Source organism: Mauremys mutica, unplaced genomic scaffold (genome assembly GCF_020497125.1).
Source record: "Mauremys mutica isolate MM-2020 ecotype Southern unplaced genomic scaffold, ASM2049712v1 Super-Scaffold_100301, whole genome shotgun sequence".
NCBI classification, from domain to species: domain Eukaryota; kingdom Metazoa; phylum Chordata; order Testudines; family Geoemydidae; genus Mauremys; species Mauremys mutica.
This window is the reverse complement of record NW_025423308.1, coordinates 11,639-81,519: the sequence shown is the minus strand read 5'-3', so window position 1 is coordinate 81,519 and position 69,881 is coordinate 11,639. Positions and strand designations below refer to the sequence as shown.

The 69,881-nt window shown below is 51.5% G+C and overlaps 10 non-coding genes across 10 annotated transcripts; 4 read left to right on the top strand and 6 right to left on the bottom strand.

The window, feature by feature from the left end:
• Positions 1-3,866: 3,866 nt before the first annotated feature.
• Positions 3,867-3,939, bottom strand: TRNAK-CUU. Its single transcript has one exon. It is a non-coding gene; the product is annotated as a tRNA-Lys (tRNA).
• A 1,482-nt stretch (positions 3,940-5,421) lies between these two features.
• On the bottom strand, positions 5,422-5,530 carry TRNAL-CAA. Its single transcript has 2 exons — positions 5,493-5,530; positions 5,422-5,467 (listed from the first exon to the last, which is right to left on the bottom strand). It is a non-coding gene; the product is annotated as a tRNA-Leu (tRNA).
• Positions 5,531-9,456: 3,926 nt separating this feature from the next.
• TRNAE-UUC lies at positions 9,457-9,528 on the bottom strand. Its single transcript has one exon. It is a non-coding gene; the product is annotated as a tRNA-Glu (tRNA).
• Positions 9,529-10,180: 652 nt separating this feature from the next.
• Positions 10,181-10,253, bottom strand: TRNAK-CUU. Its single transcript has one exon. It is a non-coding gene; the product is annotated as a tRNA-Lys (tRNA).
• Positions 10,254-25,263: 15,010 nt separating this feature from the next.
• Positions 25,264-25,345, top strand: TRNAS-UGA. Its single transcript has one exon. It is a non-coding gene; the product is annotated as a tRNA-Ser (tRNA).
• A 1,945-nt stretch (positions 25,346-27,290) lies between these two features.
• TRNAF-GAA lies at positions 27,291-27,363 on the top strand. Its single transcript has one exon. It is a non-coding gene; the product is annotated as a tRNA-Phe (tRNA).
• A 12,686-nt stretch (positions 27,364-40,049) lies between these two features.
• LOC123360746 lies at positions 40,050-40,266 on the bottom strand. The gene has a single exon (XR_006576062.1). It is a non-coding gene; the product is annotated as a small nucleolar RNA U3 (small nucleolar RNA).
• A 5,889-nt stretch (positions 40,267-46,155) lies between these two features.
• On the bottom strand, positions 46,156-46,228 carry TRNAR-UCU. Its single transcript has one exon. It is a non-coding gene; the product is annotated as a tRNA-Arg (tRNA).
• Positions 46,229-60,593: 14,365 nt separating this feature from the next.
• Positions 60,594-60,666, top strand: TRNAI-UAU. The gene has a single exon. It is a non-coding gene; the product is annotated as a tRNA-Ile (tRNA).
• A 6,607-nt stretch (positions 60,667-67,273) lies between these two features.
• Positions 67,274-67,347, top strand: TRNAT-UGU. Its single transcript has one exon. It is a non-coding gene; the product is annotated as a tRNA-Thr (tRNA).
• Positions 67,348-69,881: the final 2,534 nt, after the last annotated feature.

Genomic DNA, 69,881 nt, shown 5'->3' with positions numbered 1-69,881 from the left:
TGCCAGCCAAGGGTGGATCAGAGGTGGGGATGGGGCTGTGGTTTCTGCACCACCCGGTTTCTGGCACAGGCTCCTTCGAGGATTTGCATTACTTGATACTTTTCACCAGTGATGAGCTGCCAAAATGCTAACAACCGGTTCCCTCCTCCTCCTCCTCCTCCTCCTCACCCCATGAGGGGTCATGCCCCCCACTGGGACTCCTGCCCCATCCAACCCCCGCCATGTTCCTTGACAGCCCCCACCCCAGGACCCATGCCCTATCCACCCCCTTCCCTGTCCCGACTGCCCCTTGCCACCCCATCCAACTCCTTCTCTGATTCCTGATGGCACCCTGGGACCCCTACCCCATCCAACCACCCCTTCTCTCTGTCCCCTGACTGTCCCTGGAATCCCTACCCCTAACTGCCCCCCCACTGCCCCATCCAACCCCTGCTCCTTTCTGACTGCCTCCCCCCGACCCTTGCCCCGTTCAATCCCCCTGTTCCCTGCCCGCTGACCGCTCCGACACTAATCCATTCCCCCCACCCCAACTCCCCTGCCCTCTATCCAACACACCCTCCCTGTTCCCTTACCGTCCTACCTGGACCCGGGGCCAGCCCCGGGGGCCGGGCAGGCAGGAGCCGCGCCGCCCGGCTGGACCCGGACCCGGGGGGCCGGGCAGGCAGGAGCCGCCCCCCCCCCCAGCTGGACCCAGCCCCGGGCAGGCAGAAGCCGCCCCCCCCCCAGCTGGACCCGGCCCCGGGCAGGCAGGAGCCGCGCCCTCCTCCCACCTCCGGCTGGACCCGGACCCAGGGGCCGGACAGGCAGGAGCCGCACCCACCCCCCGCTGGACCCGGGGCTGGGCAGGCAGGAGCCGCACCCCCGGCCCGCTGGACCCGGGCCGGGCAGGCAGGATTACATGATAATCAGTAAGAACAGAAGGCACATATATCATTACAAGTAAAACAAACAAAACAAGCTTTCTAGTGACTAAAACTTAACTTCATAGAGTTACAATCTTTATCTAAGGAGGCAAGGTCCCAGGCGGGTGTTGTGTGAGGAGCTGTGTAGGCCCGAAAAGGCGTCCTGCTGGGCAAGGGCAGGTGAGGAGGGCCAGGGCTGTTGCTGCGGCCAAAGCCTTTGGGAAGAAGAAGAGGGCCAGGGGTGTTGTTGCCTGCTGGAGCCCATGCGACGGTGTAGGTGTACGCTGACCATAGCTGGTCTGTGGGAGCTGGGGCCACTCACCATGCCCCTTTCCTCGTTAGTATAGTGGTGAGTATCCCCGCCTGTCACGCAGGAGACCAGGGTTCGATTCCCTGACGGGGCGGGTGACCCCTTTTGAAGGGGGGACAAAGAAATCCCTGGCCTGTCCGCCACATGCCTTGCATTCTCCTTCGACGGCCACTTCCCTTCGCACCCTGCACTGATGACTTTCACCTCCAGAGAGACAATTACCTCACAAGGACACGCTGGCCCTAGCCAAAGCCTCCCCCGGGGCCTGCACGTGGGGGCACGTTTCAGAGCGGCAAAGGGAAATAGGCTGGCCAGGGCCATGAGGACAATGGCCCAGACAAACGGGGAGGGACTTGGTCCAGGGGTGGAGGAAGACAGAAAAAGGGACAGGCATGGGATTGGCTTCCTGTCTTTTTTCCTTTGCTCAGCATTTGACCTGTGATTGTAATGGGGAGACTTGAGAAATACCTGTGATGCCGGCGAGGTAGGTGGCCGCCCCGAGAGCGCAGAGCTGAGCATTTTCCACTGGGCTGCTGCCTGCGCCCCCAGCGCCTGGCCGTGATCATATAGTGGTTAGTACTCTGCGCCGTGGCCGCAGCAACCTCGGTTTGAATCCGCGTCACAGCACTGCTTTTTGGTGGGGAGGGGGCTAGCCTGCAGCACGCCTCGTGGCTCAGTCTGATGGCGTCCGTTTGCAAAGAGAGCCATCAGCCGGTCCTTAGTTTCTGCTTGGTAAAGGCAAGTCAGTGGGGTCCATCTGTCAGAAAAAGAGTCCCAGGACTTCTTGCTGGGCGCCAGGGTCCAAAAGCGGCGCATTCCCTCCTGGAAAGGGCTGTGTTTCGAATGTCCGTCCAGTGCGCGTTGAAGGGAAGGATCTGCGTGCCTGGGAAGCTGCGTCCCTCCAGAGGCGCTTGAGAAGCCAAAGGGGCCGTGGGTGAGTTTGTGATGAGGTGAGTCTGAAGTGTGGAAGGGGGAGGGTGGCAAGAGGAGGTTTTGAGAGGAAAAAAGGTGCTGCTGAGCTGGTAGGTGAGGGCAAGGTCCCAGGCGGGTGTTGTGTGAGGAGCTGTGTAGGCCCGGAAAGGCGTCTTGCTGGGCAAGGGCAGGTGAGGAGGGCCAGGGCTTTTCCCAGGGCTGTTGCTGCGGCCAAAGTCTTTGGGAAGCAGAAGAGGGCCAGGGGTGCTGTTGCCTGCTGGGGCCCATGCCATCTTGCTTTCAAAACCTACATCACATCTGGTTTTTAGACACCGTCACCCTCATCTAAAGTTTCAGGTTTCCTACAACCCTGTGCCTTCTGAGGTGTTCTAATCTCCCCCCTCACTTATTAGATGGACACTAGGACAGAGGCAGAATAGAGACACTTAGCTTAATGAGAACCTCAAACTCCCGCACGGTGGGCCACAGAGTCAAGCAGCCAGCACTCACAATCGGTACCGGCCTTGTTTGGGTTTTTTTCCCAAACTAGCTCAGCACTCAGGGTGTTGAGCCCTTCTGGAAATCTTGCAAAAGAGTTTGGAGCCTGAATGGGTGTTACTTCCAAAGACTTGTATATAGCGCTGGGTGAAAGGTTTTTGGATGAATATTATATTTAGTGAAATATTTTGGTGGACCCAAAATGACTGTTTGGTTTGGTTTGGTTTCACCAAGAAAAGTGAAAAGAAAAGAAAAAGATCTTGGGTCAAAGTGCAATGTTGTTCTAATTTAGGTTAGGCTCGGTAAGAAGGAAAAACTAAATTGTTTGCACAAGTAAGTGTATTTGTGTAAAAGGGTGCAGAGGCTGGGCTTTAAGGGGCAGATAGCCATATTGTAGTAGTTGGAAGCTTTGCTTTCCCCATGGCCTCCAAAGAGTTTCCAAGCATTCTGAAAGAAGCCAGGAAATTGCATTCTTCCACTTGAACTCCAAGCAAGGAAGGTGAGGTAGACTTTTGTGGAAGAGTGTAACTCCCTGACTGGGAATCGAAGCCGGGCCGGTGAAAGCGCCAAATCCTAACCGCTAGACAACCAGGGAGATGACATTTGTGGGGTTGGGCATAACTTTCTAGGCCTACTTTCTGTCCAACTGAGGCCATTAGTTCATCTTCAAAGGAGGTTAACACAAGCTCTGAGCTCTTCGTTTCCTTACGGTTCCCTTCCTATTTTTAGCACTGATATGAAAAAGAAACAGAAAACATATTAAGACAATTTCCAGTATTGTTATGCATTGAGGCTATGTCTTTTTTTTTTTAAAACAGTTTTGTTACTGTCTTGTTTTACTCTCCATGGGCTTACAGAAATGTACGAGGGATGAATAAGATGTGGTGGAATCGTCAGCCTTAAGCAATCTCCATCCCAATGAAGAGGGCTGGTGGAGGATTTGAGAAAGAAGCAGTTATCTCAACTACTGAGCGCTGGCGAAGATATAGAAATAAGTAGAGAAGCTCTAGATGGCTGCTTAGGGGGAGGGGGGCAATCAGCTTCTGAAAGGTTATTTTTTCCCTCTCTTGCCTGGGCTAGAAGAGACTCAACTCTCTTAGGACCATGGAATTGTCAATGTGTCTTGTCTTCATGATGTACTAAAGGTCTGAGACCCCCTCAGCTGGTTGAGAGGACAAAGAGTGGATTCTGTTATGCTCTGAGACTCTAAGGGAGAGAGTGATGTCGAAGAGTGCAAGATGAAACGCCCAACGTGGGGCTTGAACCCACAACCCTGAAATTAAGAGTCTCATGCTCTACCAACTGAGCTAGTCGGGCTAGGCCGCAAGGGGTAGCAAAGGCACAGACAGTGCAAAAGAAGAGCGAAGGAAGTTTCTTTGCGTGCTGAGATTCGTTTCCTGACATTTGCCTTCTTTCCTGGTTCCTTCGCTCTCCAGCTAGCAAACAGGGCCCGTTCCAAGGCTAGTTAGATGCTGGTGTCTAGACCAGAGAAGTGGGAAAATCATCTAGCAGCTGCTCAGAGAAACCTGGGTGGGAGGGTGGAATTTAGGATTCTCCCACCAGGAGGAGGTGCTGTTTCTCAGAAAAAGCTTCTCAGCGCCCAAAGAGGGGGCAGAGAAGACAGTTCCCCGCCGGCCGCCAGACACATCTTTTCACAGGGAATCAGAACCCCCTGGGGTAAAACTCTTCCAAGGATGTGCGGCTCCAGGAATGTCAGAGAAGGGAAGGACTGTTTGCTTTAGGAGGTGGGTGCGGGAACCTGCAGGTCCTTAGGTCCCTCCAGCGTCCGATGAAAGCATTTGGGGGGAAGGGGCCGGGATAGACAAAGACAGGAAAGACGGGCTTGCGGCTCCTGTGCAAACACCATGTTGCCAGCGGTCCAAGCGAAGCGGGTGGGGGTTCGAGCATTTTGGCTGCTTCCTGAGGGCACGGAACTCACAACCTGGCAATGCTCAGAGCCCCGTTCCTCGGGAGTTTTCTTTGTGTTGGTCTTGTGATGCTGAGGGAGGAAGCTGAAGCATCATTTGAGTTTGTTTCAGTGCCTTCGGTTGGGCTAAGGTTGTGACCCTGAGCACAGGGGTTCCAGGTCTTAACCCCTGAGGGGAATGGACAATGGACCAACTTAATCTGTTGGACAGAAAGTAGCCAGAAAAAAATCAAATGATGCTTCCGGTTCCTCCGTCAGGATCACAAGAGAAACACAAAAAATCCCAAGAGGAACAATTCTTCTCTGCTTTAGTTACCTCCATCGCAACCCTCTCCACCTCTTCTTCTGCCTACCTAGCGGCTCTTTGATGGAGAAAGATCCTGGAGCGGATAGAATTTCTGAGATACAAACTGAGAGAGAGGCTTTGAGACCTCCTGATAGGACGTTGACACAATCTAACAGGGCTCTTGGTTGTAGCTGCCTCCTGTCTCTGCTCCCTATGTTGTCAATTCTGTGCCCTCATGAAGCAGCCAAACCAGAGTACGTAGAGCACCCAGTTTAGGGCTCAAGCCCAAACCCTGAGACTAAGAGTCTTACCTTCCCTTTATCAGTGTCTACTGTACTGCTCCCTTCTTCCTCCAGCTGTATATGTTTGACATCCATACCTGCCCAAGCAATGCCAACTTTCTGGTGGGGAATAAACTGGAATTTACCCAACTAGGTGCCTTGAGCGCATGGATTCCGAAGGTATTTACGATTCCCTCTAACTTCTCTTGCCGCTACTCTAAGAAAGCTCCTAAACAAGGGCTCTTCCAATATGTTACAAGGGCAATTGAAACCAGGCCACCTCTTGAGGTGGAATCAAGAGGTTGTGTCAGGAGTAGGATTTGAACCCACGCCTCCTGCAGGAGACCAGAAGCCCCAGTTGTGGGAAAGACAGAGCCTTGAGTCTGGCGCCTTAGACCACTCGGCCATCCTGACGCTGGGACAAAAGCAGCTCTCTCAACCCTCCTTTTCTTCAATATTGTATGAGCCACTCAAGGAGGCCAAGACAGCATCTCTCATTCAACACCTACATCACATCTGGTTTTTAGACACCATCACCCTCATCTAAAGTTTCAGGTTTCCTACAACCCTGTGCCTTCTGAGGTGTTCTAATCTCCCCCCTCACTTATTAGATGGACACTAGGACAGAGGCAGAATAGAGACACTTAGCTTAATGAGAACCTCAAACTCCCGCACGGTGGGCCACAGAGTCAAGCAGCCAGCACTCACAATCGGTACCGGCCTTGTTTGGGTTTTTTTCCCAAACTAGCTCAGCACTCAGGGTGTTGAGCCCTTCTGGAAATCTTGCAAAAGAGTTTGGAGCCTGAATGGGTGTTGAGTTCTTAAGAAAACCTTGGTTTTGTTTTGTTTCCCCAAGAAAATTGGGGACAAAAGATTAATCTAGGGTGAACCTGGATGTTTATTGCTGTTTTCGTTCAGCTCCACTAGGCTGTTTCGAAAGCTGGTCCGTTCCCCATTACAGAGGGTCCAAGCAGAGCGAGTGAAGGAACCCCTGTGCTCAGCATCACAACCTGAGCCCGAGGAAAAGCCCTGAAACACGCTCAAATGACGCTTTAGGTTTATCCATCAGAATCACAAGAGCAAGACAAAGACATCTCAAGAGGAAGAGTCCTCGGCTTTCATTTACCCCATCGCAACCCTCTTCACTTCTTCTTCTGCCTCCCTAGAGGCTCGTCCAGGAAAATCACTCAACTGATTATAATTTGGGCAGAGAAACCCAGGGAGGGCTTGTGCTCCCCCTCCATGTGAGCGGATAGCACTCTGACTTCGTCTACGGGGTCTCTCAGCTTTGGCTTCCCCAGTTTGTCAACTCGGTGCAGGCAGGAAGCAGGCTCTCCTCGGCTTTGGCAAGCCACTTTCTGTCCAAATTGGGAAACCGGTCCAGTCTCCATTCCCCTGTGAGAACAAGAGCAGAGAGTTCACCAGCTGAACCCAATCCGAGGCATTGAAAATAATGGAATTATGCTTCCCGTTCCTCCGTCAGGATCACCAAGGAAACACACCAAAATCCCAAGAGGAACAACTCGTCTCTGTTTTATTTACCCCCAACGCAATCCTCTCCGCTTCTTCTGCCTCCCTCGAGGCTCTTCCAGGGACAAAACTCATTGAGCTGATAGGATTTGGGGGATGGAAACGGAGAGAGGGGGTTTGACACCTCCTGAGAGGATGTGGACGCGATAGAACAGCTCTCTCGGTTTTAGAAGCCTCCTAGCCTGGCTCTTTTGTTGTCAATTCTGTGCCATCAGGAAGCAGCGAAAGCAAGGTAGGTAGGGCACCCGGTGACTTTGCACTCCATACGTTTTATGAAAAGATGCTTATAAGTGTGAGTATGATGTAAGTGGAATATGCTTGATGCAAAAGGTCTCTTGTAAGGTATCATAACAAAGGTTCTAACCTACTGAATATATGCCTCCTATTTGTATGCATGTCTCATTCTTGTCTCTGAAGCTGGAAATATGAAGTCTAACTCTGAGGTCCTATTGTAATTGTGCAAAGCGTGGGCCACTAATGGCGGTTTAAAACCTTGACGGCTCCCATTGACAATTGGTTGTAAATGGTTTATTGACCTGCAAACCTTCCTGTGTACGTGTGGGCCAACCCAGGAAGAATGGAAACTAGGGGGTCTTACAGAGACCACGATAGTGGAATCTATCTTAAATCTGGTATGTTTCTGTTTAGAAGGAAGGGTGAGGACCCAGAGAGACAAAAGATTCCCGCCTTATGCCAAAGCTATAAAAGGGGGTGAAGCAGGACAAAGGGGCTGCCAGTCATGAGAAAACCCCTGCCAGTCATGAGAAAACCTAAGATGTCTGCTGGAAGTAACAAAGACCGAAGCAGGGGAAAGGATTGGGCCCAGACTAGGCAGGAGTCTAGTCTGTGAAAGAAGCTGATTGGAACACCTCTGAGGGTGAGCTATTCCCTGGAATCAGTTTCTTAATGTATTAGGCTTAGGCTTGCGTGTTTTGTTTTAGTTTGCTTGGTGACTTCCTTTGTTCTGTCTGTTATTACTTGAAATCACTTCACTCCTACTTTTTAACCTTAATAAAAATGACTTTTGTTTATTAATAAACCCAGAGGAAGTGATTAATCCCTGGGGGAGCAAACAGCTGTGCATCTCTCTCTATCAGTGATCTAGAGGGTGAAGAATTTAGGAATTTACCCTGTATAAGCTTTACAGAGAGTACAAGGGATTTATTTGGGGTTTTGGATCCCACTGGGAGCTGGGTGCTGGAGACAGGTGCTGAGCTGTTTTGAGTTAAAGTCTGCAGCTTTGGGGGTGTGGCCCAGAGCCTGGGTCTGTGTTGCAGCAGGCTAGGGTGTCTGGCTCAACAAGGCAGGGTTCTGGAGTCCCAAGCTGGCAGGGAAAACGGGCTCGGAAGTAATTTCACTCCCAAGGGGATCTCTGTGACCGAACCCATCACAGTGGCGTAGTCGAGCAGGATATGTGCACAGCTGATTGCTTTGAGACACTGGTAGTGATTTTTAAGCGTGTTGCCCGGAGGACAGACAAAGTGCTTATTCGGGAAAGGGAAGATGACAACTTTGGTTGCCAAATTGGCTGGGAAAGCTCTGGATATATTCAGTAAGATGCCTATTGCTGATGCTTCAAACTATGGTCTATTTAAGGAATTGGTTTTGAAACAGTTTCAGATTAGGCCCGAAACCTAGAGGGTTAAATTCACAACTCTTTGAACTCCCAGAGCCCTTCTACAGCACAGATGATTTGTATACACCTTCAGCGTGAGCCAAATTGGCAGGTTTCCGGGAGCCCTGTGAGTCCGATGTTGTTTTAGTCTCCCTGCTGATTTATTAGGAGAATAAAAGATGGACACCAGAACTGAGGCAGACTACGGACACCGCATTCTGAGAAAACACTGGTGAACCTCCAACTCCAGCAGTGTGGGCCACATAGACAAGTAACCAGCACCCACAATCTTTACAAGCTTTTTTCCAAAATAACTCATCTTTTGGAAAAATAGGTTGAGCCTTTTTGACAATCTGGCTAAAGATTTTAGTGCCTAACTGGGAGCCTAGTTCTTCTGCAAATCTGGCCCTAGCGGTGGGTGTGAGACCTTCTGAAAATTCTGGCCAATGTGTCTGGAAGCTCCAAGAAGCATCGCAACTTTGAGCATTTACTAGAACAGGATGAACAAAACCTTCCTTCCTTGACCTACAATCACCTTGATTCCAGGTTGAGGTTTCAAGAGAATTGATTTGATTCTTAGATGCAATGCGAAACAAACACCCTCCTGTAGACATTGGAAGGGGGAGGCTGAAATGGATCTGCCACTAAACCACGTTGCCTTTCATCAGTAGCCACCTGAGCAAGAGGGTAACCACTGGCCTAGAGGTGAAAGGCCCATAGCCCATGCTCAGAAGCCTTCAGCGGCTAGATCTTAGGAATGGAAAAGCTTAATGATCTTTCTCCGGGGTGTTACTTCCAAAGACTTGTATATAGCGCTGGGTGAAAGGTTTTTGGATGAATATTATATTTAGTGAAATATTTTGGTGGACCCAAAATGATTGTTTGGTTTGGTTTCACCAAGAAAAGTGAAAAGAAAAGAAAAAGATCTTGGGTCAAAGTGCAATGTTGTTCTAATTTAGGTTAGGCTCGGTAAGAAGGAAAAACTAAATTGTTTGCACAAGTAAGTGTATTTGTGTAAGAGGATGCAGAGACTGGGCTTTAAGGGGCAGATAGCCATATTGTAGTAGTTGGAAGCTTTGCTTTCCGCATGGCCTCTAAAGAGTTTCCAAGCATTCTGAAGGAGGCCAGGAAGTTGCATTCTTCTGGTTGAACTCCAAGCAAGGAAGGCAAGGTAGACTTTTGTCAAAGAGGATAACTCCCTGACCAGGAATCGAACCTGGGCCGTGGCGGTGAAAGCGCCAAATCCTAACCACTAGACCACCAGGGAGATGACACTTGTAGGGGTTGGGCATAACTTTCTAGGCCTACTTTCTGTCCAACTGAGGCCATTCGTTCGTCTTCCAAGGAGGTTAACACAAGCTCTGAGCTCTTCGTTTCCTTACGGTTCCCTTCCTATTTTTAGCACTGATATGAAAAAGAAACAGAAAACATATTAAGACAATTTCCAGTATTGTTATGCATTGAGGCCATGTCTTTTTTTTTTTTTAAAACAGTTTTGTTGCTATCTTGTTTTACTCTCCATGGGCTTACAGAAATGTATGAGGGATGAATAAGATGTGGTGAAATCGTCAGCCTTAAGCAATCTCCATCCCAATGAAGAGGGCTGGTGGAGGATTTGAGAAAGAAGCAGTTATCTCAACTACTGAGCGCTGGCGAAGATATAGAAATAAGTAGAGAAGCTCTAGATGGCTGCTCAGGGGGAGGGGGGCAATCAGCTTCTGAAAGGTTATTTTTTCCCTCTCTTGCCTGGGCTAGAAGAGACTCAACTCTCTTAGGACCATGGAATTGTCAATGTGTCTTGTCTTCATGATGTACTAAAGGTCTGAGACCGCCTCAGCTGGTTGAGAGGACAAAGAGTGGATTCTGTTATGCTCTGAGACTCTAAGGGAGAGAGTGATGTCGAAGAGTGCAAGATGAAACGCCCAATGTGGGGCTTGAACCCACAACCCTGAGATTAAGAGTCTCATGCTCTACCAACTGAGCTAGTCGGGCTAGGCCGCAAGGGGTAGCAAAGGCACAGACAGTGCAAAAGAAGAGCGAAGGAAGTTTCTTTGCGTGCTGAGATTCGTTTCCTGACATTTGCCTTCTTTCCTGGTTCCTTCGCTCTCCAGCTAGCAAACAGGGCCCGTTCCAAGGCTAGTTAGATGCTGGTGTCTAGACCAGAGAAGTGGGAAAATCATCTAGCAGCTGCTCAGAGAAACCTGGGTGGGAGGGTGGAATTTAGGATTCTCCCACCAGGAGGAGGTGCTGTTTCTCAGAAAAAGCTTCTCAGCGCCCAAAGAGGGGGCAGAGAAGACAGTTCCCCGCCGGCCGCCAGACACATCTTTTCACAGGGAATCAGAACCCCCTGGGGTAAAACTCTTCCAAGGATGTGCGGCTCCAGGAATGTCAGAGAAGGGAAGGACTGTTTGCTTTAGGAGGTGGGTGCGGGAACCTGCAGGTCCTTAAGTCCCTCCAGCGTCCGATGAAAGCATTTGGGGGGAAGGGGCCGGGATAGACAAAGACAGGAAAGACGGGCTTGCGGCTCCTGTGCAAACACCATGTTGCCAGCGGTCCAAGAGAAGCGGGTGGGGGTTCGAGCATTTTGGCTGCTTTCTGAGGGCACGGAACTCACAACCTGGCAATGCTCAGAGCCCCGTTCCTCGGGAGTTTTCTTTGTGTTGGTCTTGTGATGCTGAGGGAGGAAGCTGAAGCATCATTTGAGTTTGTTTCAGTGCCTTCGGTTGGGCTAAGGTTGTGACCCATTCATATATATAGTATGAACTATATACACTAACTATACTACAAACGAATAAAGTTGACTACAACTATATAAATCTGAACTATATATACAAGAATTAACGAGAGAAACTACGAGTAGCTAGGGAAGTGGAGGTCAGCTAAGCCGCGCTCCACTGTTCCAACGACCGACACGGGCAGTAAGAAGGAACTGAGGGGCGGGTGGGTCAGCAGGGGTATATATCTGGCACTATAGCGGCGCCACTCCAGGGGGCACCCAGCCGACCCACCGAGTGTTGCTTGGGTAAAAATCTTCCGACGAACGTGCACACGGCGTGCGCACACCTAACTGGAATGCATATGAGCAATCACTCGAAGAAGAATTCCTTCTTTCTTGTATATTGCAAGGAAACCTGGTGTTATTTTTCACCAAGGAAGCTGGTAGATGTTTGAACACAAAGTATTGCAGCTTGGGAACAATCCCCCAGAAATGGCATCTTCCACTCCACAAATCAGTAGCAAACAGTTAATATTAGTGTTTGTCTGAGAATAGAGTGAAGGTGAGTGTTTACTCCGACACCTCAGTGAGTGAAACAGACAGAAAGAGCAAGGTTGTTCTGAAAGACAACGGATCTGTCTGGAGGCAAACAGACCTTGAGAATGAGCAAGAGTGTGAAAAGAGGTTCAAATGTGGGTTAGGTGTTAGTTAGGTTGGTCTGACAAATTTCAAGAAAATACCAATGCTCATAGACTGATGCAGACACGGCCTTACAACTCCCCCACTGCCAGCTCCCGATCGGTGTCAGAAGCTCTCCCTTTCCTGCTCCCCAGCCCTCAGCCCCAGGAACCACTGTCCTCTGCTTCCCCTCTGGCCCCACCAACTTTTCCTCCCATTTCTGGGTTCCTCAACCCAGGGGCCAGACACGGGGTCCTACTCACCGCAATGCTCTCCACGAGGGCTGCTTTGGAGACCTGGGGCTCCAGAGTGTCCAGCCCCTGCTGCTGTGCCAAGAAGCACAGACGTGGAACAGCATGGAGGAAGCCGAGCTGTTGGGCCCTGTCCTCCACCAACTAGGAGTGGGGGAGAGAGAGAGAGAGATGGTTAGGTGAGGACCTCCCCAACATGGGCGCCAACTTATATGGGCTCCTGGGGCTTTAGCCCCAGGAATATTCAGTCAGGGGCTCTGCTCCACCAATATTTGGAGCTAGGTTTCTCCCCTGCTTGGAGCGCCCCGCCCCCGCCCCCGCCTCTCACCCCCCCCACCGCCGCCAGGGCTGGAGCTTCCCCCCCTCCACCCCGGAGCTTCCCTGCCTGAACGTAAAGAGTGCGCAGCGCGCGTCTCTCTCCCTTGCTGCTGCTGCTGCCGCCGCCTAAGGGCTACAGCATAAGAGCAGTGCTAGCTGCTGTAGCACCTCAGGAGGGAGGGGACCCTGCCGTTTTTGCCAGCCCTCCTCTCCCGCTACCTGGAGGAGACACGAAGGGGACTTCCGGCCAGGAGACGGACATCACTCACCTTAGCAGCTGCTGGGGCTTCTGTGAGTGTTTGACCCTATGATTCCCCGCCCCCGCCCCTGCCCCATGCTGGGGAAGGGGCAGCCCCATCCCCCATCCACAGTGAAGTTATGGTGAGGGGCAGCAACATGGAAGGCCACCTGTGATGGCAACCCCCCACCCCATCCAGTACCCATCATAGAGGAGGTGAGTGAGCTTTCTGGACCTGAGAGGGGCCCTACGAGCATGTGCAGTGACTGTGGTGCAGAGTGAGCGTGCTGTGGGGGCAGGGGGGCAGAGGAGGGGTCCCTCCCCTGGAGCTTGCTGCTGCCAGTGGTGGTGATGGGGAGTCCTCTCTGGCCCTAGCCCTGGGGCAGCCTGTCTGCACCCCAAGTTCCTTATCCTCAGCCCTGCCCCACCCCAAAGCCTGCACTCCCAGCACCGAGCACGCTCCTGCACTGTGAACCCCTCATCCCCAGCCCCACCCCAGAACCCTCACCTGAGGGGAAAAACATGCAACTTAAATTTGGTGGTCAGTTTGGAGTATCATTTTGTTTAGCACGATACTTGACTATTTTACACCCCTTCAAAGTATGTAACTGGTCGTATACAGGTGTTACGAAGTGGGAATGTGCTTAATGTTTTCTCTGAATACTGTCTGTGTGCCTCAGTTTCCCCAATGCATTTCTTAAGGCTCTAGATGGTGGGATAAGGGGGTGTGATTGTTGTAAAGCCCTAGAGGGCCAGTGTGATGGTGTCTGCACAGAGAATGGCCGAAACCCTGTCTCCAGGCAACTGATGGCCTGAGCCCCTCCCCTGCAAAGGTGCCAGCTGAAGGTGTTGGAGACAAAGAGATCAGGTGAGCAGAGAGGAGTGGGGGCTGGAGGGGGTTTGGGAGTCTGGAGCTGGCTGGGGACCAGGCGTGAAGTGCAGACAAGGGGGGTCTGGCTCACTGCCCCCAGAATGGACCCGGCCTAGGGGTCCGGTTCACTGTACCTACAAGCTCTGTTTTACACCCTGTTCCTGTCACCGAATAAATCTCTGTGTTACTGGCTGGCTGAGAGTCACGTCTGACTGCGAAGTGGGGGGGCAGGACCCTCTGGCTTCCCCAGGACCCCACCTGGGCGGGCTCGCTGTGGGAAGCGCACAGAGGGGCAGAGGATGCTGAATGCTCCAAGGAGAGACCCAGGAAGGTGAAGCCGTGTGAGCTTCTTGCCCAGAAAAAGTCTGCTCCGAGGGAGAGGAGGCTCCCCAAAGTCCTGCCTGGCTTGGTGGGGAGCAGTTCCAGAGCATCGCCCAGGGACTCCGTGACACCCGGTACCCACCACAGGGAAGGCGAGTGGGCTTTCTGGACCTGAGAGAGTCCCTAGGAGCGTGTGCAGTGACTGTGGTGCAGAGTGAGTGTGCTGTGGGAGGTGGGGACGATGGGTCCCTCCTCTGGAGCTTGCGGCTGCTGGTAACAGGGAGGGGGGTCCTCTCTGGCCCTAGCCCTGGGGCAGCCTGTCTGCATCCCAAGTTCCTTATCCCCAGCCCTGCCCCACCCCAGTCCCTGCACCCCCAGCCCTGAGCACCCTCCTGCACTGTGAACCCCTCATCCCCAGCCCAACCCCAGAGCCCACACCTGAGGGGAAAAACATGCAACTTAAATTTGGTGGTCAGTTTGGAGTATCATTCTGTTTAGCACAATACTTGACTATTTTACACCCCTTTAAAGTGTATAACTAGTTGTATACAGGTGTTACAAAGTGGGGCTGTTCTTAATGTTTTCTCTGAATACAGTGTGGGTGCCTCAGTTTCCCCTGTGCATTTCTCAAGGATCTAGATGGTGGGATAAGGGGGTGTGATTGTTGTAGAGCCCTAGAGTGCTAGTGTGATGCCGTCTGCACAGAGAATGGCTGAAACCCTGTCTCCTGGATACTGATGGCCTGGGCCGCTCTCCTGCAAGGTGCCAACTGAAGGTGTTGGAGAACAGAGAGATCGGGTGGCCTCCTAATGCCTGGAAAAGAGACAAAGGCCAGAGGAGGGAGTGTCAGTGCCTGTGCAGACTTCCGGGAAGCGCACGGTGTGGAAGGGGATGCTGGGATGCTTTGGAACAACTCCATACAAAGCCAGTCAGGACTCTGGGGGAGCTTTCTCTATCGGAGCAGACTGTCTCCAGTGCAGGAAGCTTACACCTTCCTGGGTCTGACCTCGAAGCATTCAGCCCTTCCACACTGTGCACCTTACGCAGCGAGTCTGCCCAGGCAGGTCCTGGGGCAACCAGAGGTCCCTGCACCCCCAACTCCACAGTCAGACGTGACTCTCAGCCAGACAGTAAAACAGAAGGTTTATTAGATGACGGGAACACAGTTTAAACAGAGCTTGTTGGTACAGAAAACAGGACCCCTCAGTCAGGCCCATCTTGTGGGGTGGGGAGCCCAGAACCAAGTTCTGGGTCTCTCCCCATTTCCCCAGCCAGCTCCAAACTGACACTCCCTCCTCTGGCCTCTGTGTCTCTTCTGGACAAGGAGGCCACCTGATCTCTTTGTCCCCAACACCTTCAGTTGGCATCTTGCAGGGGAAACTGAGGCACCCACACAGTATTCAGAGAAAACATTAAGAACATTCCCACTTTGTCACAACAGGTGCAACAAAATATAATACCGTATATTGAAGTAGGCAAGTGCCGCTTCTGACTTTCCACTTTTAATTGACCCTTGTAATCTTGTGGCACTGACGCGTTGTAGCTTCATTTTATATCGGCTTACAGGGCGGGAGCGGGGGGGCACCACCATTTTGGGCCCCACCAAAAATTATACAAACCTGTCGCCTATGGGCGGGCATGGGGGTTTCTGGCAGGCGAGGGAGAAGGTGAAAGGAGGCGAGTGGTGGGTGGGGACTGACTAGGAGGGACGCAGCAAGCCAGCGGGGGGCTAGGGGGTGAAGAGGGGTGTGATGGTGGGGCCCAGCAGGGAGGGGGCAGGTCCTATTTTACTGCTGTGATCTGGTCACCCCATGTGCAGTTTCTTCCTGCCCCCACCGAACCTTGTTTCGATGGGGCGGAGTTGGAGAAGGAGGGTTTGTTTCCACGGGGCCGGGCGGCGCTGGGGGGGGAAGAAGGGGGCAATTTTATATTAATAAGGAAATGTTTTATAAATTTTAATAAAATAAACATTAGTGAAGAAAATCAGTTGTACAACTATCAAAACAAATTATTTTCCTGATATGAAAGTGCAAATCAGCTAATTAATATATGATGCAATGTATGTAATAGATAATTTTGTTATTATTTATATAGTCATGGAAAGTAAATAATACATGGAAGAAATGAAAGGGGTTTTTTTTAAGTGTTTTTTTGTTTTAGTCATCCCTGCCGGGGCCCCATCGAAACTGTTCAAATTGGGCCCCGCACTTCCTGAAGCCGCCCTGGCAATGAGGCTAATCATCTAGTGGAACAAGCTCCGCAAGGGACGTGGTTAAATCCCCATCACTGCTCTGTGTAAATGAAGACCGCAGCTCTTGCTGCAAGACACCTGGTGTGTGGGTGTCCCTGTTCCCCCTTCAGAACCTCTGGTACATGGTGCTTCCCTCCTCCCAGTTCAAGATCCCCATCATGTGGGTGCTCCCATCCAGGATCTCTGGTGGGTGTCTCTGTCCCCCACCCCATGAACTAGCTCCAGTGTGTGGTTCCCCTGCCTGCCCCCATCCGGGATCTGTGGGTGTCTCTGTTCCCCTTTTCAAGATCCGTGTTGCAGGGGGGCATCCCTCCCCCCAAGTCAGACTCCCCATCGTGTCGGTGCTCCCATCCCCCCTTCCAGGCTCTGCAGGGGGGGGGGGTGTCTAAAAAGAGACTGTGTCTCACTGTCTTGCCCAGGCTACACTGCAGGGGCTATTCACAGGTGTGATCCCACTACTGATCAGCACAGGAGATTTGACCTGCTCTGTTTCCAACCTGGGCCGGTTCACCCCTCCTTAGGCAACCTGGAGACCCCAAGCTCCCCCAGGATCACCATATTGATGCTGAACTTAGTGCAGACACCTGATCAGCACAGCCCCCTGCAGCCTAGAACTCCTGAGCTCAAGCGATCTGCCGGCCTCAGTCTCCCCAGGAGCTGGGATCACAGGTACCAGCCATGGAGCCTGGCTTGCTTTGCAGTCTGGCAGCTGCAGCTTTAAACTCTGCTTGTGAGCTCTGTGCCTTGGCCAGATGGGGACAGCCTGGAACTGGGAAATGCTCCTGCTCGCCCCGCCCCCATCTCATGTCGAGCTGCAGGCGCCGCTGTCCTGCTAGGTAAGATCCCGGATGTTTCGGTGCCCCCTTCCCCCGCCCAGGTGTCCGGGTACCTCTCCCCCCCATACAGAATCCTGGATGTGTGGGTGTCCGTCCCTCTGCAGAGGATCCCGGAGTGTGGATGCCCTTGTCCCCCCCTACAAGATCCTGGGTGGGTGGGTGCCACTCTCCCCCCAAGTAGATCTCTGGTGGGTGGGTCCCCAGGGTGTGAGTGCTCCCATTCCCCGATACAGGCTGGGGGGGGGTATAACTGGCTCTCCCTGTCCTGCCCAGGCGGTGCTACAGCAGCTGTTCACAGGGGCAGCAACCCCACTGTCAACCTGCAGCTTTAACCTGCTCCAGGGGTGACCTGCTTCACCCTCCTTTGGGAGCCTGGGGAACCCGAACTGCCCAGAATCACCTGATTGATGCCAAGCTTAGCGCAGACACTGGCTCAGCATGGCAGGGAGCTGCCCTGAGCCCTGACAATCAGCTTCCCTCCGCCTCCGGCTGCACAGCGAGGATCCCACGCGAGAGGCTTTCTGCCCAGTTTGCTCAGGAGCGTCCCAGGCTCCGGCTGTAAACTCTGCTGGTCAGTTCTAGTCTTTGGCCACACGGGGGCGGCACTAACGGTCCCATCTAAACGCTGTTTGCGTTCGACCCTTCGGATCGCAGATTGTAACCCGCGGGCAGATCTCTGAGTGCAGCCAAATCCCTCCCCAAACTGAACATTGAAGCAGCAGCTCCCATTGGAAAGATCAGGATTTTTGCCTTAAAAAACAAGGGAAATGTCTGCAGCGAGAGACTGAAGAAGCTCAATTGATTTCATTGACTCCATGAATGTTCCTCTGTGTCCCCCTAGGAGTCATGCCCCACATTTTGGGGACCACTGAACCCTACTCGCTCAGCAGGGGCTAGTGATGCCAAAGCCCAGGGAAAGTGAGAACAAGTGTGGGGCCCCCAGCGCTGGAGCCATGTGAAGGGGCTGCAGGAGAGGGGCAATGGCTGGTGGCCCAGGGAGTTAAGGGCAAAGGGGGCACAGGAGGGGCAGGAGTTAGGGGTGAAGGAGGTGCAAGGGCTGGGAGTGCAGGAGCTAGCGTTAAAGGGGGAGTGGGGATCGTCCAGGGGCAATGGGGAAGTGCCAAAGTACAAGCTTTGCCCAGGGCACCATTTCCCCTAATGCTGGTCTGAGTAAACAATTGGAAATGACCCTTCAGTGAGACCAGAACCATCGTGTAGAAAAGCCCCTTTGTTAAGTGGTGGTGGCTGAGGGCTGAGGGAGATGGGTTAGAAAGCAACGGGCACTTGTCTGTGGAGGTTTGATTCTTGCCTGCTAGGCAAGGCTGGTGTGTGGTGTCTCCATGGCTGTACTTTCAGTGTCTGATCTGCCACAGGGAGCCAAGTCTAGACATATTCAGAGGCTCTATGCCAGGGTTTCTCAAACTTCCTTTCACTGCAACCCCCTTCTGCCAAAAAAATACTTACTACATGGCCCTGGAAAGAGGGACCAAGCCCCTCCACACTGAGCAGAGGCAGGGGAGACAAAGCCTGAGCCCTGCCCCAGTTAGGGGAGGGCAAAACCAGAGCTTGAGGGATTCAGCCCTGGGTGGTGGGGCTCAGACTTTTGGTTTCAGCCCCAGGCACCAACAAGTCTAATGCCAGCCCTGGCGACCCCATTAAAACAGGGTCATGACCCACTTTGGGGTCCTGACTCACACTTTGAGAACCACTGCTCTAGGCTGATGGGAGAGAGTTTTCCTGTGGGTGCAGTTAATCCACTTCCCAAGAGGTGGCAGCTATGTCAGTGGGAGAAGCTATATCGGTGGGTGTGCAAGCTGTGGTGTTTGCCACATTTAAGAAGTTTAAGTTTAATCAAGCCCCATTTTTAAAACCACCTGTGGTCTGGGAATGGCAAAGGACCTTGATGAAGCAGGGTTTGTCCTTCAAAGTCCTGGAGATCACAAGTCTATATTCTTGTTGTCTTGGGGGTATAGCTCAGTGGTAGAGTGCTTGACTACCAATCAAGTGGTTCTTGCTTCAAACCCTTTATAACCTTTCAAGTGGTCTGTCATTCAAGCCCCAGTGTTCTCTTATAACCTTCTTTCTTTTTTATAAAAAAGGAAAACATTTTAATTTCCATTCTCCATTATGTTCAGGAGCTCCACTATACGGGGGTGCTTGATATGAATGTAAACACTCAACATTTCGCTGTCCAATTGCATAAAAACCTAGCAAAGCTGTCCATCAGCTGAAATCAGTTCCAGTCCTCTAAGTGTCTAGTTTATGTTTTCATCAATTAAACAAAGGTATCATATGAATGTACATTTGCAGATCCCTCTTCTCCAGGAGCTATGCTGTGCAGAAGAACAAGAACCACATCCAGCTGCAGTTCAGGAATCTGATGACCAAAGAGCCAATAAATGTTCTGAGGGCTGAAGAAAAATGCCTTCTAGTGAGCCATTGAAGGAGCTCAACCTGTTTAGCTTATCAAAAGAAAATTGAAAGGTGACTTCATTGAAGTGTTGAAAGGCCTTAATGGAGAGAAAAGATTGTGTATTAAAGGACTCTTTAATCTAGCAGAGAAAGGAATAACAAGAAGGTGAAAAGAGACAAATTCATATTAAAAATAAGGCACAAATATTCCACAGCGAGGATGATTCACCACAGGAACAAGCTACCAAGGAAAGTGGTGGATTTGCCATCTCCTGATGTCATTTAATGAAGACTAGCTGCCTTTCTGGAATGTGTTCGCCCCAAAAGTAGCTATTGTGTCATACAGGAGGCCTGTGATATGCAGGGGGTCAGATTAGATGCTCTAATGGTCTCTTCTGGCCATAAGGTCGACTAATTTCTGAAAAACTGAGTGTAGCATTGGGAGCAGCATCTGATGTTTTCCTGTCTAGCCTATTTGCTGCCTAGAACGAATGCTCCTTGAGTGGGGTGATCCACAGGGAGTAGCTCAAACCTCCAAAGTGCCTGGGCAGGGGCAGGACATTAGCACAGCAAGCGAGGGGTGTGGCAGTGACATCACAAAGACTTTTTGCAGGATCTCAGACTATTGGTCAAAGGTGGTGGAGAGGTGGTGACCTCACAGAGAGATGCTGATATCAGCCAGGCAGGACAGGGGCGAGGGGCCAGGGAAACCTCAGAGACCCCTGTGGCTTTGCTTCAGCAAGTCTCCTTCTCGAGGTCGCTCTTTGAGGACTGAGAGAGCATTTGGGTTCAGGTACGTGAGCGCCAGGAGAAACCTCTTTCGAGTTTTCTCCTTCCCTTTTCCTGATTTTACTAGAAAACAGCTGTCCCTGTTTAGCAGGTAAGAGCCTCCTCGAGGTTTGAAACCTGTTCAGTCTGGTCCATCTGGTGACAGTTGAATTCTAGGCATGGAAAACACGAGCTTAAGGGGGCCAAATTTTATTCTGCACCTGGGATTTTGTCTCATAGAATCACTGGGGTCATTAGGGTTTGTCCTTTTTGTTTCATCTTTTCCTTCATCCATCCCTTCCTCCTTTCTCTTTGTCTCTTGCTTCTTTTGTCCTTTCTCCTGTTCCCCCCCCAACACCAGGAGGTGTGTGTGTGTGCGTGTGTGTGTGTTGTGGGGGAGTGTTTGGCAGCTCCCACTGTGGGAGGTCCACCCAAAAATGTGGGGCTGAAATAGTGCTTGGGCAGTGATCCCCACTGGTGACCTGGGCCATCTTTTGGGCTCTCTGGTGAGAACCCTCAGTCTCCCATCCTCCTTCTCTACCCTGATTGGCTGAGCAGGGGGTTATTGACAGGGAGGAGACTCAGGTCCTTGTTGTTCTCTTTTAAGACCAAGTAAATAAGTCATAACCAGTCATATGTTTGACAAATTTTGCTGCTTTCTGCATTAATGGTCTCTGAGCAGTTCATGATTCTCTCTAACATTGCAGTTCTCCTCAAATACTTGCTGAATAATTACTTGCACTGTTGTTGGTCTGGAGCTCATCGGAGAGCACTTTACTCAGGTCATTCAATGGATGAAATTCAAGATCTGATGGTTAGTTTGAAAATCAGGGCTCTTGGGCCCTATTCCCACCTCTGCCACTGGCTGGCTGTGTGACCTAAGACAAGTCAATTCTCCTTTCTCAGCCTTTGCTTCTCACTATTTCAAGTAGGGATAATAATGATCCGCTCCTACCTACCTCACGGTGGGTGGAGGATGGGGATCCATTGGAGAGCGTCACTAGGAGTAGTGCATAATATGAGGTGTCCTATCACATTTACTCAGAGCAGATTAACACATAATAGAATAGCTGAAATAGTCTATTTCATTTGTATTTTTTTATTTTGAAATTGTTAAGAGCAGCAACTCCTTAGCTCAGACTGAAGCATCTTATCTAATTTTCAAGATCTAAGTGTCTCTTCTTTGTGTGCAAGGAGACAATTTAACACACTGTGACAAACAGGAGATGCTTTAGTTTTGAAACAACATATTTTTGCAAAGAACTTTCATCCCACTTGTTATGATTTTGAGAAACAAACTGGTTTAGTCTGAATGGGCTTTTCTGACAGAAACGGTTTCAATGAAATTTCCCCACCATCTCGATTCCTGGGCTCTATCCCTGCCTCGGGGGGGGGGGGGGGCGAGGTTTGTCTGTTAGAACAGGAGTCAGGACTGGTGGCTTCTCTTTCTGGCTCTGCCACCACCTTGCTGGTTAGGTCACTTCCCTTCTCTGCACCTCAGGCTCCTCCCCATCTGCCCAATGGGAACAGGGACAATTCTCGAACTCTGGGCGGTCGCGAGCCTGAGTGAGATAAGGGGCGTTAAAACCCTCTGTGAAGGAGAAAGGGGAGTTTCATGGAGTTTAGCACCAAGGAATTCTAAAGTTTGCTAAAATGTCTAGTCTGCGGAAACAAGAAATGGTCGGGGCCAAACTTTTTAACCACTGCCTTTTTTAAAGCCCATTCAGGGATGTGAGTCCCTGTCTCTTAGGTACCTGGGGTTCTTTGCCAGCAGGAGAGAAGAGGTTCCTGCCTCCATTTTTGTGGCCTTAACAAACCAGGTGTTGTGTCCCATTTCTCGTCTGAGATCCCTGGAAAAAAAAACATCCTCCCAAACATGAACAAGACAGGACCTATCTTTAAAATGGGAAATCCCCAGGAATGGAACTCAGGAGTCCTAACTCCCAATCCCCTGGTCCAGTCACTCCAGCGGAGCACACTCCCTCTCAAAGGCAGGGGGAGCGGATATGAGGGCTGCTTGTAATTGCCAGCTGTGGGAGGGAGTGTGCAGCAGTGGTTAGCGAAGGGGCCTGGAGAGAAGGACTGCTGGGTCCCATCCATCCTTCTGACCCTTGGTGTGACCCTGAGCCAGCAGCTTTCCCTCCCCAGGCCTGTTTCTCATCAGTGGGGTTGGGGTCGCAGTCCCGACAGCCCAGGGGGGTTGGGAGGCTCCAGGAAGGTGTGTAAAGTGCTGGGATTTCAGGATCCTGGAGGCGCTGTCACCCCCGCACTAGGGTGATGTTCTGCACCCCCTGCTGCTGGCCGAGTTTCTCCTTTCCCTGGCAATAAGACAGACTCTTGTTCTCCCAGCCAGCCAATTGCCCAGTGTCATCACCCTGCCTGCTGGCTGGGCAGGGTAACTCCTCAGGTTACCACCCCTGTCTCCAGCCTGCCTTGGGCTTGGAGAGTGAGGAGAAGGGCGAGGGACGACACTGAACATCCTCCATCCATCGCTCCGTCACCAGAGACAGTGAGTGGCATTAGGGTTCCTCGGTGGGGTCCCCCATCTGTCTGGGGGGAGGCAGAAAGAGGGGGAGAGAATCTCTCCCAAAGGAGATTGGATTTGCAAACAGCCCCCAGGAGCCCCTCACTCTCAGACCGGGGAGGGGCTTCTCCAGAGCCGTCTCCAGTGTGCTTGGAAAGGTCCCAGCAACGGGACTCCCAGCCCTTCCCTCGTGGAAGACTGTTCCCCAGGCTGAGAGTCTCTGAGCTGGGCCAGATCCGGGGAGCTGCTGAGCATGGAAATCAATGGGAAAGGAGGGGGCCCTCGCCTTGCTATGCTGAGGGACTTTGAAGTGGGGAATGGTTTCCCAGGAGACGTCCGGACTCCTGGGTTCTCTTCCTTCTCTAGCCTGGGTGGGGGGTTGGGGCGTGTGAGTGTGGCCTGGGCTGGCAGGAGGGAGCTGCTTGCCCAAAGTGACCGATGGTCTTTGTGACTGACCCCAGTGCTCGAAAAGGACAAGACTCCCCGGTTCTTGCAGCCCCAGGGATGAGGAGGGGGAACGTTGAGGGGGAGCAGATCATGCAATGAACTCCTGCCAGTGTGTAGCCTGCACTCCCTGCGCCCCTGTGGGGGGAGGAGGAGCTGCTCTGGCTGGGGCCAGGATGGGGAGGGACCAAACAGGCTGGTTAGTGAGAGGCTGCCCTGACCCCGGACTCACGCCCGCTCCCCGCTCGGTTCCAGGATGCAGGCTCCTGAGGATGTTCAGGAAGAAGGCTCTGCCAGTGGCCCCAGAGCCTGAGGGAAGCAGCTGCCATCTTCCCCAGAAGCGGAGCGGCCCCTCCATCCTCACTGGCAGGGAAGGAGCTCCCGGCCGGGCCAGGAGGTGGAAGTGCCCAGCCTTCTGGAAGAGGAAACCTGCTCCCGGCGCAGGCGCAAAGGTGGGAGATGCACCGGCCAGGCCAAAATGGAGCTGGGCCAGGATGCGGCTGGGCAGGCAGGACCCAGCCCAGGAGCAGAACCGGGCAGGGTGGCTCCGGGGCTTGTTGTGTGGGCAGCAGCGGCCCCAGGAGCCCAGCCCCCATTCCCAGCAGGAGGCATCGCCCTGCCGGGTCTGTGGGGACCTTCCAGCCTTCCCAGGGCAGGAGGTGGAGGATCCCTTTCCCAGCCCCAGCAGCTCGGCCCGCTCCCCATGGGACAGCAGCAGCGCCTGGGACTCGGACAGCAGCGAGGCCGACGGACGCTTCTGCTTTGTTCCAGGTGAGGAGCCAGGCTGGGCTCAGGGAGGGGCGAGGAGGGGGCTGTGAACACCCCGGGCCCAGGCCCTCGAGCAGTGCTATGGGGGCAGGTCCCCAGCTCAGGTGTCTGGCCTGAGCCACTGAACCCCACTGACACTAGATGCTGCCACTTTAATCCTTGGTGCTCCATTGGGCGGGGGGTGGGAGGCACCTCCCAGGGAGTCCAGGACAGTGGGGGGGGGGTCTCTTTGCTGTGGACTCCTGAAGGAGCTGGGGGCTGACGACACTGAGGCTACTTGGAATCAAATACATTTGAGATACAAGTACATAGCCCATGTTCATAACTTCAACTACAAAAATGGTGCACACATCCAGCCAGCGTCATTATAACCAGCCAATCATAACCTTGTCCTAGACACCTCACACGCCAACCTTTGCACAATGTTTGCTGCACATAGATAACAGTGGTGGCAACAATGATCTCTGCGGTCCCAGTTCATATTAATAACGTCACAGAAGGCTATAGAGAAGTGGGAGGGAGGCGTCTTCCAGCCGGTGTGTCTCGTCCATTTCTCCCTTGCCGCTTGGGCCGAGGTGGGAAGGGAGCGAAACGTGCCCGGCTGACGGTTTTGCGCTCGGCCTTGAGGATTAAGCCCGACCCCCCGGCATGGCTAGGTCGGGGTTGTCCTGGGCTCTGGCGGGGGGAGGGCTCAGCTGGGAGAAGGGGCAGACGAGGGGATTTTGTCTCTGATAGATAAGGGCTTTGTCAGCGGGAAGCTGTAGGTCACATGCTGGGGGTGACAGTGGGGTTTGAGCTGGGGCAGCAGCAGCAGGGAAGCAAGGTGTGTGTGTGTGTGGGGGGGGGTTCACTTGGTAAAAATGAACCTGCCAAGCCGCCCCCTCTGCTGGAGCAAAAGCTTCTCATTTATCTCCACAACTCCCCTCCATGAAAATCTCCACCCCTCCCCCGGCACCGAGAGACCCCCCTCACTCCCATGGAGATTTGTAATTGTTCTAACTCTTCCTTGACCTTGTCCAAATAGTTTTCCCAGAAAAATGATCAAGGAGATTTCAAATGAGAAAAACAAACCAAGCAGAGAAACCCCCACCACACCCAGTTTGGGGCTGAATTTTTCTACTGAAATTTGGAGATAATAAAACTCATTCCTCTGTTGGCCAGAAACCAAAGCTAGACCTCCCCCGCTGTAGCTGTGACTTCTGCTACCAAACCACCAATGCGCTGACTCCTCTTGTGAGACATTTCTCTGCACAATACTGCTGCTAATCCAGTTACTGACTCCAGGAAACATTTTCCTTAGCCTGGTTCCGTGTGTCACTGGTTTCTCTAGCAAAGATCAGTCCCTGGCCCTGTGGCCCAGACATCCTCATTCACATCAAGCTTCAAGTTGAGAATCATTTCCCCGTCCTGCTCTGTGGGAGGGGAGACTTTTAAACGCGCTCTCTGTGTGACTGCACATGGCTAAGCAAAGAGAACAATCCCCCAATCCCCCCTGTGCTTTGGGAGCCAGGTTTGCGGTGGGAATTCTGTAGTTCGGATGACTTCATGCCTAGGCATTGTGATTCTTTACCAGTTTCTCTGGCATTGGGGCAATTTTGTGCTCACAGCTGGGATGGCCGAGTGGTTAAGGCGTTGGAGTTGAAATCCAATAGGGTTCCCCTGCACAGGTTCAAATCTTGCTCCCAGCGAGGCCTGTGTTTTAGCCAGTCCCTCACCCGGCCAATACCTCTGTACAACCCCCTGAGACACTCTCAATTCTCTCCCCACCCCAAGTAAATCCTGTTCTGCTCCTTCCATAGAGATCCCTGGGACACCACCTCACACTGTGTCCCTGAGGGGTCAGGCAAACTCTCAGCACCTGAAGCCTCTGCCACTCACCTGGTGCCTCATAGATCAGCCATAGCCCTGGTTCTGCTCCTCTCTCTAGAGCAGTGGTCCCCAACCTTTTTGGCACCAGGGACCGGTTTCGTAGAAAAAAAATTTCCGCGGACCTGCCCCCTATCTGACCCCCACCCACTTCCTGCCCCCCGACTGCCTGCCCCCCTCAGAATCCCCGACCCATCCTGCTCCTTGTCCCCTCACCATCCCCCAGAGACCCCCACCACCCTGGGACCCCACCCCTGCTTCCTGTCCCCTGACTGCCCCAACCCCTATCCCCTCCCCCCACTGAGTCCTGACAGACCCCCCCGGAACACCCACAATCCAACCCCCCCATTCCCTGCCCCCTGACCGCCCCCCCAACCTCCGCCCCCTCCCTGTGCCCTGACTGTCCCCAGGACTCCCTGCCCCTTAGCCAACCCCCCTGGCCCCAGCCTCTTACCCCCGGCTCCCTCCTCACCTGGAGTCTCAGCGCCTTGCCCGACAGCTGCAGCGTGTCTCCGGTGGGGCTGAGATCCATCCCGCTCAGAGCCGCGTGGGGAGGGGGCGGGGCTGGGAGCTCCACGCCGAGCGGAGGCAGCTGAGCTCAGCCTGGAGCTCGCAGCCCCGCCCCCTCACCACACGGCTCTGAGGGGGCGGGGCTCAGGGGCCCCGCTGGAGAGACGCCGCTTGATGCGCTAGGGGTCGGTTCGCAGCCCGGTTCCTAACAGGCCACGGACCGGTACCGGTCCGCAGCCCGGGGGTTGGGGACCCCTGCTCTAGAGTGTGAAAGGAGCTGAGTCAGCGACTCCATGGGAGCTACGGGGCTGCAGAACCAACAGAGGAAAAATAGGTGCTCAGCACCCACTGGCAGCCAGCTCCCCCCCCACCCCACTACAGGCCTTGCTGACAAGCTCTTCCTCTTCCCCTTCAGCACCTCCCACTTGCCAGTGATCAGCTGTGCAGGAGGGGCTGGCAGGGGATGGAGAGGAGCAGAGATGGGAAGAGGTGGGGGAGGGAGAGGAATGGTGCAGGAAGGTGAAGGCCGAGAAGAGATGGGACAGGGGTGGGGGCTTGGGGGAAGGGGTGGAGTGGGGGCAGGGCCTTGGGTGGAAAGGGAGGTTTTGTCACAGACCCTGCACCCCTCTAGGGCCGGCCCTGAAGGGAAGCACCGACTATCACAGTGACAATAGAAGTGACCAGCCTTGCGGGGGAGGCGGAGGGAGATCCGCACTCACCAGGTCTCTTCTCTCCCCCAGGGTGAGCCAGACACTGCTCTCTCCTGGCTCTCACTCTAGCAGCTGGGCGCCAAGGAGCCATTTCCCCACAGGAAGCGCATTGAGTGCCCCTGTGGTGCTGGGGGTCTGGCACTGCTGCTGCCTGTGGGGCTGGCAGGGGGGCTGATGTCTGCACAGACTCTCAGCTGCCAGGCCGGTGGGGGCACTTGGGACCTTACCAGACTGGCTCAGTGAAGACGGGGGGTTGACAGAGCAATACAGACGCTCTCCAGAGCACGGAGCAGCAGCCGCCCATGCAGCCAGGCAATGAGCATTTCCCACCGCCTGGAGCCGAGGGGGAGGCGGCAGCTGCTGTTCCAGCTGCTCGGGGACAGGCCCTGTCAGCCAACAGCCACTTCTTACTCCCCACAGCTAAGGGCGTCGGGTTCTCCAGTGGGGGTGTGGAGCAGCCGTTCGTTTTCCTGTCCTTTTTGTGTGCAACTGCTGACAAAAACATCCCGGACAGAGAAGCAACAGGCCAAAATATTTTCATGCAGCTGCCAAAGTAGCTCAGTTGGGAGAGCATTAGACTGAAGATCTAAAGGTCCCTGGTTCAATCCCAGGCTTTGGCAGGCCCTGTCATCCCTCTTTGTGCAGGGCGGGCTTGTTTTCTGGGAGCACAGCAGTGCCTGCACCCAAGCTGAGTCCTTGAGCTTGGGCTCTGCAGTAGGAAAACATAGAATGGGCTTCTGCCCCTAGTTGGCCCAACTGACCTTGAACAAGGAGAGATGGGAGCTGTCTTTCCCAACATGGCAGGAAGAGAGTGAGGCAGGGTGACTCTCAGGAATGGTGCCAGAGGGCTGCTGGGCAGTGACAGGCAGGGATTGGGGATGGAAGCTCCTCTGTGCAGCTGAGCAAGGGCAGTACCAGGGAAGGGGCATTTGTAAAAGTGACCCAGCAACACCTCTCCTCCTCTGGCCACCTAGAGCAGAGGCAGCAGGTGCTGACAGCTCCAAGGGAAGGCTTAAAAGCCACAGAGCAACTGAGGTCAGGGCTAGAGGAGGGCAGGACCATGCCTATGTGTGGCCTTCAGACGGGCACAAAAACACCCAGCCAGGCTGCTCCCTGCCATGCCAAACACCCACTGAAGGTCACCAGCATGCGGGGCAGCTGCTGATGCTCTGTGGCCAACATCAGAAGACGGTAGGAAAGCAGGGCCAGCCCCCATGGTGGGGCCTCTGACTGGTCCCACTCAAGGTGCTCACTTTGGCAGTGGGACAGGAGATTTTACCCCAAGAGGCTTTTCCTGAGCTGGCGAGAAGCAGAGAAACACCCAGGCTCTGAAGACGCTGTGTAGCAACTACCCGCCAGCACAGGGACAGGCGCACACGCTAGCCCAGGCAGCCGCCCATTTTCTTTGGCACGTCAGGAATGGCAAAGGCAAGACTGGAAGCACCTGGGGCTCATGTCCCAGCCTTTGTGATGCCCACCCCCAGCTCCTTCCCGGGGCTCTAGCTGAAGGCAGAGCATTGGCCTGAGCAACCAAGAAGAGGTTCCAGCCCTGAAGGGAGCAGGACTTTTAGCCCAAAGGGAAAACTGCACAAACACAACCACGAAGGGACTCGAACCCTCAATCGTCTGATCCAAAGTCAGGCGCCTTATCCATTAGGCCACATGGTCACACAGAAACAAAACCTTTCCAAGCACTTATTTGGAAAAGGCAGACACTGTGTTTCTCAGGTCCTCTACTGAGTGGGGCCGAGACTCTCTGGGCACAAGAAGTCGAGTTCCCAGTGAGATGTGAGACTTAATTCTCTGGAGCCAGGTGCAGGACTTTGGCAGGGAGGCTTAGGAACGGGGGACTGGGGTGCAGCAGATGGACCGGCTGTCTAGGTGCTTAGATTTGGTCTCACTGAGGAGAAGGAGGAATCCTGCTGACAGGCAGTGGCTGTGGAGAAAAAGTGGGATGTCCAGGCTGCTCAGGTCTCCTTCTTCCAGCTCCTCATCTGGCTGAGCTGCTCCACCGGCCTGGACAAGTCCTCTGCATGCACAGCAAATAGCCCAAGAGCCATTTCTGCCCAAACCTGTGCTGGGGGGTGAGCTTCTGTCTTCCCTGTCCCATCTGTGCTAGAGCAGACCACTAGATTGAGAGAGACAGTCAACAACTATTAAGGCTAAGATTATATAAAGGGGGTCACAGAATTTGTGACTTTCAGAGATTTCAGTGACATTTTCCACCTCAGCCCTGGGGCAGCAAGACTGGAGCTGTCGGCCGGTGGGAGCCCCACAGCTATCAGCCACCAGTGGCGGAAGGGCCTCTCACAGGCCCATGCCTCCACGGATGGACCCCACAGCACTCAGCTACTGTGGGTGGATCCCAGAGCTCCCAGCCAGGGGGGGTTGTGCCGATCAGGTGTCCGCTCTAAGTTCGGCATCAATATGGTGATCCCGGGGAAGCTTGGGGTCCCCAGGTTGCCTAAGGAGGGGTGAACTGGCCCAGGTCGGAAACGGAGCAGGTCAAAACTCCCGTGCCCATCAGTAGTGGGATCGCGCCTGTGAATAGCCCCTGCAGCGTAGCCTGGGCAAGACAGTGAGACACGGTCTCTTTTTATACACATCCCTCCCCCGCAGAGAGTGTATGGGGGGATGGGAGCTCCCATTGTGGGGATCCTGGACTGGTGGGAGGGAGGCACCATGTACCAGGGATCCCGAAACGCAGAACAGGGACACCCACACACCAGGTGTCTTGCAGCAAGAGCTGCGGTCTTGATTTACAAACTGCAAGTGATGCGGAATTTACCACCTTCCTTGCCAAACTTGTTCCACTAGATAATTAGCCTCACGGTTAAAAAATGGTCATTTCCAGGTGGGATTTTCTGACATCGACTGCAAGCCAAGGGGGTCTTGTTCAGTCTTTGTCTGGTGAATTAAAGAACCCTTTAAATCACATATCCCCCCCTCTGGGAATTTGTAAAACGTATTTAAACCAGTGATTAAATCGCCTCTTAACCTCCAGTCAATGAAATCAATTGAGCTTCTTCAGTCTGTCGCTGGAGACATTTCCCTTGTTTTTAAAGGCAAAAATCCTGATCTTTCCAATGGGAGCTGCTGCTTCAATGTTCAGTTTGGGGAGGGATTTGGCTGCGCTCAGAGATCTGCCCGCGGGTTACAATCTGCGATCCGAAGGGTCGAACGCAAACAGCGTTTAGATGGGACCGTTAGTGCCGCCCCCGTGTGGCCAAAGAGTAGAACTGACGAGCAGAGTTTAAAGTTGGAGCCTGGGACGCTCCTGAACAAACTGGGCACGAAGCCTCTCGCGTGGGATCCTCGCTGTGCAGCAGGAGGCGGAGGGAAGCTGGTTGTCAGGGCTCAGGGCAGCTCCCTGCCAGGCTGAGCCGGTGTCTGTGCTAAGCTCAGCATCAATCAGGTGATTCTGGGAAGTTCGGGGTCCCCAGGCTCCCAAAGGAGGGTGAAGCAGGACACCCCTGGAGCAGGTTAAAGCTGCAGGTTGACAGTGGGGTTGCTGCCCCTGTGAACAGCTGCTGTAGTACTGCCTGGGCAGGTCAGGGAGAGCCAGTTATACCCCCCCCCCAGCCTGTATGGGGGGATGGGAGCGCTCACACCCTGGGGACCCACCCAGCAGAGATCTGCTTGGGGGGAGAGTGGCACCCACACACCCAGGATCTTGTAGGGGGGGACAAGGGCATCCACACTCCGGGATCCTCTGCAGAGGGACGGACACCCACACACCCAGGATTCTGTATGGGGGGCAGAGGTACCCGGACACCTGGGCTGGGGGATGGGGGGCACCGAAACATCCGGGATCTTACCTGGGAGGACAACGGCGCCTGCAGCTCGACATGAGATGGGGGCGGGGGAAGCAGGAGCATTTCCCAGTCCCAGGCTGTCCCCGTCTGGCCAAGGCACAGAGCTCACAAGCAGAGTTTAAAGCTCCAGCTGCCAGACTGCAAAACAAGCCAGACCCCATGGCTGGTGCCTGTGATCCCAGCTCCTGGGGAGACTGAGGCCGGCGGATTGCTTGAGCTCAGGAGTTCTGGGCTACAGGGCGCTGTGCTGATCGGGTGTCCGCACTAAGTTCAGCATCAATATGGTGATCCCGGGGCAGCTTGGGGTCCCCAGGTTGCCTAAGGAGGGGTGAACCGGCCCAGGTCGGAAACGGAGCAGGTCAAAACTCCCGTGCCAATCAGTAGTGGGATCACACCTGTGAGTAGCCCCTGCAGCGCAGCCTGGGCAAGACAGTGAGACATGGTCTCTTTTTATACAGACACCCCCCGCAGGGCCTGCAGGGGGGATGGGAGCACCCACACGCTGGGGATTCTGACTTGGGGGGAGGGATGCCCCCCTGCAACACGGATCTTGAAAAGGGGAACAGAGACACCCACAGATCCCGGATGGGGGCAGGCAGGGGAAACCAAACACGGGAGCTAGTTCATGGGGTGGGGGACAGAGACACCCACCGGAGATCCTGGATGGGAGCACCCACACGCTGGGGATCTTGAAATGGGAGGAGGAAAGCACCATGTGCCAGAGGTTCTGAAGGGGGAACAGGGACACCCACACACCAGGTGTCTTGCAGCAAGAGCTGCGGTCTTCATTTACACACGGCAGTGATGGGGAATTAACCACGTCCCTTGCGGAGCTTGTTCCACTAGATGATTAGCCTCATTGAAGTACCCAGACCTTTTAACAATAAGAAGTGAAATGAAATGGCCACATGATGGCAACAGAACCTAAGCAATTTGTTGGTCTCTAAGGTGCCACGCGTACTCCTGTTCTTTTTGTGGATACAGACTAACACGGCTGCTCCTCTGAAACCGAAGAGATGGGAAGCCATGTTCTTGTTCAATGTGCATTGAAGCTGAAAAGGGAGATGTTTCCTCTTTGATTCCTAAGCCCCCAACTCTAATGCACTAAACACCCCTTTCCTCCCACAGCCAGGACTAAAACCCAGGAGTCATAACTAGTGGCCCCCCATTAACCTTCTCTCTGTGAGAAGGAAGAAGAAGCTCTGAGACCCCTGGGCTGTCCCCTTGCCACCCTGCCTGGGCTGCACTTGAAACCCAATGGGGTTTTCTTGGGCAGTTCTGAATCTTGCTCCCAGGAAGGGTGTAATTTTAGGAGCAGGTTCCAAATAGTGCAATTAACCAGCCAGAAGGGGCAGCAGGTATCGGTGTAGGAGCCATTGAAATCATCATAGCAAAATAGTTCAGGGAAACTGTTGTTAATGAAGTGTGAGTGAAAGGTGAGAATCTGATGGTGTCAGTGTCACACTAGAGGGCGCTGAGATGGTTTTAAATTTGTCATCCAAACCCAGCCACCACCTAGCACATGTTTTAACCTCTTCTTCTCTTACCGTTGCTCCTTATCAGAGAAGGGGAGAGAGCAAACGAGCAATAGAAACAGAGACCTAGTGACCGAAGCAAACATTTCTTTGCTCCTTGCTTGGCTCTGTCAGTTATTTGGGTACAAACTCACCCCCCACCCACTGTCTGGGCTGGGCTCAGTGGGCAGGAAGAGCTCAGCTGTCAGTGGGACTTGGGGAGCTCGGGACATTACTGTGAGCTGCTTGAACGTTTAGGTGAAAACCACCTAAACACGGACACAAGGTCTAGGCTGCAGTAACTCATCTTCATCTGCGGCTGTTGAAGCTACAAGGCAGAGGACTAAGTACAACATTTAAACTTATGTTTGACCTCAGAAAATAAAACAAATGTGTCTGTGAAAAGAGGGGAGTCGAGTTCAATCCCTTGTCACCATCAATGTGCAAACCAGGAACCTGTTGCTTTGCATTCCTGATGTGTCACCCTCATGTGGCTATTCTCATAGACTCATAGACTTTAAGGTCAGAAGGGACCATTATGATCATCTAGTCTGACCTCCTGCACAATGCAGGCCACAGAATCTCACCCACCCACTCCTGTAACAAACCCCTGACCTATGTCTGAGTAACCTATTCTGTTCAGTCCCTTTAATTAAAAAATTGTGGTTTTTTTCATAGAAACTGTATTTTCCTTGTAGAGACACAGGGGCAGATTAATCTACAAAGGGAAGGTGATTCCAAGGCAGTTCTGGAGGAGAAGGGAACGTTTTCAGCATCACTAAATTATTTTGTTGTGCCTCACAGAGAGAGAAAGAGAGAGAGAAAATAAACCTATTAATTTGAGCTACCGACACAGTTCACAGCATGAAATACAGAATTTGATGTTCAATGAGTTGTGTTCATTTACATAACATGAAAAATATGTATTAGGCAATGCATGAAAACTTCACTGCATTGAACAACCCACTTGATCTAGTCAATGTACTACAGAATATTTAAAGAAGTTAAGAAAGATGTGCTTATAAATTAACATGTTGTGCCATTTACACATGCACAAGACACAGAAGAAACTGAAATATCTGAGCTACTCAAATTTCCATTTTCTCACAGCATTTTAGGTCTCAAGGTTGTTTTAATTTGCTTATTTTTTTGGAACTAGAAATGGGGAAAGAGTACACTGAAGTCAGTGGAATTACCGCAGTGAGGGCTTAGTCTCATTATTTGTCACTAACAAAACCTTTGTTAACAGAGAGTTAACTTTGACTGTGAATATCTCTTACCTTCCAGAACATCGAGTTCAGTAAAACTCAAACTCTGGAAAAACCGGGAATACAGAGTGAGGGTAAATGCCCAGATAACCTTAACTCTGCCCTCTAGAAGAGAATCCCTGATAGCATATGAGAACAAGGAAAGGTTTTGGGGACGAATTACAGCTACTTCCCAAGAGTTTGTTTCTTCTGTAATTAATTGATTCTGGCCCCATCCATTGATCCTGGCCTGGTGTCTGGCCGTGGAATTTACTGTTTTTATCTCAGCATATTTGTAAAGCAGTTTCTTCTTTAAAATCTCCTTTATTCTAGGTGATACAAACAGGTCACTTCCCCAGCTATTTCAAGGAGATGGAATTTTCCTGACCCACAGGGAACTTAAACTAACATGCTCAAGATCACACATTCCTTAGGAGAAAACGAAGGGGAAAACAAACAAAACCCACCAAACCGTTACTGTTTCTACCCAAATGATCAATGAGACCAGAAAGTGAGACTGTGCAATTAACTGTCTGTACTACACTGATTCTGCAGTTACTTGGATGCAGACACACCCAGCTCTACGGTTGGTAACATACAGAGACTCTGCTGCTGCTCATGAACTAGCAGCACATGACCTCTGAACAGCTGCCATTTGAATGCATCTGAAAGTCACAAGGAACAACAATCTGTGTTAAAGGAAGGCTGCCATTTATTAGAGCCCCAGTTGATGCCGTGTGCACAAACAGAGGATTGAATGTGTAACAGGGAGTTTGGTAAATCTTGGTTATTTTATTTTTCTAAGAGGTTCCTCTCCACCCTCAGTAGAGTTTTCAGTCCCAATGGCAACTTACTTACCAAATGTAATACAGACCAGTCCATGCCACCCAAGTGGATGTGGTTCTTGTTCTTCTGCACATTGTAGACCATGGAGGCCAAGGACCTGCAAATGTGTCTTCATGTGCCTTTGTTTCATTGATGAAAACAAACCTAGACACTTAGAGGATTGGAACTGATTTCAGCTGGGGGACATGTTTGCTAGGTTTTTATGCATTTGCACAGGAAAACATTGTGTGTGTCCGTTTAGTTCAGAAATCCCTTTTTAGTGGGGCTCCTGAGCATACTAGAAAAGGAATTATTTTTCTTGAAGGAACAGGCTTGTAAGGGGTCACTCGGGTTTGAACCAAAGACCACATAATCTGCAGTCAAACACTCTACCACTGAGCTATTACCCCATGACATTTGCATTGGCAAGTCCGTGATCTTAAGGATTTTGAAGGACGGGCTCTGCCTCAGTGAGCTCCTTTCCTATTCCCAGACCACAAGAGTTTAAAAAATGGGGTTTGATTAAACTTTATATACACATGTAGACACCACAGCTTGCACACCCACCAGCATAGCTTCCCCCACTGACATAGCTACCACCTCTCGGGGAGATGGGTTAACTGCACGGATGGGACAGCTCTCTCCCCTCCGCTTAGAGCAGCTTCATTATTTATTCATAATTGGGGTCTTCCTACACAGGTTCAAATCCTGCTGACTACAGAGGAAGTTGTGGTTCTTTAGTTTCAATGGAGCTGGGTCTTGTCTCGCTCTTAAGCTATGTCTACATAAAAGAGTAACACGGCTTTAGTTAAAGTGTTTTAATTGAACAGCTGTTGCATGTCCACCCTATGCCCTGTGTCACCAGAGCACATCCATGCTAGCATCTCTTGGATTGCCACAGAGAGCAGTGCACTGTGGGTAGCTATCCCACTGTGCAACTGGCTGCAGGGTGCTTTGGGAAGGGTTTGCAATGCCTCACAGGCTGGTACAGCATCACATGATGCAGGTTTCTATCCCATTGTTCCATGGGCATCCTACTAGATTGCCAGCTGCTTTTCAACTGCAATGTGTGTGGTGGGGTAGAGAGCATGTGTGTGTGGGGGGAGAGAGACAGTGTGTGCGTTGCAGAAGAGTGAGTGTGTCGCACACTGTCTCTAAGTTCAGACAGCTGCTGGAAGCAACCAGTCCTGAGGCAGGGGACAGCCCCGACATCAGCCCCCCTTCTCTCCCTGGCTCAGCTCAGCACAGCACTCTGTGTCACACACACACACACACACACACACTGCTGCCTGCTTAGCGCTGTGTCAGGGGTGCTGGAACAGGGGGTTTAGAGGGCCATGGCCCCACCACTCTTTACTGGCTGTTAGGACACATGATGGCTGGGGGAAAGGGTGCAGTCTTGGGGAAGAGGCGTTCTGTGGGTGTGGCCTCGGGGGGAGAGGTGGTGTGAGTGGCGGTCCTTAGGGAAGGGGTGTCATGGGGGTGCCACAGTTTGGACAACGGTGCCCCCCCCCCACTGTAAGGAAGCTTCTGCCGCCCCTGCTCTGTGTTGGCAGAGCGGGAGAGAGCAGCATCCACGGCAGTGATTTGCTTCCCGGGGCTCCGGTAGGTGGGCTCGGGAGGTGATTTAAAGGGCCCAGGGCTCCGGCCACTGCAGGGAGCCCTGAGCCCTTTAAATCACCAGCCTGGGGAAGCCGGGCCGGGCTGGCACAGCGTACTGGCTCTTGCCGGTACCCCATACCGGAACATACCGGCTTACTTTCACCTCCGGAAGGTCCTCACGTGGATCAATAACTGGTAAAAAGATAGGAAACAAAGGGTAGGACTAAATGGTCAGTTTTCAGGATGGAAACAGGTACTAGTGGTGTGTGTACTGGGACCAGGACTAGTCAACGTATTCATAAATGAGCTGCTAAACAGTGAGCTGACAAAATTTGCAGATGATCCAAAACTACCGGCTTGCTGCCTAGAACGAATGCTCCTTGAGTGGGGTGATCCACAGGGAGTAGCTCAAACCTCCAAAGTGCGTGGGCAGGGGCAGGACATTAGCACAGCAAGGGAGGGGTGTGGCAGTGACATCACAAAGGCCTTTTGCAGGACCTCAGACTATTGGTCAAACGTGGTGGGAAGGTGGTGACCTCACAGAGAGATGCTGACATCAGGCAGGCAGGACAGGGGTGAGGGGCCAGGGAAACCTCAGAGACCCCTGTGGCTTTGCTTCAGCAAGTCTCCTTCTCCAGGTCTATCTTTGAGGACTGAGAGAGTATTCGGGTTCACATACGTGAGCGCCAGGAGGAACCTCTTTTGAGTTTTCTCCTTCCCTTTTCCTGATTTTACTAGAAAACAGCCGTCCCTGTTTAGAAGGTAAGAGCCTCCTTGAGGTTTGAAACCTGTTCAGTCTGATCCATCTGGTGACAGTTGAATTCTAGGCATGGAAAACACGAGCTTAAGGAGGCAGAATTTTATTCCGCACCTGGGATTTTGTCCCCTAGAATCACTGGGGACATTATGGTTTGTCCTTTTTGTTCACTTTTTCCTCCATCCCTCCCCCGCTCCTTTCTCTTCTTCTCTTGCTTCTTTTGTCCTTTCTCCTGGTCCCCTCTCAACACCAGGAGAGACGGGTGCATGTGTGTGTGTGTGTTGCAGGGGAGTGCGCTGCGGCTCCCACTGTGGGAGGTCCACCCAAAAATGTGGGGCTGAAATAGTGCTTGGGTAGTGATCCCACCGGTAACTTGGGCCATCCTTTGAGCTCTCAGGTGAGAACCCTCAGCCTCCCGTCCTCAGTCTTTACCCTGATTGGCTGAGCAGGGGGTTATTGACAGGGAGGAGACTCAGGTCCTTGTTGTTCTCTTTTAAGACCAAGGAAATAAGTCATAACCAGTTCTATGTTTGATTAATTTTGCTGCTTCTCTGCATTAATTGTCTCTGAGCAGTTCATGATTCTTTCTAACATTGCAATTCTCCTAAAATACTTGCTGAATAATTACTGTGCACTGTTGTTGGTCTGGAGCTCATCTGAGAGCACTTTACTCAGGTCATTCAATGTCTGAAATTCAAGATCTGATGGTTAGTTTGAAAATCAGGGCTCTTGGGTCCTATTCCCAACTCTGCCACTGGCCGGCTGTGTGACCTAAGACAAGTCAATTCTCCTTTCTCAGCCTTAGCTTCTCCCTCTTTCAAGTAGGGATAATAATGATCCGCTCCTACCTGCCTCAACACACTCACTGTCTCTCCCGACACACAAACAGTCTCCTCACTGCAGTTGAAAGGCAGCTGGCAATCTAGTAGGATGCCCATGGAACAATGGGGGAGAGAAACCTGCATCACTGAAAGTGCAGCCATGGAGACACCACACACCAATCTTGCCTAGCTGGCAAAAATCAAACCTCCTCAGAAAGACCCCCATGGTGTCGGCCCAGCTCCCTAAGCCCTCAGCCACAGCCACAGCCACTTAACACGGGGGCCTTTCTACGCTCTGGTTCTGTTCTCACTGAAGGGTCATTTCCAATGGTTTGCTCAGACCAGCTTCCCCAGCACACTCACTGCTATACAGCTCTGTACGTGTGGCCATGGCTGAACAGCAAGAATTCCTGCCCATTTCCCTTCTGGCTGGAGCATGGCTAGAGTGTGTCTGTGGTTAATGACGTCGCTGTAGATTGTTCGTTTCCTGCCTTGGCAATTCAGACAGTCCCTTTCCCCAACGTATCTCCAGCACATCCGAGCTCCCTGCACCCAGGTCACTTTCCTCAGCCGGGCTGCATCAGGGGAGGACAGAGAGCAGCAGCTTCTGATGCTCCCCTCACAGCCCAGCCCAGGTGGGGAAAGTGACCAGGACGCATGGAGCACATAGTGTTGCTCCTCGTTCCCCCCAGCCCTCTATGGGGCCACGGAGGGACGCTGGGGGCGGGTGAGCTGTATCTTTGTGCCAACACTTGCCCCTCCCCCCACAATGTTCCTCCACCGGGTCCAAGCAGGGCGAAATGTGGGAGCCCCCCAGGAAGCCGTGTCTGACACTACACTGGCAGTGTGCACCTTCGCACTGCCGCAGGGTGCCCCTTCGATCACCGAGTGCCCCGGCTGATTTGGGGCCCCTGGAAAAGTCTCCCCCATGTCGGCCCAAGGGCTAGAGGAGCTCCCATCCCCCGCTTTGGCCCAGGGGCTGCAGCAGGGACACTGAGCTTCTCTGGTCTCGGGGCTGCAGTGAGGGGGGAGGGAGGGAGGAGTAAATGAGTGAGCAGGGTGGGGCCAGTGGGGAAGGGGTGAAGCAGAGGTGCCCAGTGGATGGGGCTGTGGGTGGAAGGCATGGAAGGGATGAAAAAGGGCAAGGCGGCAAGCAGAAGAGTGTTTGGGGCCAAGGTTCTGGTGCCAGGGCTGCTGCCCCTGTTCTCCCTTTCCCGGGGCTTTGGCATCACTAGCCCCTGATTAGCGAGTAGGGTTCAGTGGTCCCCAAAATGTGGGGCATGACTCCTAGGAGCTCTACTTGCAGAGGCAATAAAGTCAGTGTTGTTTCAAATTCATGCATTCTTTATTACTTCATCTCACAAATGGGGGATAACTACCACGGTAGCCCAGGAGAGGTGGGGGAGGAGGAAAGGAACAGGTGGTATTGTTGCAGGGGCACCCCCTAGAATAGCATGCAGCTCATCATTTCAGTGGGATGTCTGGGGCTCTGATCCAGAGGAGCCATTTACCTCTCTGGTTCTTTAGTAGGCTTGCTTGATAATCTAGACGGGACTGACTCTCCCTTGAAACAAAACTTAAAGAACAGAATGACCTGAGGAATCATTCCCATTTTATCCATGCATCTCTGGCCCATCTCACTGAGACTGGCCAGGAGCACCCAGAACAGCAGCAGATGGTACAGTATAATTGGCAACTATCATTGTCAACTTGCAAAGCAGCAGACAGTACAGTATGGTATGGTATGGTTGGTAACCATCTTTGCTAACTTATAAAAAGCAAGAGAATGCTGCTGTATAGTACTGTAGTACCACGTCTCTCAGCACCATCCAGTAGACATACAGTGACGGTGAAAAAAAGGCTGAACTGGCTCCATGGTTGCGGTGCTATGGTGTCTGCCCAGGCAATCTGCCCAGGAAAAGGGTGCAAAATGATTGTCTGCAGTTGCTTTTCATGGAGGGAGGATTGACTGACGACATTTACTCAGAATCACCCGCGACACTGTTTTTGCCCCATCATGCATTGGGATCTCAACCCAGAATTCCAATGGGTGGGGGAGACTGCAGGAACTATGGGATAGCTACGCACAGTGCAATGCTCCGGAAATCGATACTAGCCTTGGTACATGGACGCACACCGCCAAATTAATGTGCTTAGTGTGGCTGCGTGCACTTGACTTTATATAATCTGTTTCCAAAAACTGGTTTATGTAAAATCAGAATAATCCCATAGTGTAGACACCCTGAGACAGCTTTAGAACCCTCTACCCACTATACGGCCCTGAGACAGCAACTCTCAGATCCTGTGTGGATTGTCTGATGGGCTTGGGGCCAAGAGCAAACTGCCTACTCCCTGCCAGAGCAGGAGAAGTAAAAATAGGGGCTTCCTGAAAAATGGGAAAGGAAGAAGAGAGAAGCAGAGAGGCAAGTGGAAAAGGAAGAGAACTTGCTATCACAGAACCCTATCTAAATTCTAAAATAGATTACAAGAAAAAAAAGAGAAAAAGAGCAGCATAAAGAAATTTAAAAAAATCTTTCAGTAAGTACTGAACTAGAAACCTTTAAAATACCAGTTTCACACTACCTTTACTTTTCTTCCAAATTCTACCAAAATAAATTAAGACTTGCCACTAAACAGAACTGCACAAAAGCTTTGCTTTAAACAAATTCAGATAACAGAAAAAAAACCCAAAACGTTTATTTTTAAACTTGTTTTAGAAGAACTAACCACTCAGTCTGTGTTCTCTTCCTCTCAGCTTCCCAAAAGGAAAGCAAGAACACTCATCAATAGCAGACAGCAGATGCATTAAAGCAACACTGTTCACTCACTTCATGCTCAGAAGAAAACACTTTAACTCCTCATCATGGTTAGCAAGGTCAGACACTTTCAACCACACTTCTCTAGTTACAAACTATAGAAATGATCCCTGAAAGTATAGTCTTAACAAAACAGTGCTCGGCTACACACCCAGGCTAATGTGCAAAAGCTTTATTCCCACGGTGAATCTTTTCATACAACAGGTTTCACCCCCAGCGAATTAAAGACCAAACATCTAAACCCAGGTTCCCATTTCATTAAAGCACAATTGAGACAGCTTTAGACCACTGTCCATTAGAAGATGTTTATGTCGCTATTTACAGAAACACACCTCCTGATTAGCATGTGGAGCTCCTAGAAACTAATCAAACCCTCTTGCTTTGTCATACCTCTCACAGGCTCCTCCGTACCACATGACAGCTTGTCAGGCACAGACAATCCAGACGGGTCAGCCCTTTCTAGCATGCTCCGCAGCTGTTTCTCTCTGGCTTGCCCTCAAATTCATCTGCACTAGAAGTTTTTGCAGGGTTCTATGTTACCGGTGGTACCTGCACTAAATCAGTGGCTCTCAATCTTTAGAGACATCTGTACCGCTTTCAGGAGTCTGATTTCTCTTACATACCCCCAAGTTTTACCTCACTTAAAAACTACTTGCTTACATAATCAGAAGCAATATTTATAAAAATAAATCACTTGAATATAAGTATTGTACTTACATTTCAGTGTATAGTATAGAGAACAGTATGAACAAATCAGTGTATGAATTTTCATTTGTTACAAATTTGCGAGTGCTTTCTATGTAGCCTGTTGTAAAAGTAGGCAAATATCTAGATGAGTTGATGTACCCCCTGGAAGACCATTGGATACCCCTGTTTGAGAACCACAGCACTAAATCACCCTTGCTTTTAGAACTGGTGCCACTTGAACCAAGGCATTCTGAACCATTTCAGTACTAGTAGACAGTGGCAACACAGCTGCACTAGGTCTGTTGTTCCTCCCTGCACAATTCCCACTTGGAAAGAAGATATCTTCTGGTCTGATCCTATTTACTATTGTGAGCTGCATAGGCAACTTTCTCTGTGTTATGTGAGCACCATTCACACAATATATATACTACCTCTGCAGCCATGTGTGGCGGGGGAGCCCCCACAGCCCCACACCACTGCATATGGACCCTGCAGCTCCCAGCTCCTACAAGTATCAGAGGGGTAGCCGTGTTAGTCTGGTTCTGTAGAAGCAGCAAAGAATCCTGTGGCACCTTATAGACTAACAGACGTTTTGCAGCATGAGCTTTCGTGGGTGAATACCCACTTCTTCGGATGCAAGTGGTGGAAATTTCCTGGGGCAGGTATATATAAGCAAGCAAGAAGCAGCTCCTACAAGTGGACCCCAGAGCTCCCAGCCACTGTGAACGGACCCAGGATTTCCCAGCAGGCCTTGATGGCATGAGGACCCTGCAGCCCCACGTCATTGCTAATAGACTCTGCAGCTCTGAAGACCTTGGAGCTCCCAGCTGCCCCAGGCAGGAGAGGGAGCCCCCAGCTCTCAGACACTGCAGGCAGAGCCTGGAGTGCGCAGTCACCATGGGGGGTGAGGAGAAGCCTCAGCCAAATGCCATTGCAGATGGCCCCATAGCTCCCAGCCACTGCAGGTGGATGCCAGAGCCCCCAGCTGCCATCGGGACCCCACGGACCATGGCCACCATGGGCAGCGAGGGGACCCCATGGCCCCTGGCCACCACAGGCAGCGAGGGGACCCCATGGACCCTGGGCGCCAAAGGCAGCAAGGGGACCCCACAGCTCCCAGCCGCCATGGGCGGCGAGGTGACCCCATGGCCCCCGGCCGCCACGGGCAGTGAGGGGACCCCATGGACCATGGGTGCCACGGGCAGTGAGGGGACCCCCCAGCTCCCGGCCGCCATGGGCAGCGAGGGGACCCCATGGACCCCGGGTGCCATGGGCAGCGAGGGGACCCCCCGGCTCCCGGCCGCCACAGGCAGGAACTGTCACCCAGCGACCAGCAGAAAACAGCAGCGGGTGAAGGCATCAAGCAAACTCTCAGCTTCTGCTGCTGCCACTCCTTAAACTGGCTCTCGGTTTGCCCTATTCACTCTGCGTCGCTGCTGCTCCACAGCGTTGTCCTTCACCCTGCTGCTGAGAGCTCCTGTGTCGCCACTTCCCCTGCTGTCACCTGCCTGTCTTCTGCAGCCTCTGCATGGCCACATAGTGGGGGAACCTCGCTACAAGTGCAGCCTGAGCAGCCTCTGTCATTGCAACACCATGGGCAGGGCGTGAACCGCCATCTGGGAGAGACTAACGCCCTGCCCCGCCCCTTCCACCTGAGGCCCCGCCCCTTCTGCAAACACCCCTGTGCCCAGCGTACACCAGCCCTTAGATCCCTCTTGGTATTTCAATGCAGGCACTGAGCTGTGAGAGGAAAACATCAGCTCACAAACACAGAGACTGAATTCCCCACATTTAATCTCGCTGCACTTTCCAGAAAGTCACAAAATTCAATTCATTCTTGTTAGGACAGAGAAAAAAATAAGTGACACTAAGTTTTTGGCTCAAATAAAATTATGTGTTTAATTAATATAGTAAAAATATGTCCTGATTCCGCTAAGTAACACCGTAACAGGAAATAAGAAGAGACATATCTTGTCAGTGACGACTAATTTTGCAAATGATCTTCCCATTATTAATTTCCACACCGCCCCCATTCGAGGTCTGGGCACCTCCAGTGTCACTGCTCTGCATTCACCTTCCCCTTAGAATTGTTCTCGGACATTCCCAAATTTGGAAAATTGTGCAGTTCAGAATGTGAATAGTGACCCCGGCTCCTTCCTGCACCTGCTCTACATTGCTCCACAGCAGCTTCTCCCCCTGCAGAGTCACCCCAGCACTGCAGTGCAGCCGCCCAGGGTTTTGCAAAAATTAATAATACAGAGTTTGGAGGAAAGTAAACATTTGGGAGTTGTGGAAATAGCAAAAGGCAACAGTTGTGGTGTTACAAGAAGGCGGGTTTTGGTTTAATAATAAAACCCAGTTATATAAATGTAACTGTATGTGCAGCTCTGTGCACTCACGTTGGATGGAAGCTTAGTAATTAAATTATACAAGAGGGTCAGGTAAAGTGGCTACTGCCACCACTATGTTTTGTCCCGAGAAGCCTTTACAGCCATTCTGAGGGGAAATGGGCCCTTTGCCCACAGAAATGGTCTATAGGGGACGGCTGCAGGAAGCAGGTGGAGAGATAATCTCATCAAAATGATTTGACTTCTGGGTAATGTAAGCAAAATCACTAAAGGAATGTCCGGGGTTTCTATTGGCACTTAACTTACCTGCCCCTGGCTGTCTCTGGTTGTACAAGATGGACGTGTAATTGGGGTACAGTTGTGTAAAAAAAAAATTATTGCAGTGCAAGGGCTGTTAGACAAAACAAAATGTTGTGTGTAATTGTGTAAGGTTTTAAAAACCTAAACTGAGACTTATGGTTTGTAATATAATGTTATGAAGGTTAAACTATGGAAGGAATGTGCGTTTTCCCAGGCCGTGTGCAGTGTATATTGGAGAAGGGGTAAAAGAAATGCAAACAAAACATGGTACTTAATTCAAACCCTATTAGGGCTCCAAAGGGAGCCACAATAGGTTGTGTTTCTTTTTCAGATCTGTGTGTTTTGAAGCAGAAGATGAAAGTGGAAAGTAATCAGAACTCTGGTGGAAGTTGATTGTGTCCCTTTTAAGACAGTCTCTGAGCTGCTGATGGCTTTGGATCCAAAAGCAAGCCCGAAAGCCGGGGTGAATGCAAATGACCTAGCTGATGGGGGAAGGAGAGAACTGCCCATCAGTGGCAGCACAAAGAAGCTGCAAATAATAAATACATCTGGTCAGCAAACAAGCTACTGGAAGACTCATATTGTGGCCCTCCAGGAAAGGGAGGTGAAAAAACAAGTCAAGCCTGAAAATAAGGGGGACAGGTAAACCCAAAGGAGTGTGTGTGTGTATGTACGGTGCTAAAGCTAAATCTAAAGCTGTCTCTCAGCTATTACCTGAGGATAAACTTAAAGCTTAGTACAGCAGAGAAACTATTGCAAATCGTGTCTGTTGTACAAGAGGGGAAACTGAGGCACACCGCCTCATGAATTTCATAAATGACCCGCGAGGGGGGTAATTCACTATCTGACGATAGAACTAAATAAGGACAGCCTGGAGGGAATTCTTCTGTTTTTCCTGCAATTAGCAAGGAAATTTGTAAAAGGAAGTGGTATTATTATTATTAAGCACTAATCTGTCCCCACCGGGGGTGTGTGTGGAAATTGTTTCTTTTGTTTTTCAGACACTCTACAAGGAAGCTGGTACCAGCAAAAGACTAACCCACAATACCATGAATCTCTGTTTTGGGTTGTTTGTCTGTGGTGTTTGTCTTGTTGTTAGCATTCTTGTGTTTCAATGAACAGAAAACCTCATGACGTGGGTGGGGATGGCTTCAAAAGGCTGACCTGGGGGAAGATGTGGATGGAAATTCAAAATGCTCGACTAGGAGGCCAGCACCTGTGTAATAGTTACCGTGGTATCTGGAAATGGAACAGCAGCTAAGGTGGGCCCCACAAGCCCAATGGGAATAATAAGAAGGGGATTTGCTCGCTGGGAATCAATGGAGGGGTGTGTAAAATGGTGTAAATCCAGAGAAGATGTTTGAATGTGCCCCTCCCTGATGGCCGTGGAGGAGCACACCCAATGGCCCGTGGCAAGGGGTGGACAATTGGGTGTCTGTGTCTGAGGTGTTTTGCTGGAAATGTACATATTACTGGGGGCACAATTACACCAGCCCCTAACCAAATTCCACACTACACACTGCTCTCTGGGCTTTGGCGCACAGACAGATCTGTGACTCTTACTGCTGTGAATAATCGAACCAGCGCATACAGCCTGTTTCCACACCATGTGGTTAAGTTGGTTTGGACAATAACCCATTTCTCTGAGGACATTCAATGGACTTATGATATGGACAAAAGCACGAAAACCTGCAGTGGCAGCGTATTGCAACTGCCAGCAACTGAACATGTTAAGAGCTTGACCCCGTCAAAGGAGGAGAGGAGGTGTTTCGGTGGTGGCCAGGATGTTGGACCATGCAGCAGTGCTCAGGTCTCTCGGTGTAGCTGTGGATTGTTACAGCGGCTGGTGTATTGCTAAGTATACTTGTGTTACATTGCCTATGGAAATAACCGAGAAGTAATGGAGTAAGCCCCTCCCCCCTGTACTAGACAACCTGGACCCAACCTTCCTGGGCCCACTATAGTGGGAAGTCTGGAACGCTAATTGGAACAGGTGTGGCACGCCCGTATGAGAGACGGTGCAGGGCACTGTACTACGCACGGGGCAGTGGGACAAATGCAATATCAACACCTTCCACCTTGATGCCTGGCCCTATCAGGAAATGTGTCACCATATGTCCTATGTTTTGCTAAGGGGGTGAATGGGAACAGGGACACAGGCAAGGCTCTGTGGCGTCAGGGCTGGGATGGGGACACTGAGGAAGGAAACTGGAATCATTGCTTGCTGGAAGTTCAATCTAATAAACATCTCATTGTTTGCACCTTCGGACTTTGGTTATTGCTGCTCTGTGTGTACGCAAGAAGGACCCGGTAATGGGAGGGTGAAGGGATAAACCCTCTAACACTAACTAACATCTAACACATTTCAACCTCTTCTTTTCACACCATTGCTCATTCTCAGGGGCTGCTTTGTCTCCAGACAGATCCATTCTCTTTCAGAACAGCCTTGCTCTTTCCCTCTGTTTCACTCACTGAGGTGTGGGAGTAAACACTCCCCTTCCCTCTAGTCTCAGACAAACACTAGTATTAACTGTTTGCTACTGATGGGTTTAGAAAGCATTTGTCAAGCTGCCATTTCTGGGGGATTTTTCCCAAGATCCAGTATTTTCTGTTCAAACATCTCCCAGCTTCCTTGGTGAAAATAAGGCCATGGTTTCCTTGCAATATAGAGGCAGTTTTTCACCCCAGATGGGACTTGAACCCACAATCTCTGACTTAGAAAGCCATTGCCTTGTCCATTAGGCCACTGGGGCCCTGTGAAAAAATGGAAATTCAATCTCCTAAATGCATATTTCTCATATTAACTTGGAAGCCAAATACCCTCTTTCTGCACCTTACAGAAATGTCTGCATCCCCTGGCAGCGAGGCTACTGGGAAGGTCACTTACAGAGCTGAGCACCACCTTTCTGCCAGCCATCTTTAGAGAAGAAGGCTCTTTCCCCTGACAGCCACACAGCGCTGCCTAGCATCCCGAGAGCCTCCCTCGTGTTCTCCCGCAGCAGCCGCCTGCCGGTGTGGATGGGAAAAGGGGACCAGGAAGCAGTGCAGCCTCATTCCGGGACAGGAGGCCGTCACCACGCCCAGGCCTGCCTCTTGCCTTCAGCCCAGGAAACCAGAGGTGCCGGGGAGCTCCCTGGCAGGCCGCCGCCTCAGCCACGAAATAAGGAAAAGGCGATGAATGAAGAAGTCAGGAAACAACAAGGAAATGAAGAGGTTTGTCGAACGGGTTTCTGCCCGATTTACCATCTTCTCAGCTACCGCTCAAAGTTAAAGACCTAAAGTCGACCTATTGGCATAAGTACAGATGGTTGGATGGGAATTAAAAGGAGCTGCTGTCACAAATGTTAGGTGCCTGCAAGCAGCATGCAGACCGTTTAAAAACACTGCAATTAGAGGCTCAGCGGAAACGTTTGCCCTAAATCAGAAACGACAATAGGACGACCAGCAGAACGCCACTCTAGGTACATGACAGAGTAATGGAGGCCGTTAGAGGCAAAAAGTCATTCCTCAAAATTTGGAAATCAGATCCTAGTGAGGATAATAGGAAGGTGCACAAACTCTGGCCTGTTAAGTGTCAAAGTGTAACAAGTCAGGCCAAGAAAGAATCTGAGAAGCAACGTGCTAAAGACACAAAAGCTAAGCATAAATCCGGTCAATGCGAGTCCTGGTCTGTCCCCGCAGAAAGGTGAACCCCCTCTGTGGCTGGAGTGAGCTCCTCTAAGCTGACCTCACTACAGACCTGCGCCAGGTAGTGCTCATTGTAAAAATGTTTCCTCTGATGGTTGGGAAAACGGGATCAGCGGTCCTCAGGCCGGCTGACACAATTAAAATCCCCCCCAACACCAAACATCATGCAGTCCAGAGGAAGGGAGCCTTTGATCTTCCCTCTCATGCCTTAACTGGGGACCATACACACTAATATAGCAGTAACCAGTGCCATGGAGCACAAAGCCCACCAGTAATGCCCTCCCTGGTCGGAGCTCCAGCACCTTCTGTACTCGCACCACGAATGTGAAGAACAAGACTCCAGCCCCATCATTCTTCCTTGGCCAGGAGACCCTTCCTCCAATCACCCTCTGCCCATTGAGCTACCCTAGAGTCGTTAATGTGCATTTCCTGAACACTCACCATGTCCAAGTCCAGCTGCTCCAAGGCACTGAACATCAAGCGCCTCCTCTTGGGCCCCCAAATCCCTGCCACCTTCCACAGGGTCACTTTCACAGATGGCCCTTCCCTGGTACTGCCCTTGCTCAGCCGCAGAGAGGAGTTTTCGCCCCCAATCCCTGCCTGTCACTGCCCGGCAGCCCTCTGGCACCATTCCTGAGGGTCACCCTGCCTCGCTCTCTCCCTGCCATGTTGGGAAAGACAGCTCCCATCTCTCCTTGTTAAAGGTCAGGTGGGCCATCTAGGGGCAGAAGCCCATTCTATGTTTTCCTACTGCAGAGCCCAAGATCAGAGACTCGCTTTCAGTGCCACCCAGAGGGGAGGCAAGCTGGGGAATTTGCCCCAGGACCCACAGGGGCCCCATGAGAATACAGTATTGCAACTTTTTTTTAATGAAGGGGCCCCCAAAATTGGTTTTTTTCCAGACCCCCTGGATCCTCTAGGGCAGCTCTGCGCACCTTTGGTGTAGACACCAAAGTGCTCCCAGAGAACAAGCCACCACTGCACAAAGAGGGATGAAAGAACCTGCCAAAGCCTGGAATTGAACCAGGGACCTTTAGTCTAACGCTCTCCCAACTGAGCTACTTTAGCAGCTGTATATGAGCATTTTGGCCTGTTGATTCTCTGCCTGGGATGTTTTTGAAGCAGTTGCACACAAAAAGGACATCATTGTGAGCGGCCCATGAAGACAAGACTCGCTTTTGCCAGCCTTGCTCAGCTTGACTTGCTGCCTCACCCCGTTCCTGCCCTAGTGCCCGGGTTGACCTGGTGGTGGAAGGGGACTGGGGGCCAGTGGTGCGGGGAGGAAGTTGAGCTGGACCCTGAGCTAGATTAGACCCTGGCGGTAAGAGTCTGGCCACCACTTGCCGCCCCACCCTGTTGTCCTGGCTTCCCCCACTGGACGTCGTTTCGGGAGGGAAGTGGGGCTTCTGCCTCCCCTCCCCGATTTTCACACCGCAGAGGAGTGCGAACAGGAAAACGAACGGCTGCTCCACACCCCCACCGGAGGAACCCGACATAGCCTCAGGATTAAGACCTAAGGACTCAGGCTGAGAACTGATATAACTCCACTCATCTGGGATTTAACAACTTGTTTTCCATGGAACAGGGCCAGATCCAGCGTTTTTCCTGCCCCAAGCAGCAAAAAAAAAAAAAAAGAATCCACAATCGATGGCAGCTCTACTTTTTTCGGCAGCAAGTCTTTCCCTCCGAGAGGGACTGAGTGGGCCAAATTGCTGCTGAAGAGCCGGACGTGCCTCCCATCTCCGTTGGCTGCCCCAGGCACCTCCTTGCTGTGCTGGCAGCACCACATGATGTAGCAGGAGATAGCTAATCCAGGTGGGGACATAACCCCACACACCGCATTCAAAGGGCCTCTCCCTTGTGTGGATTCTATGATGTTCAGAAAGGGATGAGTGAGTGTGGAAAATGCTTCACTAACACCTCAGCGCTTTCTAAACCTCAGAGAATCCACACGGTGAGTGGCCCTACGAATACCTTGAGTGTGGGAAAAGCTTCTCTTGGCACTCAGCCCATGTGAGCCATCAGAGAATCTGCCAGGGAGACAAACACCTCTAGGGCTCTCCACACTTTTTTTCTTTAATATTTTTTCCTGATTCCCACACAGTAACTTTTGAAGCTGTTTGAACTGTTTGCAGCACCGTTATCCCTCAGTCTGACCAGATGAGTGGCCCATTTTTGCCTTTTGCAGTTTGCCCTGGTTTGAGGTGGGCCCATTTGTCCCTCTTCTGGCCTTTGTTCTGTTTCCCAGGCAAATTGGTCACCTGGCCTCCACCTCTCTCTTTGTTCTCTGAAGGACAGAAATCCACACCGTGTAGAGGGCAAGCAGAGGAGTTTATTACACACAGCGCTGGCGGAGTGTCACCTGGCGTATAGGCTCAGAGGCACTGTCAAGCAATTGATTACAATAGAATATATAGGTTTTCCATGGGTCGGGGAAAGTGACGGGATAGGCAGTTTCACACCCCGGGATAGGTTTTGCAGCAAGACAAGATAGCACAGTAGCCAATGGTTAACAGGTTATATAATGTCTGTGCCCATGGTGTCAAGTTAGCAAGTTAACATTTAATGAATACTTTGATAAAATGTTAGTAGTATAAAATATCTATGTTGAATTCTGATTTGGGGTCCATAGGAATGGAGCAACTCCTTTGATTGTCCACCAGGTACATTCCTAGGGGTTAAAGCAAAGAAACAGTGAAAGTATATGGCAATAAAGATTGTTTTCTGTGTGTCTTAAGGCAGGCTTTGGTTCCTGGGAAGGGAGGTGGAAGGATGCCATATCTTATACTGACATGTGCCAACTTCTCATAAACTCAAGGTTGTATCTGTGGGAAGAACGTCTCCCTACAGAACAGACTAACACAATAGGAACAGGGATTCTTTGTTCAATCTGCAACTCTGAATAAGACACAATTATTTAGTTCTTAGCTCCAACACCTGGCAATTTGCTGACCAGGCCTATCTTAGCAAGCAAGGCTTTCTGGTTACCCCAGCTTTCTCTTAGCTGATCACAATTTCCTAGGCCTCTGGTCCCTTGACCATACTCTGGACTTTGGCTCTGGAAAAGAGCTGGCACAATCCATACACCAGGTTGTTATATAAAATGCACATGGATTTTAACCCTTCACATCAGGGGTGACTCCAGACCCCAGCATGCCAAGTACATGCTTGGGGCCGCATGTCGTGGGGGGCGCTCTGCCGGTCGCCGGGAGGGCAGCAGGCGGCTTCGGTGGACCTCCCGCAGGCGTGCCTGTGGAGGGTCTGTTGGTCCCGTGCGGCTTCGGTGGAGCCGTGGGAGCAGCGGATCCTCCTCAGGCATGCCTGCAGGAGGTCCACTGGAGCCGCGGGACCGGCGACCGGCAGAGCGCCTCCCGCTGCGTGCCACCATGCTTGGGGTGGTGAAATGTCTAGAGCCGCCCCTGCTTCACATACAGTAATGGCAAAGTTCTTGGTTCAGGCTTGTAGCAGTGATGGAATAAACTGCAGGTTGAAATGAAGTCTCTGGAGAACATCCACAGCTGGGATGGGTCATTCAGTCCTTTGTAGAGAGCTTCAGTTTGTAGCAAAGTCCCTCCAGACGTATGAAGCAGGATTGAAGACAAGATGGAGATGAGGCATCAGCCTTTTATAGTCTCTTGCCATGTAGTCTTTGTCCCAAGGACACTCTATCAAGCATGTGGCATAGAAAAACCTCAAAGTTCTGTCCATAGGCAGGTCCTTGAATACCTTGCTGAGTGACAAGGGATATTTGCCTTCTCTCAATGGGTCGATTGTATAGCTGATGGTCCTTAATGAGCCATCAAACAGGCTAGACAGAGCTGACACCAACTTGTCTGGGGTGTTTCCCGGAAGCAGAGCACAAGTTTGAAATATGGGCAGCATAGAGCCAATATTCATAACGTCAACTACAAGAATGATACACATATAGAGATAGCATCATTATAATCAGCCAATCATAACTTCTCCATAGACCCCTTACACAACAACCTTTCTACCATATTGGCTGCAAATATAGAACAGTGGTCCCAACGGTGATCTATACAGTTACAGATTATGTCAATAACGTCACAGGAGGTGACACGGCATCAGTGAGACTGATACTGGAATAGCCTCCAGTTTTGGTGTCCTCATTTGAAAAAGATGTTGTGAAATTGGAGCTGGGGCAGCAAAGAGCCACCAAATGTTCTGAGGGCTGGAGAAAAATGCCTTCTAGTGAGCTATTGAAAGAGCTCAACCTGTTTAGCTTATAAAAAGAAGATTGAAAGGTGACTTCATTGAAGTGTTGAAGGGCCTTAATGGAGAGAAAAGATTGGGTATTAAAGGGCTCTGTAATCTAGCAGAGAAAGGCCTAACAAGACTCAGTGGCTGGAAGGTGAAAAGAGACAAATTCATGTTACAACTAAGGCACAAATATTCAACAGCGAGGATGTTTCACCACAGGAACAAGCTACCAAGGAAAGTGCTGGATTCACTATCTCTTGATATCATTAAATGAAGACTAGATGCCTTTCTGGAATGTGTTTGCCCCAAAAGTAGCTCTTGTGTCATACAGGAGGCCTGTGATATGCAGGGGGTAAGATTAGATGCTCTAATGGTCTCTTCTGGCCATAAAGGCGACTAATTTCTGAAAAACGGAGTGTGGCATTGGGAGCAGCGTCTGATGTTTTCCTGTCTAGCCGGCTTGCTGCCTAGAACGAATGCTCCTTGAGTGGGGTGATCCACAGGGAGTAGCTCAAACCTCCAAAGTGCCTGGCCAGGGGCAGGACATTAGCACAGCAAGGGAGGGGTGTGGCCGTGACATCACAAAGGCCTTTTACAGGACCTCAGACTATTGGTCAAAGGTGGTGGGGAGGTGGTGACCTCACAGAGAGATGCTGACATCAGCCAGGCAGGACAGGGGCGAGGGGCCAGGGAAACCTCAGAGACCCCTATGGCTTTGCTTCAGCAAGTCTCCTTCTCCAGGTCTCTCTTTGAGGACTGAGAGAGTATTCGGGTTCAGGTACGTGAGCGCCAGGAGGAACCTCTTTTGAGTTTTCTCCTTCCCTTTTAGTGATTTTACTAGAAAACAGACGTCCCTGTTTAGAAGGTAAGAGCCTCCTCGAGGGAAGGGGTGTCATGGGGGCGTCACAGTGCCTCCCCCAATGTAAGGAAGTTCCCACCACCCTGCTCTGTGTTTGCAGGGCGGGAGAGAGCAGCATCCACGGCAGTGATTTGCTCCTGGCTGCCAGAGCAGAGCAGCAGGCTCAGCTGTCAGAACTTCCCAGAGCGATGAAAGGGGAGCGGCCCATGGCTCTGTAGCAGGAATGCAGGGCAGGCGAGTTCACGGCGGGCATTGTGGCATACTGGAGGAGGCCAGTTATGGTGATATAATGAACAGCAGTTCCTTCTCTGTCACTTTAAGTTTGCTGCAAAAAGCTCTAGACATCTCATCGAAGTCGTTTTATTTTGTCAGCAAAACAGGGCAGTTTTGTTGCCAGACATGGTATTGCAGTGTGTGCACCAGCCATAAGCTGCCGACCGAGAGAGCGTTGTGTGTTTTTCACACACCTGAGCAATATAATTCTGCTGAAACAACTTTGTAGTGCAGACCTGTCCAAAGATTCACTCACACACAACTTGTAAGGGAAACGTCACCTGCTCCTCTGCTTTGCAGAATCCAAACAGAAGCAAAGCTTGTCAGGACCTGGTGGTGATGGCAGGGAGTCAGGTGGGGACAGAAAGAGTCTTTTAGCCCCCTTTCCACCGTAGCCCCCATGGCTTAACTGGCTGAAGCGTCTGTTTTGTAAACAGGAGATCCTGGGTTCAATTCCCAGTGGTGCCTTATTGACTGGTTGTTGGGGCACCTGCTATTGGCTACTGTCAGAAGACAAGATTCAGAGCTAGATGGGCCTTTGGTCTAGCCTAGTGTGGTTTTTCTTATGCTTTAAATTACACTCACAGGCACTGATAATAGAGTTACTGGACGTTTGGGAGTTAGGAGCGGGTAGGTCAGTGGTCCAGTCCCCACACAGATGACCCCCTCCCTCTGGGACAGGGGCAGGTCTGAGCTCTCACCCAAATGCTCATTGTGGCTGCCAGAATCTGTGGGCAGCTCGTTTAGTTTACAGCAAAGGTTGAGTCCTGCTTTGTGCACCGTGTGTGAGAATGAAAATCCTAAACCGCCCTTTGAAATAACGAATGCAGCAGGACATGTTATTGTCCCTGCCCCAAAGCAGACAGACCAATGGAGAAATGCCGTCAAGTCCAAGGTGATACTCCACTGCCATTTTACCGTTTTTGCTTGCTAAACTCCTTCTTATCTGCCCGGCCCAGGCTGTCCTCTGCCTCAGCTGCTGCTCCCGGCCAGCTCTAGAGTCAAACACGCAGGGCCCCCAGGGGAACAGAGGCTGGGACAGGGCAGCAGCCTGGGCTGGGCTGGGAAGATGCTGGGAGTTCTCGTTCCCTGAGAACTGGCCCGGCTCCCTTCTCAACAGCAAACAAACCAATTCCACGTCCTCTCCCCAGAAAAACCAGTCTGGAGCCAAGGGCAGCAGGGGACGATTCCCAGCAGTTCCCACCGAGGCAGGAGAGAAGCCAGAGCTTATGGAACTGATGTGGGGAAACCAGCCTTTAATAACAGGCAGTTCCAGTTTAAGCTCAGTGTTTTTAACAATTTCTACAACATTAAATAACCCTTTAATCCTAGTGTCACCATCCATAACATTGCTTCAGCCTTATAGGTTCCCAAGTGCACAACTAAACATCTCTTCAAATCCAAGGGAGTGGAGATCAGTCAGTGTTGAGAGTCATCCCACATAAAAGAATCATGTTGTGGTACATAGTGGCCCCATTATGTGACCATCGCTTTTCCCTCCTCCTCCAGAGTCAGAATGTGATCAGCTCACACTGAGGGCTTGGCTACACTTACAAGTTGCAGCGCTGGGAGTTACAGCGCTGGTCATGCAGCTGTGGAAGGGCCAGCGCTGGAGTGTGGCCACACTGACAGCTACCAGCGCTGCAGTGTGGCCACACTTGCAGCACTTTCCAGCGCTGTATTGAGAGGTGCATTGTGGGCAGCTATCCCACAGAGCACCTCGTCCCGTTTTGGCGCCGTTTTGGCGCTGAGTATTGTGGGAAGGGGAAGGAAGTGTGCGGGTCATTCCGCTTCCTGTTTGCCAGCGCCCCGTGGTGCATCGCTTCACATCCCAGCATTCACTCTTTCCAGCAGCGTTTGGCGCCATTGTGAGTGTCTTTCTGTTACTCTCTGTGTGAATCGCGATTTCTGTGGCAAATGGAGCCCGATCTGCTGAGGACTCTGCTGATGAGTGTCACCAGCACAACACGTTTGGCAGTCCAGCTATTCCTTCAGCTCCAAAGTGACAGTGAGGATTCCGACGATGATATCAATATGGATTTGCCTGCCGCGTGTGACACTAAAGTGCTTGCGGCATTTACGGAAATGCTCAGCACCGTTGAACGCCGCTTTTGGGCTCGGGAAACAAGCACTGAGTGGTGGGATCACATCGTCATGGAAGTCTGGGATGACGAGCAGTGGCTGCAGAACTTTCGTATGAGAAAAGCCACTTTCATGGGACTGTGTGCTGAGCTCGCCCCCACTCTGCGGCGCAAGGACACAAGATTGAGAGCTGCCCTGACGGTGGAAAAGCGAGTGGCTATTGCAATCTGGAAGCTGGCAACTCCAGACAGCTACCGGTCGGTCGGGAACCAGTTTGGTGTGGGAAAGTCGACCGTGGGAATCGTTTTGATGCAAGTTTGCAAGGCAATTAATCGCATCCTGCTAAGAAAGACCGTGACTCTGGGGAGCGTGCAGGACATTGTGGATGGCTTTGCACACATGGGTTTCCCTAACTGTGGAGGGGCAATAGATGGGACGCATATTCCTATTCTGGCCCCCCCCCACCTGGCATCAGAGTACGTTAATCGGAAGGGGTATTTCTCTATGGTTCTCCAGGCGCTTGTGGATCACCGCGGGCGTTTCATTGACATTTACACAGGCTGGCCTGGAAAGGTGCATGATGCACGCATCTTTCGGAACAGTGGCCTGTTCAGGAAGATGCAGGCAGGGACTTTTTTCCCAGACAGGAAGATCACAGTAGGGGATGTCGAAATGCCCACTGTGATCCTTGGAGACCCCGCGTACCCGTTACTGCCTTGGCTCATGAAACCCTATACAGGGAAGCTTGACAGGAGCAAGGACCGGTTCAACTACAGGCTGAGCCGGTGCAGAATGACTGTGGAGTGTGCTTTTGGGCGTTTAAAAGCCCGCTGGCGTTGCTTGTATGGGAAGCTAGACTTGGGGGAAAGCAGCATCCCCGCGGTTATATGCGCTTGCTGTACCCTCCATAATATTTGTGAAGGGAAGGGTGAAACATTCAGTGAGGCATGGACCACCGAGGTTCAAGTCCTGGAGGCTGAATATGCACAGCCAGAGAGCAGGGCTAATAGAGAGGCCCAGCACAGGGCTACAAGGATTAGGGATGCCTTGAGGGAAGAATTTGAGGCTGAAAGCCAACAATAATGTTTGCTGCCTTGCATGGGAGTGAATTGCACTGCTTACACTGTTATTCTATTATCCATAATAATAATATGATTTGTAGTGCCTCTTTCTTTACTGGGCTAAGGTATCTTTCACTATCTGCTATAATAAAGACTGTTTTCAAAGCCAAGAATTGTTTTATTGAAAAGAAAAAAACTTCCTTGACAGACAGACAGACACACAACATTTCATGAACACAAGAGGGCAGGGGTGTGGGTTGGTGAACTGTACAGTCACAAGTTTGCATATGCCCTGTCTGGATTGCTGTTTAATGAATCCTGCACTTCAGGGTTCATATACTGCATGGTGATGGGGGTTGAATGCAGAGGGTAAGGGTGGTGGTAGGTATCAGGGCTGGTTGGGGAACATACAGGTGTTGGAGGCAGCTGGTGGTGGTAAGAACCTGGATGCTGGGGAAAGGTGGTTTGAGCTGACATTGGGGCACAAGGCACAAAGGACGGGGCGGGTGGGGGAGTAGCACGGTAGTGCTCTGCTTGCATGGCAACGAGTGACTCTATAGACTCCGCTTGGCGCTCCAGGATGCTTAGCAGCCGCTCCGTGGTTTTCCTCTTGGCCACTGCATTTCTCTTGCGTGTCCTGCTTTCTTTCTCTCTCGCCAATCCTTCAAGTCCTTACTCTCTCGAGCAGACTGATTAAGAACAGTTTTCAGCATGTCTTCTTTGCTCTTTCGGGGATTTTTTCTCAAATTTTGAAGCCTCTGTGATGTTGAACATCTGGGCAGTCCAGTAGTCAAGGTCACTGTAGAAACAGAAATGACAACATTTAACACGGGCAGCATTGTATCCACTATCTCCAGACATGAATTGTTACACTGAGGGAGTGAGTTCTTATTTAAGCATTCTTTTACCCACACGCATAACACTACAGAAGCCACGACATGGTGAGTGAGCAGTGCTTATATGGGGAGAAGTGGGGCTTGGGTGATAGAGGGGAGCTGGTTGCTTCGGGTAATCTGGAGTGCTAGAGGGTTTGAGTGAAATGAAGATGCAGATGCAGGGGTGATCTTATCTCCCTATCTCTTCACTAAAGAGTCTCCCAACATTTTTCACAGGACTTAATCCTGGAAGATGTTTCCCTACTGCGAGTCACTAGGGAACAGCGGGGGGCTCTTTTAGAGCAATGTGGATTCCGCCCGGGACCCTATGCGGCTTGCCTGTGTTCAGAAATGGTCCCCCCACCACTGGCAGAAGAGTGGCGCGGACGCGTCACCGTCACTGGGACAAGGGACACAGTGGCTCTGCCTATAAACCTGCGCAGGCATATTGCCCACGCTCTGGATGAAGCTTTTGCTGAGATAACTGAGGCAGATTACCGCGACGTGATAGACCACATCAACGGGCTATTCCACATCTAGAGGCTGGCATGCATGCATCCATAACCCCCCCTCCTCTCCAGAAACATTTCACCCAGAAAATAAAAGCCGCTTACCGGTAACACGCTCCTCTGCTTGTCCTTCTGCAACTGCTGGCTGCTGCGATTGGGTGCTTTCCTCCTGGCTTGAGAAGAGCTCCTGGCTGCATGCCTCCAGGGAATCTGCGGTTTCTTCCCCCATGCCAGGAGCTTCACTCGCGGTTTCCTCCCCCCCCCCACGCCTCCGCCTCCGCCGCCTCCTCCGCCTCCTCCTCCTGTCCCCCAGCCTGCTCAGAAGTGTCCATCGTTATCCTGGGATTGGCAGTGGGGTCACCCCCAAGTATCTCATCCATCTCCCTGTAAAAACGGCAGGTCGTGGGAGCAGCTCCGGATCGTCGATTCCCCTCTCGGGCTTTGTAATAGGCACTCCGCAGCTCTTTAATTTTCACCCTGCATTGTACTGCGTCCCGATCATGGCCCCGATCCAGCATGGCCCTTGATATCTGCTCAAAGATATCGTAATTCCTACGGCCGGAGCGCAGCTGTGCCTGAACAGATGCCTCACCCCAAACACTGATGAGGTCCTGCAATTCACCAGTGCTCCATGCTGGGGCTCGTTTGCCGCGTGGAGGCATGGTCACCTGTAACTGATTAAAACTGATTGCACTCCACACCTGGCTGCAGCAAACAGGAAGGAGATTTTTAAATTTCCCGGGGCATTTACAGGGCGGGTCACCTGAGGCAAGAGCAGTAGAGTGCAAACTGATGTGCAGAGTGGCTGAACAGGAATTCTGGGATACCTCCTTATTCCCTGGAGGACAGGTAAAGCGCTGGTGAGTGTCCACACCTGCTGGGCAGCGCTGGATCACCAGCGCTGCACTCCTTATACCCCTGCCGGGATGGGTTTTCAGCCAGCGCTGCAACCAGGGAGTTGCAGCGCTGGTTGTGCTCTGCAAGTGTGGACGGGGTGTTGTTGCAGCGCTGGAAAGCCTCCACCAGCGCTGCAACTTGTAAGTGTAGCCAAGCCCTGAGAGGGAGCAACACCCCTCCCTTGGTCTCTATGCCAGACTCCTCTCAGCTCAGTGTCCTTCCCACAAGAGTCGGCTGCTGAGAGGGTTGCAATGGGGTAAATGAAGGCAGAGGAGGATTGTTCCTGAGGGGTTTTCTTTGTGTTGCTCTGTGATCCTGCTGGAGGAAGCATGATTTGAGTTTGTTTCAGTGTCTTGGGTTGGGCTGAGGTGGTGACCCTGAGTACAGGGATTCCTGCACTTTCTGCCATTAGCACCTCAGGGAATGGACAATGGAGCAGCTTCAGAAATTGGATGGAAAGTAGCCTAAGAAAGTGTAACATAAATGAGAAGAAAAACAGTATTATCAGCTCCTTGGTGGTCTAGTGGTTAGGATTTCGCACTTTCACTGCCACGGCCTGGGGTTCAATTCCCAGTCTGGGACAAGTGACTTTAAACCAAAACTGCTTCAGTTATTCTTCACTTACAACATAAACAAACCCCTGGTTTTTTCCTGATTTCCCCCATCTTCCCAGGGTCTCCATGGCAGGGCCGGCTCCAGGTGCCAGCATAGCAAGCAGGTACCTGGGGCGGCCCATGGAAAGGGGAGGCTTCAGCAGCAAGAACCTGGCTGGGAGTGGGGTGAAGGTTCCCTCTGGGCAAAGGGGAGCTGAAATCCCTCAGTGTCCTGGAATTTAAGCAATGGAAGCTTCAAACCCTGCAGGGGTGGGGGCTGAGGTGCATCAGCAGAAGGTTGGGCTGGACAGGGGCGGCAGGTTTGTATAATTTTTGGTGGTGCCCAGAATGGGACCAAGTCCTGCCCCACCCCACAGCTGTGTAAGGCTTTCGGGGGGGGGGGAGTTTGGGTGTGGGAGGGAGAGGGATTGGGCTCTGGGAGAGAGTTTGGGTGCAGGGTCTGAGCTCAGTCAGGGGGTTGTGCTGCAGGAGGGTGTGCAGGGGGCAGGCTCTGGGAGAGAGTTTGGGTGCAGGTGTGGGGTCTGGGTTGGGGGTGCAGGAGAGGGTGAAGGGTGCAGCATTTACCTCGGGCATCTCCTGAAAGCAACCCGCACCCCCCCTCTGGCAGCAGCCCCTAAGTGGGAGGGCAGGGGGCATCTCTGAGCACGGCTGCCCGCAGACTCCACCCCTGCAGCTCCCATTGCCACTGTTGTCAGAGTTGGCACTTGGGGTGGGGGCAGCATGTGGAGACTCCAGCCCCCCACCCCAGGGGCCGCAGGGACGTGCCAGCCGCTCCCGGGAGTGGCGTGCCACACGGAGTGAGGGCGGGCAGGAAAGTGCCTTAGTCCCCTTGTGCTGGTGGTGGTGGTGGCAGGGGTCCTTGGGCCCTTTTAACTTGGCCGGGGCAGCAGGTGGGACCAGGGGGGACTCTCCCAAGGGTCTAACGTTGCTTTGCACAATGATAAATCTTGGAACAGGACAGAAATGAAATGGCGGCAGAACCTAAGGAATTAAAAGCCTCTGGATTCATGTGTGAGCACTGACTCCGAACGGAAACTGTAATTTGACTCACTTTGTGTCTGCGGCTGGTTTAAAATATCAAGGCAAAGCCATTCCAGTGATTGTGACCCTGGGTTTGAGGAGGCTTTGGTCTTATTAAAATGTAACTAGCATGTTACACTTGTGTTTTTAAAGGTGGCTTCCCCAAGCAATCCCAAGTTGTTCTTCCCACAGCTGGCTGATGGGGGGCAGCAGGGGATCTCCCCAATCTGGGGGAATCTCTCTGGGTCACACTGTTAGTTCTCCATCCATTCTGCCCATAATCACACACACCCCTCCCCTCCCCATTATCAGTGTTTTAGAGCGACCCCTCCCTCCCTTTATGGGATACAGACTCTGTGACAGAGACTGACTGGGGCTCCTCTCTGCACGGCCCCAGTGGGGAAGGAAAGAGACTGGAGGGGGGGGGGGGGAGAAGACAGGCAGAAGGAGTCAAATGGGGCTAAACCAGAAAGGAGGAGATTTTCTTCCTGTTAAAATGTCCTGGAGTCTCATGGCTGAAAAGCCACATCTTGAGTTAGGTTTGATGCATCAGCCTTTCAATTACTAGGCAAAGGTGTGAACCCCAGAGACTGATAACTGCCTGCTTCCCAGCTTTGTCTAAGAAGCCCTTGCACTGGTGCAACTGGTTAGTGCAAAGGGGGCTTGTGCTGGGGTTATGAATTCAAGCCTTATCTGGAGCACTGGTTTCTATTCCTTGTGTAGTTTCCCCAACTTGCTTTGCTTAATTTCCATGGAAAGTGCCCTACTAGGAAAAGAAGAGTAAGTTCTAAAATGTGGAAGTAGGTGCATAGGTTGGAAACATCCCCCCTGTGCTGCCATTAGTTCCAGTAGTTTGTTCACTGGCAGCATAAATTGGTTTCTTTGCTGCTGTGAAAGCTGCCAGGAAAAGTCTCTGCTCACCAGAGCTCCCTGCTTTTTCCAGCACATCTCTGGCTCCTTCCCTGCCCCACTCACTGCTGTAGGAGGGTCCTATATACACTAAGCCTAAAACTTTCCCGAGCCTTCTTAGCGCAGTTGGCAGCGTGTCAGTCTTATAATCTGAAGGTCCTGAGTTCAAGCCTCAGAGAAGGCAATAGCTTTTGCTCCCTGCTTCAGATTTTCCACAGGAAATCAGAGAAAAGAAACTAGAGGAGAGTGGTTTCTAGACACCCTCCCACCCATCTAACACACAGACTTTTCTATGGCATTAACTTTTCCTTCTCTATGGAGCTTGTATTCTTCATAGAGCAAAATAAAACAAAAACGTGCAAGTCTAAGTCTAATACAGTATGAAACTCAATACAGATCAAATCTCACCCTCAGAGATTTTCCAATAAGCTTCTTTTGCAGACTAGACTTATTTCTAGTCTGGGCCCAATCTTTTCACCTGGCATAGTCCTTGTTCCAGCTCAGGTGGTAGCTAGGGGATTTCTCATGACTGCAGCCACCTTTGTTCTGTTCCACCCTGTTATATAACTTTGGTACAAGGCAGGAATCTTTTCTCTCTCCTGGGGAAGAGCCCCAGGTTTAAGATGGATTCCTGGACCAGGTGACATGGTCACGTCCTGTGAGACCCCCAAGCCTTCATTCTTCCTGGCCTGACTCACAAATGGTGCAGGACAGAGCCATCTCCAGTCAATCGTCCTAGTTAATGGGAGCCATCAAGAGTCCAAACCACTATTAATGGCCCACACTTTGCATCATTACAACAGGACATCAGAGTTATAGTTCATATTTCTAGTTTCAGATACAGGAGTGATCGGTTCATATAAATAGGATGAACACACTCAGTAGATTATAAGCTTTGTAATGATACCTTACAAGAGACCTTTTGCATGAAGCATAGTCCAGTCACTTTATATTCACACTCATTAGCATATTTTCATAAAATCCTATGGAGTGCAACGTCACAGCAGAGAAAGGGTTTTACTGCAGCACCTGGGAGCAGTTTAGTTTCATGTTCAGGCTGTGGGATGAGTTCCTCGAGGTTTCTCGTAAGCACACAGGGACCTTCGCGGATGATCTCGATACAGGAATGGCCCAGACATGATAAAGTGATGGGGATTGCATTTTCCTTTTTGATTTTTTATTTCCAATGACATTTCTGTTTGTGATTTCGTTTTGCTTTGTATAACTGTGTTTTCTCCTGGATTTGATATTTAACTAAAAAAAGAATAAGACCTCAGGGCGCTGGATGGAGGAGCAGGCTGGGGCTAGGACTGCTGAGAGAGTGAGAGTAGCAGGTTTTCTGTATTGTTTCCTGCCTTCATTTTCATGACTAGTTTCTCTTCTGCACTAAATTTGTTTCTTTCACATGTGAGCCTGGCTAACTCAGTGGGCAGAGCATCAGACTTTTAATCTCAGGATTCAAGTCCCTGGTCAGGTGAAAAAAGGAACTGTTCCCCTCAAAATGAAAGAAGATGTCCCTCCCAGGATGTTATTTGACATCACTTCTTTTTCCCCAGGACTTGGCTTTTCACTAGGAAGGGCCATGTACTGCCTGGGACTGAAGGGGCAACTTCCTCACATGCCCACTGGCCTCTCAGGCTGGATTAAGAAAGGCCTCTGGGAGCTGCAGCAAACTGCTGCATGACAACTTGGTGAGCAAATGCAGGGCTGCCCCCACAGGGTCATCCACACCAGAGCTCAGCAGAGATCTGGGGGTTGCCTATTGGTCCCATGGTGTAAGGGCCAACACTCGGGACTTTGACTCCTGCAATCTGAGCTGAAGTCTCGATGGGAACTGAGGACAATTCCTGTGCCACAAACCCTGCTGGGTCTTCCAAGGCTCGATCTTGCTCTCTCAAAGGCCATGAATGCCTGTCTTTCGCCCGCTAGCTGTTGTGACTTGAGCACAAGAGGGAACGTTTGATCCAGAAGCCTGGCCGTGCCTGGAGTCCTGTAGGTAGGGATGGGAGCTCCATTTCCTCTGAGTCCTGAAGCTGGGCTGCAGCCTGGCCTAGCAGGCAGCCCTATTGGTTGACCTACTGGCCCAGAGTCACTCGGGCGGCGTTGGTGTTCCCCAGGGATGCTGAAGGGCCTAAGGGAGGGAGGCTCAATACTCCCCCCTATCAGTCAGGGCGGAAGAGGAGGGCTGCAAGAGTGGGCAGGTTGATGGCTGGGCCTTCTAGCATTCTCTTGGGGACGAGGTGGGGAACGCGAACTGGGAGAAATGGTTGCTGGCCTGTGAGGAATGGCTCAGCCGGTGGCGTAAGTGGACCTTGTCATTACCTACAAGGTTCTCATGCTCAAGACCCATCTGTGGGGAATTTCCTCAGCCATGTATTTCCCCCTGCTCCATGAGTGCTGCTGAGACCAAACATGATGGCCTTCCACTTCTTGTGGGGCAATAGGACGTCCCTACCTAGTCAGGAGAAGTGCGGGTTTCTGCCGTATTAGAAGGGGGGTTGGGCCTGGTGGGCTTTGAAGCTTTGTACAGCTCTACTTTTTTGTGTTTCAATTTTCAGTGGTGGCTGAGCTGGAGGGCAGGTCAGGCCCGAGGGGAATGGTGGGGCAACCACAAAGAACCCAACTGACTCTTCCGATATGGCCGTATTTTTTTTGACCCCACCGGATGCAGCACCGGGTATGGGATGGCTGATGGTGGCAGAAGCAGGAGGAGTAGACTTATAGACTCATAGACTTTAAAGTCAGAAGGGACCATTATGATCATCTAGTCTGACCTCCTGCACAATGCAGGCCACAGAATATCACCCACCCACTTCTATAAGAAACCCCTAACCTATGTCTGAGTTATTGAAGTCCTCAGATTGTGGTTTGAAGACCTCAAGCTGCAGAGAATCCTCCAGCAAGTGACCTGTGTCGCATGCTGCAGAGGAAGGCAAAAAACCTCCAGGGCCTCTGCCAATCTGCCCTGGAGAAAAATTCCTTCCCGACCCCAAATATGGCGATTAGTTAAACCCTGAGCATGTGGGCAAGACTCACCAGCCAGCACCCATTAAAGAATTCTCTATAGTAACTCAGATCCCAACCCATCTAACATCCCATCACAGACCATTGGGCGTACTTACCTGCTGATTAGGAGGTAATAAAAAAAAGGTAATAATTGGAGATTTAGCAATCTCCTAGCACTGGAAGGGACCTCAAAAGGTCATCAAGTCCAGCCCCCTATCTTCACTAGCAGGACCAATTTTTGGCCCAGATTCCTAATTGGCCCCCTCAAGGATTGAACTCACAACCCATGTGAATGTAATAGGTCCATAATCAAACCACTGAGCTCCAACCCAAATGCTCTCTCAGGTCTCAAAGAGAGACCTGGAGAAGGAGACTTGCTGAAGCAAAGCCACAGGGGTTTCTGAGATTTCCCTGGCCCCTCTCCCCTCTCCTGCCTGGCTGATGTCAGCATCTCTCTGTGAGGTCACCGCCTCCCCACCACCTTTGACCAATAGTCTGAGGTCCTGCAAAAGGCCTTTGTGATGTCACTGCCACACCCCTCCCTTGCTGGGCTAATGTCCTGGCACTGCCCAGGCACTTTGGAGGTTTGAGCTACTCCCTGTGGATCACCCCACTCAAGGAGCGTTCGTTCTAGGAAGCAAGCCTGTAGTTTTTGGCAGAAGGCGGTTACAGTGAAAGGAAGTTTGAGAAACCCTGGCTATAGAGCCTCTGAATATGTCTAGAATTGGCTCCCTGTGGCACTATGGCAGATCAGACACTGAAAGTACAGCCATGGAGACACCACACACCAGCCTTGACTAGCAGACAAGAATCAAACCTCCACAGAAAGAGGCCTGTTGCTTTCTAACCCATCCACGTAACAAAGGGGCTTTTCTACACGATGGTTCTGTTCTCACTGAAGGGTCATTTCCAATTGTTTGCTCAGACCAGCATTAGGGAAAATGGTGCCCTGGGCAAAGCTTGTACTTTGGCATTTCCCCATTGCCCCTGGACGATCCCCACTCCCCCTTTACCGCTAGCTCCTGCACTCCCAACCCTTGCACCTCCTTCACCCCTAACTCCTGCCCCCTCCTGTGCCCCCTTTGCCCTTAACTCCCTAGGCCACCAGCCATTGCCCCTCTCCTGCAGCCCCTTCACATGGCTCCAGTGCTGGGGGCCCCACACTTGTTCTCCCTTTCCCTGGGCTTTGGCATCACTAGCCCCTGCTTAGCCAGTAGGGTTCAGTGGTTCCCAAAATCTGGGGCATGACTCCTAGGGGGACACAGAGGAACATTCATGGGGGCACCTCAGGGCCTGAGCCAGCCCCCATGGAGGGAGCAGCACTCAGCCCCACTCTGCCCCAGCTCTTCCCCAACCCCACCCTCAGCGTGGGGCTCTGGCTCCCAGCTCGGCCTCCACCCCCTTACCTCTGTCTGCACCCCTCTCCCCTGCAAGCAACAGACCCACTCCCAACCCGAGATCTTGATTGCACCTTCTGAGGGTCCACAGCCATGGATAAGAGGGCACAGTGTGAAATGTTTGGGGACCACTGGCTTAGGGTGATGTTCTCAATCACATCTATGCAGTCCAATAAAAGCTATTTCTCACCCACTGACCCCTCCATCAGGACGGACTAGGTGTGTTCTGCTGCCCTTCATTCATGCAGGAAGGATAATAACATTTCATTCCACTCAATCCTAAAGTGATTTGTAACCCGCCACCAGCCAAAAGTGGTCATTTTGGGAAAGCGGCCCCATCATGCTGCATACCTAGGCAGAGTAGGTGTGTCTATGCAAACACGGTCTGTTCCTGAAGTCTTTCCCCCAGCTCCTCACTAGATGTGAGGGGGGAGCTCATTCAGCCCCTGCTTCCACTTAGTATTTAAAAACTCCTTATTGTCCCGAGCTCTGCTGGCCTTAGATTTCTCCTCCTGTCCAGTTTTCTAACAGCTCAGATGAGGTGGCCGAGTGGTTAAGGTGATGGACTGCTAATCCATTGTGCTCTGCACGCATGGGTTCAAATCTCATCGGATGCGTTTAGTTTTCACCCCTCCTTTGTAGACAACCATCTCCCCCTTTGGTACAATGACAGCTCAAACAATGTTGCTTCTTGCAAACAAAAACCTTCTCAGAAACTCAGAACTCCCTTGCTTTAAATAAAATGTCTAAATCCCAGATTTCTTTAAAAAAGAAATTCTCTAATGCTGTGTTTCTTAGTTTTTATCTCAAAAGGGAACATCCTCATCATCTCCCCCAAACACCCCGGGACCTGCCCAAATTATTAAAATACCCTCAACCCGAGCAAGGCCAGAGCAGTGAACCAGAGCTAGTGTCTAGGCCAAGCTGTTCTGAAGGAGGCAACTCCAACATTTTCTCCCTGCTTCCCTTGGCAAGGTCTGACCGAGAAAACAAAATTCCCCAAACTGAAAATTTTCTGCTGAAAAACCAATACTAGTCTGTTTGGGGACTTTGGTTTGCAAGTATTATTGTTATTATTCTCTTCTGATTTCTGTATCAGTTCAGTCTTTGTCCTCCAGGTGTGTTTCCAGCTGCTGAGTTGTGGGGGAGAGAGACCAAGTCATGATGTCTCTTCCCCTCTTTCATAGTTTCTTCCAACTTGCTATTAATCTCCTTTGTTACCATGTGAGTCAAGCAGTGTCCATTGTCTCTGTGCTATATCGGAGAAGTCTGCATTGTACACGGTTCCTGGGCTAGTCCTTGGGAGTGTGGATCCCTTCAATGGGCCAGCAGCGAGTCTGGCTCCTCCCTTGTCACACCTGAAAGGCTGGTGGGGAGCATTTCTCAACCTCATAACATATTTCAGTAACACACACAGAAAAAAAGTTCATAACTTCCCAACCAATGCGAGCACACACAATCCAACCCGATGTTAATGTTCAACAGCTCAAGACTTTTGAAATGCTACGTCACAAGGCAGACTTTGAACAAACTATGTCATCATTATATGAGAGTGGTGAATATGGGGCTTCCAGGTGCTGCTCTGAGCACAGCATGCCACACCTGGGCTTACATTGCAATGGAGATGTACCCTTAGAGTCCATCTCTCCTGGGATAAAGATGGCCCACACCTGACTCTCTGCCAATCCCCACTGGGCCCTGAGAAGTGTTGTTTGTGTTTGTATTCTATAAAGCAGAGGAGCAGATGAAGTTTTGCTCCCAAGGTGTGTGTGTGATTCTTTGGACAGGTCTACACTACAAAATTAGGTTGGTGTAATTACATTACTTAGGCTGGCAATGCAGTTCTATCAAGCTAATCCCGGTATAGATAGTGGCTCAGCTGTCACAACTTTCTGGAGCTATGAAAGGGGAGGGGCCCAACCTCTGTAGCAGGAATGCAGGGCACGTGAGGTCACAGCAGGCATGGAGGGATACTGGAGGAGGCCAGTTATGGTGATATAATGACCAGCAGCATTTACACTGACATTTGTCACTTTAAGTTTGCTGCAAAAAGCACTAGGCCTCTCGTCGAGGTGGTTTTATTTTGTCACCAAAACAGGGCATTTTTGTCGCCAGACGTGGTATTGCAGTGTGTGCACCAGCCAAAAACTGCTGACCGAGGGAGCGTTGTGTGTTTTTCACACATCTGAGCAATATAATGACGCTGAAGTAACCTTGTAGTGCAGACCTGGCCAAAGATTCACACACACAAACACACACACAGCTTGCAAGGAAAACCTCACCTGCTCCTCTGCTTTGCAGAATCCAAACACAAGCAAAGCTTTTCAGGCCCCAGTGGGGATGGCAGAAAGTCATGTGTGGGCAGATAGTGTCTTTTTCCCACAGGCAGGCACCATGGCTTAGCTGGCTAAAGCACCTGTCTTGTAAACAGGAGATCCTGGGTTCAATTCCCAGTGACGCCTTGTTGCCTAACTCTTGGGCAACCTGGTATTGGCTACTGTGGGAGGACAAAACACAGAGATCTTTGGTCCAGCCTAGTATAGTTGTTTAAATTATACTCACAGACTTACTGAAGGTTTGGGAGTTAAGAGCTGATAGGTCAGTGTTCCAGCCTGTCACAGATGATCCTGCTTCCTCTGGGACAGGGGCAGGTCTGGGCTCTCACACCAAATGCTCATTGTGGCTGGCAGAACCTGTGGGCAGCTCATTTAGTTTACACGGAGGGTTGAGTCCTGCTTTGTGCACCGTGTTTGAGAATGAAAATCCTAAACCGCCCTTTGAAATAACAAATGCAGCAGGACGTGTTATTGTCCCTGCCCCAAAGCAGACAGACCAATGGAGAAATGCCATTGAGTCCAGGGTAATACTCCACTGCCGTTCTACCTTGTTTGCTTGCTAAACTCCCTCCCAACCTTGAGGGCTCCCAGAGCCCGGTATTGAGCCTGAGCCGAGATGTCTACGCTGCAAATTTACCACCCCACGGCCCTAGCCTGGGAGCCTGCACTGGCACGGGGCAGCCGTGGGTGTTTCATCGCAGTGTGGACATAGCCTAGCATTATGTCTACACTGCCATTAACACACCCAAGTCACTATTCTCAAACCCTGGGTCAGTTGATTCAGGCTTGTGGGGCTTGTGCTGCAGGGTTATAAAATTACAGCGTAGACACTTGGGCTTCAGCCCAGCCTCCGAGACCCCACGAGGGGTGAGGGTCTCCGAGCCTGGGCTCCAGTCTGAGCCCAGATGTCTACGCTGTAGTTTTTAGCTCCACAACCTGAGCCCCAGGAGCCCAAATCAGACCATCCAGGCCAGCGGGATTTTGTCACAATATAGATGCCCTCTCAGGATATGTCTACACTGCAATGTAAGCCCAGGGTTAGTAGAAGTCATGTCAGCAGCCCCAACACATAAATATAAACCACGAGGGAAAGACCCACCCCCCAGAAAAGCTGGGCAGTGTCCTTCTCCCTACGGTTCGTAAGTCCAGCAACCAAAAGTCCTTTAACATGAGCCATCCCCTGTCTGCACCCCACTCACAGCTGTTGTCCTTAGTCAGTGCAAGCCCAGAGGTGCCTCTGTAGAGTTCACCTGCCAGCCTGGGTGGAAAAGGGGGAAAATAAGAAGGCACCGTATGTCCCCTGCCTAGCAAGTGCTATTGAATTGAGGGTGAGTCCCTCTATCGGGGTCTGCCAAGCACAGTTGTGCTGCCCTCAATTCACACAACAAGGATAACAACCCTTTATTTCTCCTGCCCCTATAACATGGAGACTGGGAATCCAACACCAGCCACAAGTGATCATTTCGGCCAGCAACCCAACCTATTTCCAACACACTGTAAAATCCACATGCAGACTCATACACGAAACCTTGCAAGAAAATCTTCCTGAGGGGGTCTGAAGCACCTGCTGCTGGAGGGAAGGAGGGGCCTGTGGGTTGGGATTGAGGAGCACTGGGAATAGGAGGGGGCTGTGGGTTGGGATTGAGGGGCACTGGGAATAGGAGGGGGCTGTGGGTTGGGACAGAGGAGCAGGCTCTGGTTGGGAGTGAGGAGCAGTGAGCATAGGAGGGACTGAGGGTTGGGATTTAGAGGCAGTGGGAAAAGAGGGGACATGGGTTTAGGCTGAAGAGCATCTTCATTTGGGGATCCAGCAGGAAAGGGGAAGGCAGCAGGTGATTCTAATTCCTTAGGGATATTCTGTTTGTTTGTATATGTGTGCGTGTGTGTGTGTGTGTGTGCGTGTGTGTGTGTGCAGGGGAGGAACATGCTCTGTGCCCAGAGGCCTTTATTCCTCCAGGCTGCAAGGACAGAGGGACTGTCAGGGAGTTGCCCCTTCAAACCCACACACAAAAAGGCCCTTCTGAGGAAAGGGAAAATCCTGCAGAGAAAAGTAACGTCAAAGAAGACTCCAGCAAGACAGTTTAAGATCTTGGCGAGTAGTTTATCACCTGACTCGGGACTTGAACCCTGGACCCTCAGATTAAAAGTCTGATGCTCTGCCAACTGAGCTAGCCAGGCTCACAAAGCAGAAGAGCAAGTTGGTGCAGAGGAGAAACTAGTCAAGAAAACAAGAGCAGGAAACTATAGGGGAAACCTGCTGCTCTCTCTGGCCTGGTCAGGGGGCTGTGCCGATCGGGTTTCCACAGTAAGTTTGGCATCAATATGGTGATCCCGGGGAAGCTTGGGGTCCCCAGTTTGCCTAAGGAGGGGTGAACCGGCCCAGGTCAGAAACGGAGCAGGTCAAAACTCCCCTGCTGATCAGTATTGGGATCGCGCCTGTGAATAGCCTCTGCAGCATAGCCTGGGCAAGACAGTGAGACATGGTCTCTTTTTATACACCCCCCTCCCCCGCAGAGCCTGGAAGGGGGGGATGGCAGCACCCACACGCTGGGGATTCTGACTTGGGGGGAGGGACGCCCCCTGCAACACGGAGCTTGAAAAGAGGAACAGCGACACCCACACACCACAGAGCCTGGATGGGGTCAGGGGAACCACACACG